General features: G+C 44.5%; 1 protein-coding gene across 1 annotated transcript; it reads right to left on the bottom strand.

The window, feature by feature from the left end:
* Window positions 1–1,069: 1,069 nt before the first annotated feature.
* Window positions 1,070–30,191, bottom strand: Mmd (monocyte to macrophage differentiation associated). The gene is made up of 7 exons (XM_021212046.2): window positions 29,903–30,191; window positions 21,989–22,070; window positions 19,788–19,948; window positions 15,310–15,384; window positions 13,752–13,853; window positions 12,220–12,289; window positions 1,070–2,973 (listed from the first exon to the last, which is right to left on the bottom strand). Exons 1-7 carry the CDS (start codon window positions 29,926–29,928, stop codon window positions 2,773–2,775), a joined length of 717 nt encoding a protein of 238 aa, XP_021067705.1. The 5' UTR covers window positions 29,929–30,191; the 3' UTR covers window positions 1,070–2,772.
* Window positions 30,192–60,277: the final 30,086 nt, after the last annotated feature.

Here is a 60,277-nt window from a genome sequence, read left to right as displayed (position 1 = left end):
GCGCACACACACACACACACCCTGAAGAGCGAACAGTGATAGGGGGTCTTAAAGGAAAGGCGCAGCTTCCTTCTAAACCTGGAGAAGAGCTTCATTTATGACTGAAAATGAGGACTGAGAGACAGAGCACTCGGGAGTGTACTGCCATGGGGAGGGGGGGAGGCCAGAAAAGCCTCTTCAGAGAGCAATCTTCAGAGCTTAAATAAATCCTCAGTGAAGTCCCTAGACCAATCTCCGAGCAAAGGAAAACTGGACTTTTTATAACCTTTAAGGGGAAGTTTCACATCAAGTGATTTAGTTCAATAGTATACGTGGCCAAGAGTGTGGAGGAGCCAGGTGCTGGCTGGGACCATAAACCGGGGGCTACACTTAGACCTCGGCACAGTTTCTTCTTTATCTGAGAGCTGCAGGGAGGCATGGAGTGATCTCTTCAAATTGTGGGGCTTGGCCTTTTAAAAGTGACTACTGTTGTTTGGTTACACACACACACACACACACACACACACACACACACACACACACACAATCAGATTCATCTCTCTACCTATCTATCTCCCTATCTATCTATCTATCTATCTATCTATCTATCTATCTATCTATCTATCTATCTATCTATCTATCTTTCTATCTATCTATCTGATAGAATCTCTCTCTAGTTAGCTGGGACTGACTTCAAACTTATTGTGTAGACCATGCTAGTTTCAAACTCACTGAAACCATCCTGACCCACTTTCCTAACTGAGCTGAGATTACATGTCACATCAATACTCCCTGCAACCAGAATGAAGCTTGAGTTAGCTCAAGTCAGTATAAAAAGAAAGAAAGAAAGAAAGAAAGAAAGAAAGAAAGAAAGAAAGAAAGAAAGAGGAGAGAGAGAGAGAGAGAGAGAGAGAGAGAGAGAGAGAGAGAGAGAGAGAAGGAAGGAAGGAAGTTAAAAATGAAAGGGCTAGTTTGTTTCGCTCTGCATTCTGGGTTTTTGGAAGACTATTACACAAATTACAAATGTGTGATTCGCTCAAGCTCTCAAACACCCAGCATTACTTCCAGCCATACGCTCCTGACAATGGAGTCAACCCAAGTAACAACTTTATTCTAACCTACAGCACAGGTTCTTAAATACAGTTTAGTGGTTTTGACAGTGTTGCATATGAGCAGACTTTAAATGAATCCACAAAAAGTTAATATATTTAAAGTCAAATATACAGAGTAAAATAACAGGCAGCTAACTGTTCGGAATCATGCATAAACAGCGGTGTGGCTGGTGTTATCCTTGGGTACCCCTGACTACTGAAGACATTCCCAGCAATCAGTTCTTCAGTTGTTCCTTTACAATTTACCAAAATCAGAGCCTAGACATACATACAAAATACACTTTCTTTTAAACTTACAGCTGTACAGAATTTCAATTAATAAACCATATCTTCAGTCTGACAGCTTATTCCTAGACAGACAGGTTATATTAGCATCTGATCTAAAGGCAAAGTGACTTCATTTCTCTTAAACACCAAGAAAGATTAACCAAAAAAGCAACTAATACATCAATCTTAATATAAGACATTGAGAGGAAACTAAAAATAATATACAAATATCACTCCACAGAGTCAGCATAAAACCCAGCAACAATGGACACGAGCTCCAACCTGTCAATCAATGTTTTATTTATGGTGTGAGCAAAGAATAGTATTTTGAGAAATGCAGAGGAAAAGGCAGAAATGTGAGTATATGTGTCTAGCCCCACAATTAAAATGAATATCAAACTGATACAATAAAGTTAAGTGGCTTAACCACAATGACTTGAACCATTGGGCACCAAAGTGGCAAATACAATTCGCCATAATCCAGAAAGCTCATGGCAGATGGGCAACCCAATAATACTATCATAATCCGGACAGGATCCTCCCCAACTGTGGAAAGAGACCCTGGAGAAAACTGGGGCAAAGGCATGCAGGGAAGTTATGTCTTCTGAAAAAGTGGATGGTATCAAAACACTGTCTTACCCCTGGTGGCCCACACCAGTCATGGATGTCAGCCCAAAGCAGCACTGAGTTCAGGGTCAGAGATTGGCAGAAAAGGTTGGAAAAGACTGCAGTGTTTCTAAAAAATTGGCAAGTTCTCCACACTTAATAAAACTGTCAGAAGAGGTATAATGTTTGTTTGTGGAATGTTGACCGCTTGCTGCAAAACCTCGAATGAATGAGGAGCGGGGGGTGGGGTGGGAGTGCGTCAATGGAATCATTTCTTTAAAAATTTACAAAAGAACTAAAGCCTCCTTTTTAAAAAAATAACCATGTTATGTCAAGATGAAACATGGTAAAAACAGTGTTCAGTTTCCATGATTCTTTTACACAGTGAACGGGAAACGTGATAGAAACAACTTTGGGTTTTCTTAAAAAGGAAGTTGTATTATTGCACTGACTTTGACAACCTGGCCTACTAATTTAGAAAAAATCATCGTAGTTAAAATCTGTAAAAGAAAAATACAAAATTTCTGGTTTGTAAACATCAGTTGGCCATGTCTCTCTCGAGTCCTTCATGATAGTGGAATGGAATGAAGAGTTGATTCACTACCTCGTCTGTTGCCTGTGAAGAGGAAAACTTCAAGGCACAGCTTGTATACTTTCACAGTAATTATATTAAAAAAAATTAAAACGAAGTCAGTGCAAGTTGCTCATTCTTCTTCTGTGTGCAACATTCAGTTCTCACCCTCCCCCCTGCCCCCGACTCAAGTGCCTCGATCGTGATAATACTGACTGAAAACCTAGCACAGGCCGGTCATAAATGCCGAATGAAGTCTGTGGGACTTCGGTACAGGTACTTCCAAATGGCATAGTAGTGTACGGCAGCTGCCGTGGCCACAAACAGGTGCCAGATGGCATGGGCGAACGGAATGATGCCATCGCTCTTGAAGAACACAACTCCCAAGCAGTAAATCAATCCCCCACAGGCAAGCTCCTGAAGTCCGTCAGTGTTATTCTGTCAACAGAGGTTGGGGGGGGGGGAGATCTGATGTTACTCTGATGTGACAAAGTAAGTTACTGCCCTTTCCCACCCCCCCACCCCAAAGCTCCTGGTTTTCTGAACAGTTAAACCACAGTGTGAACAACACCCTTATCTGTAAACAGAAAGCAACTGTAAACGCCTCACCGGCTTGACTCTCTCGATTGGCAGGCATGGATCCTACCATTGCACACATTATAGGCTCCACAAGACAAAGTGCTAATTCTGTTCATTTACCTGTGCCTAAGCAGATTGTAATCACGGTCAGCCGTGACGTGCCTGCCAAGGCTGCATGACCCTAATTTCCCAGGTTACCCTTTGGAAGCCTCCTTCTCCATGTGACAGGCCCAAGAAACTGGTTTATAATTTATATCTTAGCCAGGCTTGCGGCACACCTTTGACCTCCCTTTCACCTCGTATACCGATTGGGTTTTTCTTCCCCTGATCTTTGCAGCATGTATGAATTAAGGGCATCTTTACTGCTGACAAGGGACACATCACACACAGTCTTAGGGATATTCTAATTTGCCCCATGCTTCTGGGTGTTAAAGCTAAGTCCTATATGTTTTAAGTCAAAAGCAAGATTTTTTTTTTTTTTTGAAGGCTGTCTTGAGAGATCCAAAGACCCAGACCCATGTATAAGAGTAAACTTTAAGAGACTTTACGGGAGGTGGTGCTGCAGAGGCAGGGGCAGTGCCTGAGGGAGAAGCAGAGGCCAAGCCAGAGGGTGGCCAGCCCGTAGAAGGGAACAAGAATGCAGACAGCTGGGGTCGAATGCCAGAAGCCTTGGGGCTAGTCCATGTGGCCCGATAGTCCCAGTGGCCAAGTCAGGCAAAAGCAAGAAGTTCCTGCTCAGCCACCTGCTAGGGAGGAGCCACAGGCCTTGCCAGAAGCAGTAAGAAGAGGGTGCTGAAGGCCACTGGGAGGATCCAGGGCCCGGTGTGATGATCAACCCTCTTTCCAACATTCCCATTAACTTCAGGGTTTAGAAAGGAGGCAACTCAAAATGACCCATACCAAATTTTCTTTTCTTGGTAAGAAGAGACATGATCAACTAGACATTGATTAAAATGTTTAAAAAAAAACAAAAAAAACTAAAACCAAAAACTTCAAGCCAATGAGTCATACACTTGTACTGCTGCATACAGGTTATAGGGCTACCAACACCGATCATTCAACATTTCTTGGATGTGCTTTAGGGATGCTTGCCCCCTCCTCACTCTCTTGCTCTCTTCCTTTCTTCCTCTCTTCCCTCTCTGTCCCTTCTCTCCCCATTCCCCTCCCCCCTCTCTTCACATTCTCCCTCCCTCCCTCCCTCCTCCTCCTTCCCCCCTCCTACCCCTCAACTCCCCTCCCCACGCCCTAAATGACCTCTATTCCATACCATATCCCTGTGAGGATGGTACCTCAGGGGGAAGGGATACCTCAGCATGGGCCCGTAGAGGCACCCCGTTCCCCCACACCATACCGAGCTTCTACCAAACATATCCCTGACTTTTCTTTCTTTCTTTCTTTCTTTCTTTCTTTCTTTCTTTCTTTCTTTCTTTCTTTCTTTCTTTCTTTCTTTCTTTCTTTCTTTCTTTCTTNTCTTTCTTTCTTTCTTTCTTTCTTTCTTTCTTTCTTTCTTTCTTTCTTTCTTTCTTTCTTTCTTTCTTTCTTTCTTTCTTTCTTTCTTTCTTATAAAACAGAACAGATGTAATAGGTATAGTCAAGCTCGTTCTGTCCCACCTTTCATTCTCATCTGTATACCTCACAAAATTAATCACACAAACCCCTACTCTAAAAATGTCCATTTCCCCAGTGTCAAGTGAAAGTTCAGACAACAGAACACTTTAGTTCAGGTCCCAATTCTGACACTAGGAAACTCCCTGGCCTTGAGAAAAGTACCTAACCTCTCCGTTTCTCATTAGTCAGTGCTATTGATAATGAATGGTACCCAAGTTAGGGTCCTGAAGATTAACGTACATAAATGCACACAAGTACTTCACAGTGTCTACCAGGTGGTACCAGAAACATCTTGAGTAACAAAGAAAACAGTTGGCTTGCTTTAGAGTTAAGTCTGTCTCTGTCTCTAAAAGTCTGACGTGGAAAAGTGCTGTAAGGAACTGTCTCTTTACAGACTGTGTGTAAAAACTGATTGGTATACTTGTTTGGGTTCCTAGCTTGTTTGGACAAGGAGAATTTGTGTCTATCAAAACCAAGCCAGAAACCAGATAACTCTGAGGACAGACTGAGGCAGTGCCCAACCACATGACTCTGTCCGGCTGCATTTCTTAGCCTCCTGCCCTCCAAATAATAAGGAGCTATTTCCGAGTGACACTTGCACTTGGGGCTCCGGCTCCCCCTAAGAATCCATGGCAACCTTTGCCCTTTGAGTCAGGCATACCTGGCTGTTGCCAGGTAACTGTGGGGTGGAGCCTAGAAGAAATGCTAACAACATCCACCCAAATGTTTCTGTAAGTCCTTGGGCATCTCAGTCCCAATCAACTCTTGACCCTTCCAGCCACCAAGGCAAGCACTGTTCTTAATGCTACCACCACATTCAGCACCACCCACTCTAGAACTTCAGATAAAAGGAGTTATACTGCTTATGTTCTGGGAGTCACATAAATCCAAGTACATTATTTTCAATTTTCTTTACCTTTTGTTTGTTTGCTTGTTTTAGGTTTTGTATTTGTTGTTGTTTTGTTTAATAGTTCCTCCACTTAACATAGTTTATTAATTCTTGCTATTTTGAGAACTGCAATGCATACAACCAATTTTTACTTTATGAGTCTTTTTGCGATATATGTCTCCATTTCTGTTGAAGGAAACCAGCAAGTCCCAGAATAAAAGCACGCTTAACTTTACTAGAAACTAAAAATGTAAAAACTAAACTTTTGGAGGCAGGCCCTATCATTTTATACATTACACGCTGGTGGGACCCACCCTAGTGCAGGGCTCCAATCATAACTACTCTTTCAGGGATGCAGTGGCAGCTCACTGGGGTTTTAATTTCCATTTTCTTGACCACTAATTATATCTGCATGTTTTCAAAGGGATGGGCTTTCTTTTCTTTCTTCTTTTCTTTTCTTTTCTTTTCTTTTCTTTTCTTTTCTTTTCTTTTCTTTTCTTTCTTTCTTTTTTTTTTTTGCAAGTTTTTATCAAAACTTCGTATCCATCTTTACAGGGCTTTCGGGCTGATTTGGAGGGCCACAGACTAAGCATATATTTAACAGGTGGCTCTTTCGGGATGTATGTCCTTTATCACAGACACAGCAAGTATTTCCTGCAGGACTGTGACTGCCAGTCCATTTTCTTCACAGAAGCAAAAGCTTTAACTTTGGAACTTCCCCCAACTTACTTTTTCTTCTCTCACAGTCTTTATTTCTGTGGCTCCTAAACCCTGTCCTTATCTAAAAACTTGTGATGACAAGATGTTCCAGGTTTCCCCATGTTTGTGTTTCCAAGAAATCTTAAGTGTCTTGCTTCATAGCTAAGCCTATACTTCAAATGGAGTTTCTGCATGAAGTGAAATTGATATTCAAATGTTCTAAACCTTTTTCTTTTTTCTTTTATTTTTTTTTCTTTTTTTTCTTTTTTTTCTAAACCTTTTTCTTAAAAAACATTTTTCTTCTTCTATTGAGTTGTGTTTATATATAAATGCCAATGCTTCCTAAATCAACTATTTATTAGCATTACTTATTTATTAACACGAGTAATGTTAATAGTCTATAGACTCATTTCTTCCTGGACATACCCATGGTCCAGGCCCAGCAGACATGGCACAGCCTTCGGTAGGCTCCAATCTTCTTCAGTCATCCTAGATCCTCACAGAAGTAGTGAGAGGGCTGGACCACTGGTCAGAATCTGGCTGTATTCTCCATCCTTCTCCCAGTGGAAGAACCCATCTGGGATGTTATACTGGCCTGGATTCTGCATAACGGTATCATGTGCTCCACCCCACCCTCCCTAGTTCTCCAGTCCTCTTCGTGTCTGCTTTCTTCATCTCCACACAAACATGTCTTCTCCCCACACCCTTGAGTGCAGTGCTGGCTGTTTTTGGAATTCTACTGCCACTAGCACTGAATACTCACAGGTGCCTTAACTTCTCAGGGATCACCAGAGACAGGTCAGTGGCACACACAGGTGTGAGGTCTCCTGAGGAAAGATGTTGCTACTTCTTTAAACACTGTAGCCAACTGTGCGCTAAACTCATTCTTCTGTACATCCTGGCTTCTATGCTGTGATGAAGGTCCTCTACAGATTAAAAAGTCCGTTCCCTGTTCTTTGCTTCTCTTATCTCTTACTACCCCCCTAGCACATTGGGTACATGTTGACTAGAAGGAGTGAAGAAATACATTCTTGTGTTGTTACCAATCACTGCCTTTCACCAAAAAATACGGTATTTGCTGGTAGTGTTTCCTTAATTGTCTTTTATCAGATCTGTGAAGATTCTAAGTTTGTTCAGACTTTTAAAACGATGGTTGAATACTGGACCTTGTCAAAAGTGTTTCCTTTATCAGTTGAGAAGAACCACTCTTTCTCATTGACTCTCACAACGTGGCAAATTCCAGTGACTGATTTCTAAGCAATGTGCCAATGGCTCCAAGAACTGGCTTCAGGAAAAGCTAACCTGATTATGATTCTTTTGCATCCTCATGAAACTAGATTTGCTGATACTCTGTTGGAGCCTTCTGGAGCCGTTTCTGTTTCACGGGTACTGGTCTGTAGTGATCCTGCAATGTGCATTTGATTCTCAGGGTAATACTGGCTTTAGAAGATGAACCAGAAAGTATTTCTTCCAATCCAGCTGTGTTTGTTTCATTGATTAATTAATTTATTGTTCTTGGGTAACCTTGGCTGGCCTTGAACTCTTGATCTTCCTTCTTCTACCTCCCAGGTACTAGAAATGCAAACATGGCCCACCTTACCAAGCTCTACTCTACTTGTGAAAGTCTGTATATAATTATTATTAGTCTGACCCTGAGTATAAAATTTGCTATAATGTATGACTGGAACCTTTTCAAAGAAATAGTTTTTGGTTTCATGGATTTTTCTCTAGTTGTTGAGTTTCTGTTCTCTCTCTCTCTCTCTCTCTCTCTCTCTCTCTCTCTCTCTCTCTCTCTCTGTGTGTGTGTGTGTGTGTCTGTCTATTTTTTCAATACTAGGGATTGAACCCACCGCCTCCTACATGCCCAGGAAAGTCTACATCACTAAGCCATACCCACAACCCTCTACTTTTTCCATCTGAAGATAGTAGATGTTTACATCACTAATTTTAAAACTTTCTTCTTTTTAATCGTGTTACTCAGAGTTCTTCAAAGAATTAGAAGCATGGGGGCTGAGGAAGCCTAGAGTGAATGTGTATTCCCACAGGCACAGGCATGTAGAGGCCACCAGTGCCTCCAGCACAAAAGATAGCAAAGCATCCTTCTGCTCCAAATACCAGCACCTGACCTACAGGAGTGCGAAGAAAGCATCTTCCTTACTGAGATTGCTCCCCAACGAGACCTCCCAAGGCTAGTTAACACCTACTCATGCTTGTACATGATAAACTCCCTCAGGTTTTAGGTTGCATCATTGGTGTCCCTCTGTCAGAATGAGCACACCTTACCTGGATCCCAGATTTTCTGTCCATGTGTTTGTTCTTTGTTCATTCTCTTATCACCCTAGTCAGGGTTCCAGACTACCATGTGCAAGACTAGGCGCAGAGTCAGTAAGATGGATATGTGTGTCTGCATGCAGAACAGGGTGTGTGTGTGTATATACTAATAGATTTTAAGGCACTGACTTGTGTAATTACAGAACAGCAAGCCTGAATTCTGCAGGGGGCTGGCAGCCAGTGATCCAGGTAACACGGCTACTGTGGCTGACATTCAAAGGTATGGGGAGGATCTTTGCTAGGAAGGCCTCAGTCCTTTTATCTTAAGGCCCTCAGGTGACTGGTTGAGGCCCACACACACTACAGGGAATATACTCACTGTCTACTGAATTGAATATTACCATTACTGAAGAAGCACCTTCACGACAACCAGGCTGTTAATGGGCAAACATCTGGGTGCCTTGGCCTAGTCAGGGTGATTCATCAAAGCAACTTGCACACTCACAGAGTCATCTAAAGTACGGCAACTCTTTCCCAACACGGCTTGGGCTGCAGCCCACAAATTGTCAGGTTGCATATTCATTACTAGTCACTTCAAAGATGCAAGTGTTTATGTAGAAGTATGCCATTGAATCTTTAAACGTTTGGAGCGTCTCTATCATTTTGTGGAACAGTTCTAATTCTTTAGTACCAAAGACTGCTTTATTGTCTAGGTACATTGCCTATTTTCATCAGGAGATTTTGTATACTGACCTATTCGAAGGTGGGGCCTGGTGGGAGGAAGCAGGTTGGTGGGGGCATGCCTCTCAAGGGCTTAGCTTGTCCCTGGCTCCTTCTTAGCTGCCTCTCTGTCTGCTGTGAGGTGCTCCATCCTGTTTCTGCATGAGCTCTCCCCACAGCATGCCTTCCCATGCAAGAGCCCACAACCAAGTCAAGAAACTACAGGCTAAAGCCTCCAATGCTACGAGCCAGAATAAATCCTTCCTCCCGTTCTTTTTGTGTTTTGTTGTTGTTTTCGTTTTGTTTTGTTTGCTTTTTGAACTTTTTTTTGTCACAGTGATAAAAAACAACTACGACACAGGGGCAGAGAAACTGAGCCCCTAAAGTAACCCTGGTCACCGGAAAGCCAGAGATGTTTGATACCCAACGTGGTTTTAAGCACTTGGAATGGTGGGCGCTCCACTGTTCCCTCGAATTCAATGCTTCTGGCATCACTGTTTAGCTCCTCACCGTCAAATGGTTATTCTCAGCGAGGGCTTCCAGAATTCTGCCCTGCACACATCCAGCTTGGTGCCTGGCCGAGCATATTCCTTTGTAGATTCCTGCAGGTCTGCCTCGGCAGCTCTCTCCTCCCTAGGTCCCTGCCTCATCAACTGTCCCACGTCTGATTTCTAGGAAGGCAGCTGTTCTCTGTGCTCTCTTTTAATTGCTATTTGGAAAGTCTACAGGAAAACAATGCGGGGGGGGGGGGGCACGGTAGAACCCAGAGCTCAGCTTTTGGTTTCTCTGCCTTCAAGCATCACTCTCTGTGCCCGTGGCTTTAATTCATTATCGAGCGCTCCAGCTCTTCGTGGCAGAAGGGTGAAGCCTGAGATCCAGGATTCAGCCCCACAGCTCAGCGTGCACTCTTACATAACCCTTTGATCTGGACTCTGTCTAGATCTCCAGATTATTATCAGCTCTCCAAAGGCGGTGGTGCCCTCCCAGGCATGCTGTACCAGGCATGTTGGTAACACCTGCCTCACACTGACTGTTCCTGCTTTCTACTTGTCTTTCTGAATCAGCATACCTATCACTTATCTTAATACTTCAACCTCACGCTCCCATAGCAACCGGAGTTGTTCCTCTCCCATCCCCCATCCCTGCCATCAGGGACATTATAAAACTTTATTACAGTCTCCTATTGAACAGAAACTGTGTCTATCTGTTGGACCTTAAGTTTTGTGACAGCAGTGTGTGAATTACCCTGCTTCATTTTCATAAACATTAGTCACTGGCTATTATAACACCTAGGAAAAGGCCGATTACAGATTCGGGCCAGTAAAAATACTGGATAAACCTGCTTTTATGACAGCCAGAGGGAATTGACTTGAAACTCTGCTCTAATAATTAGTAACCAATCCACATAGACTTTGCTATTATGGCTCTGGCTGTCCTGAACTGCCCTATGGATGCAATAGCCGTGGCCCAGTTTTCTCACTTCAGTCACACGCCTGCTTAATTCTTCTCATCCTTTACTGCTGCCTTTGACCAAGTGAACCATATACATCTATGTATATGCACACACAGACATCAATATATGTATTTATCTGTGTAGTGGTGCTAGGTAAATTATTAAAACCACCATCAAACTCATATCTCAAGGAAATATAATTTTAGACATTTTTACAAGCAATGTTTTCTGAAACCTCAGAACCAGGTTTTAGCTCCAAGGGGAGTGGGAGAGGAGGTGGGCACTGGGGACAGGGAGGTGGGTCCTGGGAGTTGGAGGTGGGCCCTGGGGAGTTGGGCACTGGGAGTGGGAGGCAGACACTGGGGAGTGTTAGGTGGGCCCTGGTGAGAGGAAGGAGGGCCCTGGGGGTGGGATGCAGGCCCTGGGGAGTGGGGTGGGGAGAGGTGAGCACTAGGGGGTGGAATTACATGCTCACATTGTGTGTAGAAACTCAGTAATGAAATCTCAGGATCGATCCTGACTCTGGACAACTGAGAATAAAGAAATGAGTTAAAACTAAATAAGCTGCAGTTCTTTAATTAGTACAGTGGCTATTGGCCAGTGCTGAACACAGGACGTCGGAGAAAGCAAGTCAGTGGCCAGCAGAGCTGGATGAGACTGTAATGTATAGTTGTTGACTCAAAGTGACAGATGTCTACGGTTTTCTCCATGATAATTCCACTGGAAAGAGAGCTGAAGGCACGCCATACACAAGCATTCACTAAAGACAATGCAACACTCTTACACTGAACTTCCCAAGCTATTTTTAAGCCAAGTTAAAAGTAAAATAACAGGTTTTTTTTTAAAAGCCACTTTCCTTTCTTAGAATGAGAGATAATACTACTTCAAAGCAAATTAAAAAAAAATGAAGTAAAAGGAATTGAAAACCGCTGAGCAGGAAGCTGGGGCAAATGCTGGGCTTTTTCCTTCTGACCTCAAAGTTAGAGCTTTCCCTCCTCAGCTGGGTAGGGACCATATGGTGAGCCACCACAACCTTCAAAGATCCGTCAAATTCTTAAGATTTTATGTCAGTAATTCATGCTCTCTTTACCATAACAGATCTCCAAATCACCTCTTCCAGAGAGTCAGGCTTAAAAAGCCCCATTACTTAACCATGATACAGCCACTTCTAATCTTTTAGACAAGTCTCTGAAAGGAGGGTGATGAGATGTTGGGGCTGGGGGAAAGCCATCATCCAAAACAAGGAAGTACAGAACAAACCTGATCTATACACAGCGTTGCCAAGCCTTGGGGGTAGCTAGTGTAACTCTGTGATTGGGCACATTATCTTACGTATGCTTCTCTCTCAAGTCTATAGTTAATGGATAGATCATAGTTCCAAAAGGGAAAACTGCAAATCTCTCATTACATCAGAGTATCAGGGGTTTAGGGAGGAAGGAACCAAAATTCTAAAGCCACATCTCACCATTGATGTCACCACCAAGGCTGGAGAAAATCCCATCGTGAGATAGAAGAAAAGTTCAACCACTTTATACCTGTAGGGACACACAAATGGTTAGACACACTCCCAGGGTCTGCTTAGACCATGCACATGCCAGCTTCCCTGTTCTTTATTTTGAAAGCAAAATATAAGTTTTTAAACTACTCAAAGGGGATGCATTTCCCACGAGGAGACCACCGAGCCTCTCCCTAACACACCAAACTGAGTAACAATGTGGTAAAGTTTCTCTTAGGATGAAAAGGGCAGAAATTGACCCAGGCTGCCCAGAACAGGTTGGCTGTCAAAGCTAGCTGTAGTCTAGCTCAGTACACTATTTTTCCCTTGCCCATCTTCTTGGGGTGGTCCATCATCAATTCCACCCAGAGTTAAAGGGACCTTGAAAGGGTGAGGGGAGGCAGAAACACAGCTTTCTCCAGGGGTGGGCAGCAGCCAGAGCACAGGATGTGTTTTCTGTTTGTTTCTTCATTTTCCATGCATATTTCCTGTCCCAGGCCACTAGGCTGCAGGCTATTTGAGAACTTTAGCCCTAGTGGAGGGAGAATGGTCTGCAGACCTTGGGATACCAGAAAGGCCTGTCTTTACTTGCTGCGCTGTCTGGAGGCTATAATCCAGAAGCTTGCACCCAAGGACCACGGTGCCTTTAGATTGATTTGCTTGATATTACATAATATACTTAGCATTTGTTACTTTCAAGGGGTAACTGGAGTCAGGTGTCTAGGATCAGCTTCAGGATCAATATGACTATTGGTGTTCTCTTTGTTCAGCTCCGTTTGGGCAGTTTTGTTGGTGAATTTTCATGGGGGCAGCTTCTAACTTTCTCGGAAGACAATCTCATAGCAAAGTTCATTTTCTTCCGACTCTCATGTTGGTAATTTTCACGCCTACAGCTGACGATGATATAACCCTGAAGGTCCTCCTTTGGATCCAGATGGTACACTTCAATATGCCTTTGTTTATATGAACACTTTGAGTAAGGGGGGAAGCTGTGTCCAACACTAGCTTCTTTCCTCAAACTCTCCAGATTTCTATCTAGGTGAGTACTGTGCTGTGACACTTATCATTGGTTACCTGCCGTCTCCATGGAAACTGGAAGAGGGCTAGTCTCCACTTAAGATATCTGTGAAACAGGAACTAGCTTGCCTCTGGATGATAATAATAATAATAATAATCCCTATGGCTCTAAAATGTCCTTCAACCTCATCGCAACACATTTATGCCTTCCCACCCCAGCCTGTGCAGCAATAGCGAATTCCAAATGGCATTAAAAATTTACTAAAAAGCAAAACATTTTCTTTTTATGTATTTCTACTATTGTGAAACACCAGCACAAAGGAGACTGCACTGTACCACAGGGATAATTTAGGCAGTTAATTGTTTTTTAAAAAATTATTTTATTATTTTCTTCATTTACATTTCAAATGCTATCCCGAATGTCCCCTATACCCTCCCCCCAAGTTAATTGTTAAATTATCGAACGGAAGTGATCTTTCTCTTACTTTTCATGGTAGAGAAATACATAAATGGTTCCTCCAGCTGCCATGAGCCAGATAAACCAACGCATATGAGATGCCAGGGGTCCAAGTTCACGGAGATTTAACCTATAAATGCAAATGATAAAGGCGTAAATGACGGGAATCGGGAGTCCATGTTCTCCTAGCGACAACAAACAGCAAACAACAGGGTGACAGAAAGATATGGCCTTCAACATAGCAAAGAGGCGTTTGGCAAGTTTGGGTGAAACTAATCATTCAAGGTAAAAACTGCTGGCCGAATTTTAGTATTCAGAGTTACACACTGTTTAAAAATAGTACCAGCTAAAACCAGACATGTCAGCACGCTGTCAGCCCTGACTGTCCCTAGCAGGGACCCACTGAAGCAAAGGCTACAGGCGGTTTTATTTCTGACTACATATTTGAGATGCTGACAAAGCTTATTGAGAACCCAGAATAAAATCCTGAACCCGGATCACATACCCACAGCAGACACCTAATATACACGTCTCCTTTAGCAACCTCTCTGCCAAGGCAGAACATGAGAACTCCTTCAGCATGTGCTATGGGACCTGTTCTGTCACAGTTCAACATACCACAGCGTCCTGTGCCCTGGCATATTAAAAACAAATCCGACAAAGAAATGTTCAGTTTGGCTAGAACCATAAAACTAATACTCTCCCAAAGGAAAATTAACTATGGGCATATCTAAAACGATCTGGGAACAGACTGCCTACTCTACGTGGGATTCTTGAGTTCATAGTTAATTGTTTTTTTTCCGTATTTACCCACTTTAAATTGCTTCACAAAAGCTTTTAAGCATGCTTGCTTGTATATGAATCAGACCTATAATTTCGTGAGAGGTACTGGAGAGGCCTTGGACATTTTTTACTCAAACAGATAATTACATTTCTCTTGAGTGGCTGAGCCGGCATGAGGCAGATTCTGGAGGCCCACTGTTTCTATTGACGACAGCGGTAGATGGGTCAATGGGAAGTCCTGAGGTTTGAAAACTGGGCCAGGTCTAGGGGAGGAACTATCGTTTCTTTAACTTTGGCTTTGAAAGCAACGAGAGGCTGCGTGTTATCTATGTCAGAAGGGCAGTAAGATCAAGGAAACTGCACAGGAGACTAGATCTAGTTAACTAGTTTGGCTAGTTAGCAGAAATGAGAAATGTGTGGACAGACAGTGGCTACTGGGCTACTGAGTGGGCAGAAACAAACGGTATACATTTCTAAAGGACTCATGTCTTTCCTCATATGCATTTACAGCATCTCCATTCATCAAATTCAATCGTCACATATTCTGAAAAGCAGCGGGGGGGGGGGAGGGGAGCCTGCTAGCTACGCCCAAGTTCACAGCACCTCCTCTAAAATAATCTCAAGCAGACAGATCTTCCAAATCATGAGTAATGTATCCAAGTAAACCAAAGTGGGGGTAGGGGTGCAAGTGTGCCGTGGGAGGGGCAGAGCGCACGCGGGACGACTTCGAAGGTGGGGGGGGGAGGAAAGGAGTGAGGGTCTCTATCGTAAAGATGCTTTTCCAGGGTACAGGATGCTCTTACCATGGGGCGTAGGAAGCAGCAATGAAGAAGTAGATGACCATCCGATCGCACATGTGGAAACAATGCTCCACTGTTCTGTTGGGGGAAGTGAAGAGGGCAAGGGAACTGGTCAAAACCTTCAGACAGGAAGTATGGGTACCACCCTCCAAGGCTACAATCACTATGCCAGCTTCACTTCCCTGGGGCATCCACAGCTTGCCCTTCAAAGCCACAGCTCTTCTTTTTAATGACAGGAAGCCACAGGAGAAGCTTTACATTTTTAGGTCATACACGTAACCGGACGTGAGATGGGGAGACCCACAGCAGTCAGGTGATAAGAGTCTTTGATGTTTCCCTTTTCTTTTGGAAGATGACTTTTGGAAGATGAAATTCTGTGAGGGGAGATGGCTGCTCGGTTCCTATCACAGTACATGGCTCAGTCCTCATGCCCAGCTACCATGCCCTGAAAAATCCTTTCTTTGCTTTAAACTCATTTTTTTGACCATTTCATACACATACATAACATATTCTGTCATAGTCACCCCTCCGCAATCTCTTACCAGCTCCTGCTTGCCCCCCACCCCCATCCTTGTACCACAGTGGTACTCAACCTTCCTAATGCTAAGACCCTTTAATACAGTTCTTTGTGTTGTGGTGACCCCCAACCATAAAATTATTTTCATTGCTACTTCTGCTACATACAGTTATGAATCATAATGTAAATATCTGATATGCAACCCATGGTAAAGGGTTGTGCAACCCCTAAGGGGTTGAGACCCAGAGGCTGAGAGCCATAGTTCTAACAGGTCTCCATCCCATTTTGATGACTTCTGTTTGCTGAGCTCACATTTGTGGTTTGTTATTTATTTATTTACTTACTTACTTATTTCACATATCTTTAAGCAAGCTTTTGCTTTAAACATGCTAGGCTGGACAGTAAGTGGTAAAAAGAGGAAATAGGTAGTTTAGGGCCAGCAACAGCATACATAAATATGGCGTCTTTGCTCTGAAAGGGTGAGAATGCATTTTGAAACTGGTCCAAAAATCAAAGTTGGACTCACAAAATGCATGCTAAGGAGTGTGTGCTTTACTGAGGTCATTTATGAATGCAGGCAGATGGAGAGACGGCTCGGCATTTAAACAGTGCTTAGTGCTCTTCCAAAGGATCTGCATTCTGTTCGCAGCGCCCTTGTCAGGAAGCTTACACCCATCTGTAACACCAGCTTCAGAGAATCTGATGCCCTCTTCCGGCCTACACACACACACACACACACACACACACACACACACACACACACGGCATCCCTTCCCACAGATGCACACACACACATGAATAATAGTTAAAAACACGAATGAATAAATAAAGGTGTAAATACAGAGGTCTGTCAGCCACGTAGCTGAGGTTAGGCTTGAACTCCTGATCCTCTTGCCGCCATGTCTCACGGTGTTGGGATTGCAGGCAGGTGCCGCCCACCCAGCTCCATACTGTTGTTCTCAATCTAGTTTTGGTTTCCAGGGAATGAATGCAACCATTGTGTGGTGCTTGGGCCCTTGACATTGTCTCACTATACACAAATGCTGTTGGCCAAGCGGACTGACAGGGTCATGAGAACAAATAAGTAAAAATCAGGCCGGGCGTGGTGGCGCACGCCTTTAATCCCAGCACTCGGGAGGCGGAGGCAGGCGGATTTCTGAGTTCGAGGCCAGCCTGGTCTACAAAGTGAGTTCCAGGACAGCCAGAGCTATACAGAGAAACTCTGTCTTGAAAAACCAAAAAAAAAAAAAAATCAGATCTGTGCAGAAGAATGGGACGGAAGCTACGGTTTAGTCCATGATCACTTAGTAACAGGTCTAAACAAGCAAATATCCGCTCAAACCACCATGTGTAAAAATCACCCAGGAATGTAGGTAGCCATAGACTCATGGGTGCAAGACTCTACTTTCCAGGAGCTAGGGAGTCAGGACGGAGAAAGCAAAGGATTTAATTTCTTGTTTTGAACCCCTGAGATAATTTTGATTCCCAGCAAGGCTTGAGGGCTTTCTAACTCTGCTTTCTAGACATTGTTAGGGCAGAGAGTCAAACCTAGAGTCTTGCTGGTGACCTGCCACCAGCTTGCCCTTGTGGCACAGGCCTATGGTCCCAGCTCCTAAAGCTGAGATGATATTAATTACCTGGGAGACACAATGGGTCTATCCTAAGCCATACTTGTTCTCAAAATAAAAAGAAGGAGGAGGTCTGGGGATGCAGCCCAGTGGCAGGACACCTGCCTGGCACACATGACACCCTAGAGGCAATTCCCAATACCACTTTCTCAAAAGATGAAAACACTCCACAAGCCTCTCCGGTCATACTGTCTCATACAAGAGGGACCAACCTGAACACAAAGAACAATAAATGTGGTGATGTCCGTTATGTTCTCAAGACACTTACCCAGTGCATAGTCAGAAATTGGGACTTCCCTTCTCTCTCCTAATTCTGGCTTGGTTAGGCATTTAAAAAAAAAAATGGTGTGATTCAGGCTGGACCTAGGCCTCCCCCACATATATGTAGCAGATGTGCAGCTTGGTCTTCATGTGGGTTCTGAACAACTGGAATGGGGACTGTCCCAGAGGCTGTTGCCTATAGGTGGGATATGTTCTTCTAGCTGGGCTGCCTCGTCTGTCCTCAATGGGAGAGGAAGTGTCTAGCCTCCAAGAGACTTAAAGTGCAAGAGTGGGATGGGGGGGATACCTGGAACGGAGGCCTGTCCACTCAGAGGAGAAGGGGAGGGGGGATGGGGGAGATTGTGCAAAGGGGTGGCCAGAAGTGGGATGTAAAGTGAATAAGTAAAACAGATTAAATTGAACTTAAAAGAAAAATGGCTTGATTGAAGGTTGAGCAAGATAAAACAAAACAAAACAAAACAAAACAAAAAAATCAAAACTACTCATGACTTGTGATTCTAGCAATACTCTTTCATGGTTCAAGAGAATCTTGTTTCTATTATACCTTCATCTCCAGCCTCTTCCAGGGAGGCCCTGAATACTGAAGTAGGCATCTACAACTCTTTATTGATTCAGAAATCTAGACATCAGAGCCAAGTATGCTAAGACAACCACAACTGTCAGGCCATGCCAAGAAGATAATGAAGTGGCCTCCTCCCAGACGAGCCTCTGGGTCCTATGACCGAGTGTCCTGGGAAGCCAGCACAGGGGCTCTGGTGAATCTCCTGTGAGGGTGTCTCTGACCACCCTGGTGGCTCAGTGCTGTGGTTTTATTTTAATCCTAGGGACCTGTCACCTTCTCGGAAAGGGTGGCAGAATGTAAGCTTCAGGCAGTACTGTAAAGGATACAGTGAAAAATGGGGACAAGAAGAGCCCTTCCCCAAAGCCTGCCTCCCTGCTAGTAACAGTTTTTCTGGCTTCTTGGTTTTGTTGAGATAGTCCCACTCCGCAGTTCACTGGAACTCACTATGTAATCTAAGGTGGCCTCAAACACATGGCAATCCTCATGTCTCAGGCTCCCAAGTACTGAGACTCTAAGTCTGAGTGCCATCACACTTAGGGCTTTGGTTTTGACAATTTATGAAACCAAAAGTTCTTTTCTTACGTCTCTGATTAGAAGTACAGTCTCGTTCACTGAGCTGAAGCCAGCCCCACACTTCTTATCCTCCCTCTTCTCTTTCCTCCACGCTACGACTTCAGGTATATGCCACCAGGCCCAGCTCAAAGTTCATGCCCCTCTACATCAGTGGTCCCCTGCTCCGAGACTACCAGGGTCTTGTGAGAACTGTTTTCTTCTCTGGGGTTTAATCTGTTTAATTATTTAAGGTTTTATTTGGTAAAGCACCCATTTCCACATAAATGATGCTCCGTCTCCCAGCCTAATTCTGACAAACATAAACACTTTTACACCCTTATTACCAGGCCAAGGACCTTGATAGCGTTTGGAAAGTACCTCACAGTTAATCTTCACTGGGATGGATGCCACGGTAACCTTGTCCTACATTTTATACTGTTCAGATTATTTTCATATTTATCATCTTATTCGTCATATTGCATCACAATAACCTCATGAGGCAGCATAATAATCCTTTCATAATGAAGAAAGTGGGGCTCTTTGTATGGGGTGGAATTGCTCAACGTTAAACACAGGAGCGCTAGGCTGCAAAGTTCAATGTCCTTCCTTGCTAGGTCACAGCTATGGCTCTCTTTCTTGTCGCACCCCTGGTGTACCAAAGAGAACTGGAAAGCTCTCAGGAGTTTAGCTGTAAGACCCAAAAGCCAGGTTAGGTTACTGCATTCTTAGACGCACACAAGGCAGTTGGGTCTTCAAAACTCTATCCAACCCAAAGAGCATGTCTTCAATATAAAGGTGTAGCTCAAAGCCTATGGGGCAGGAAAAAGGTCCTATTCCTCATGCCAGGGAAACCTCGACAGCCTATGACCTGAAGACTAGTTTAGTCAAGGGAGATGATCTGCAGGGGGAGCTCCCCGCCCACCGGCCCCGCCCACTATACCTCAAGTGGCTCTTCTTCCATGATACTATGTGAAACACCGTGGAGACGATGAAGAGGGCGCAAAGGCCCATCCCGTAGATCCATGCTGTTATCTTCTCCCAGCAGTCATCAGACAGCCGATGGAGGAGAGCACTGCCCACAATGGCTGGGACAATGAGGAACTGGGGTGAAGAGGCAAAGAGAAATGAGCAACTACCCCGGTGTCTGCAGGATCGAGACTTTTGCTAACACACACACACACACACACACACACACACACACACACACACACAGAGAAACACAAAACAAAACAAAACAAAACAAAACAGGTTTGCCAATTGTGTAAAAAGCACGTTTTAAGCAAACATTTGTCTTCCTTGGATCATCAAAATGAGAGGCGGAAGAAATTAGCTGCTGCCTGGAAGCAGGTGTTCCTTGTTGGGGGAACTGGGCCAGCCAATGGCTGCACAAACAAACAGAGACAACATTGCCCAACTATTGCAAAATGGTTGTTCTTTATCCTAATTTCATTAAACAAGAGTGTATTCCAGTCTCCTCTGTAATCTGATATAGAGGAGGTATTTAAACTATTCAAGCATCAAGCTTTTGCCAGCATTCCCAGAGAGGTCCTCATTTCCAAGCACTCCATACTATTCTGCAATCTACTACATAAGTGAAGGACACATGAGCGAATACGTTCATATTGTATTATCTGAAAAACCACACACACACACACCCAAATCAACTGTAGAATTAGTTTGTTCTGGGTTTCACTTTGAACTTATTCGATTTACCTATTTGGGAGAGCCTGCAGAACCAAGGGGTTTGGGGATTTCATCATTTTAAATAGTGCATGTTGAATAATCCATGTCTGAAGCCCAAAGTTTGAGAAAACTAGAATATTAGAATTCTGATGGCAGCTCCCTCCCTCCCTCCCTCCCAATTCTTTCCTTTCCAACCACTAAGCAGGTAAGGATCCTGAGCTCTGAACCCTCCTCTCTACCTCCTAACTGACGGGATTATAGCACCATGCCCCCATGGTTGGCTTCTGTGATGTACTTTATACCACAGACCCAGATTTCAACATCAGCTGTCAGTTTCCAGTGGCCTAGAACAAGACAAAGCAGTAACTGTAATAACTTTACTTTTTTCCATAAAGAAAAACTTTCTTGTCTGAGAAAAAAAAAAAATCTCCCTAGAGATTCCATCCTTTCCCTCCTGTCGTGGGAGAGCGTCCGCTCTGTTTATCTTGTTTGTGGTTGTGTTGTGTGTTGAGACAGGCTGCCACAATCCTCACTAGCCCTCAGATTAAGGGCGTGCACCACTACACCTGATAATACTTTCTCTTTAAAGACTTGGTGGTGGGAGATATACTTTCTGCCTTTAGAAATCTCATGGGTCTATACTACTCCCAAATATGCATTTATTTAATAAGTTCACACAACACCCTCTACTCTAAAACATCGCCATAGAGATATGCATTGGTTTTCACTTCATTTCAGTTTAAGCACTGTGCTGTAACTTGTGACATGCTGACAGGAGTTAAGGAGTGCTCAAGTGCATCCTACACACATGCTATCTCTGAAGGCAGGCTGTGCATCTGCAGAGGGAACCCATCAAGCCTGCCCAGCTTCATCTATACCTTAAGCCTCGCCTGATCCTCATCTCTACAGGGGCAAACTCCTCATCTCCCCTACTGGCTTCCAGAAGACCTCAGTCACGGTTTCTCTCCAGATGTCTCACAAAATGAAACTCTCAAGGAGGATAAAAAGCAAACAAAGCCAAACACAACAAAGGAAATGTATAGCAACATAAGAAAATGCAAGGTCTACTGGGTGGATGAGAAGATTTAGTCTCCCTGTCTCAGAGAATCATTTGGTAAAACCAAACCAAACCAAACCAAACCACCATCACCACCACCGCCACCGCCAGGCCCTCCTTTCCAACATACCATGACTTGCCCTAGTCAAATAAGCCCAATAGCTGTCTTGAAAAAGCAGTACCCTCATTCAAGGTCCTGCAGCATCCATAAGCAAGCATCTTTGTTGCCCCCTCACTAGGGCACTTACCTTCTACTATTCTGAAACCCAGCACTGACCTTCGGGTACTTAAAGGTCACCAGGCTGAGTAGTTCCAACAACTTGTGCTGACGTTACTAGAGAAGCCATTCACCAAAGCCCCTGGGAAAGACAGAAGGACGGCAACGGAAAAGTTGTACTCACTGCGTGTGTGTAGCAATTGGCAGCATGTTCGTAGCACGTTGGTTTGTAGCGGCCATTGGCTGGGGCCCGATGGTTCATGAAACTGTGGAAACAGAAAAGCCACCATGTGAGCCACACTCTTACCTTCGTGGGTGTGTGTGTGTGTCACTCAGCTCTTCTAAAAGAAAAAAGCTGCTGTTATCAGCAAGAAAACTGAAGCCATTTAAAGAGGTGTCAACTTGACCAGCAGCACTGAATCTAAAGCAAACGCGTCGTTTATTTGATGAAACAGCCTTTGAGTTTGCTCAACAGATAAACTTCTGCCAAGTAAGAGCAAACAGAAACCACATCAAATTCAGCAGCACCCCTCAGATTAAAGGGGTGCTACACAACCAAGTTGTAAAGCTTAGAGGGGAGGATTTCTGCTTCTCCCACCCGAATGTTGTTGCTGTCATAAAACAAGAAGGTACACACCGTATTTGCAAGGTTGCTGCTTCCTCACTCAAAACACGTAAAGCTTTATGTATGTAGAGCATACAGCCTGCATCCCACAGTAGAGGGCCTGTCGGACTAGTTTTCTAGTATTGTATTACCTGTTCTGGCACTAGGCGGCATATTCGATACCTGGCTACCTCCAGGCCACCTAAACAAGGAGGCAAGTTTTCACCTCTGCTCTTCCCAAGTGAAAAAGAGTTTGCTTCAGACACCACACCCAGGATGCTGTGGCTCTAAAATACCCACATCCACACACCGCATCCACACACCGGCATTGGATGCTCCTGGACCAGGCTTCCCTTCCAGCTAACCTTCCCAGAGTCAGCAGGATGAAAACTGGGGAGCACCAGGCTACGTACGGTTCCATTCAAGCAAGAGGATGAGAATAGCCCTGTCTAAACCTGAACTATGCTCACGTGGGGGTCATTCTGATGTGTTGGTTCACACACAGACACACACACACACATACACACACACACACACACACACACACACACACACACACGCAGGGTGGGTGTGGGGGGGAGCGTGCTGAGGTAAAAAGCAAAGCAGCAAGCAGAGAGGAACAACTGAGGAAAAAGCCTTGACAGCTTTAAGATCCCAGAGCTCCACCTGTCAACATGCTCAGTACCAACCAACCAACCAACCAACCAACAAAATCAAAAATCAAAACAAACCAAACCACCATCACCCCTTTTTAAATTCTAGATCGTCCGAAGGTAGTTTGTGTTTGGTTGCCGGTATCCGATCTGACCAATCACGTTCTCCATCCCCATGATGGGAAACAGTACCAGACTGACCCAAAGGCCGAGTCAAATCGCCAAAATCATCAACAACAAAATGGGTAAAGTATATAACCAAGCCATTTTAAACACCTTTAAAAAAATATACAAAAGACTAATATTTTCCCCCACTTGGGAAGAACCTGGTCACCTCAGATCAAACAATTCAAGACACAACAGATAATTCCTGACAAGTCCAGACCAGACACAGTGCAGGTTGGACATTGGACTGTGAAGACATGTCACCTGGCCAAGATGTTCAGTCAGCTTGGAGGACAAGTAACCCACCCTGTAGCTTTGACATGTAGCCAGCTATCCTCACATACATTTCCTCACATACAGCTATGCAAGTCCAAACGTCATCTCTTCCCCCTGGAGATCCCCTAAATCATATCACTCATTTCCTAAGGGAGGAGAGTGCTGCTGTACAGCTCTTATTAGTAAAGAGAAAAATAATTACACCCTGGGGAGGTGTGCTTTCCCTCGGGCTGCAAGGAGCTGAGGATCCAGCACATCCTCACCCTGACAGGGAGGCCACAACCGAGCTCCGTGTGTGCGTGGCTCATACCCTACTAGGAATTTCAAAGGGCGGGGAATGGAGCTTCCAAAATGGCTGAGGTGGGAATGAAACGGCAAACACTCCATATAGGGTGAAGTGGGAGCTGTCTACCCACCACCAGGCTGCAGACTAAAATAGCAACTTCTAACCCAAGCAGCCCAGTCTAAAAATAGCCAGACCATTACACAGCCCGGGGGTGGGGGTGGGGGTGGGGGCGCAGATAGACTTTCACATTTTCTTCTGCAAGTGCAGAAGCTGAGTGGCCATGCCGGCTAGTCTCTGCCCTGCAGAAATAATTCAGCTTAGAAAAAAAAACGGAAAGGAAGGAAGATGGCTTAGTGAGTAAAGTGCTTCCTATGAAAGCCCAAGGACAAGTTCACACCCCAGTATGCACGCTTCAAAAGAAGAAGAAGGGGAGGGGGGAGGAGGAGGAGGAAGAGGAAGAAGAGAAGAAGAGGAAGAGGAAGGAAGAGGAAGAGGAGAAGGAGGAGGAGGAAGAGGAAGAAGAGGAAATTCTACTTATAATTCCAGTGCTATAGCGATGCACACAGGTAAATCCCCGTTACTGATCACTGAACTTACATTACTCGGTAAATTTCCAAGTTCAGTGAGATGCTCATTCTAAAAAAGTATGGGGGTGATTGTAAAAGACACCTGTTACTAGCCTCTATGGGCATGCATATAACACACACATGCCCATGAACACACATGCACATATCTGTGCATACAGTTGGGGAGGAGAGGAGAAGCTATAGAAAGACTCCTCTCTTGCGACCTACGTACCCTGTACTGATGGATGGGTAAGCTGGATGCTATAAACACAGGTAAAAGCAACTACCCTGGGAGCATCCTACTGTCTGGGGGTCAGGGACAAAGACAGCACAGTTGTCCTGCTGGGAAAGAAGAACACTTCTCATTTTCCCTCAGTCTGTCAGGCTGCAATCATGCCTCCTCCTCCTCTAGTTTCTGTAGAAATCATTCCTGAGACCTAAATGGAAAAGCAGAGGCAAAATGCAAATGAACTCCCACACTCTGAGCCTAGGCTCTCCTACCCACCACCCAAAAGAATGAGAAAAGCTTATGTACGCATGAGAGGAAAAAAGGTCCCCATTGACGGAAATCCTCTCTACCGAACAAGAAGCAACCTCATGGTCACCCAGTGCCCTGGGCAGAGTGGCTAGCGTGCATGGGTCTCCAACCTTTTGACACTGGGACATGATACTGTCATCTACAAATATTTTAGGTCTCACGCACAGCTACCCTGAAACATATGTGGGCCATGGATTCGAGGGACACACCTACAGGGGCTCTGATCTAGGTCTGAGGGTGGCAATCACATTTAGCAGACAGTGAGGCAGGGCCTATTCACTTTCTTTCTCTTGCAATACTCTCTTTTGCCTCTGGCTTTTGGGTTACTCTTATGCATTCTTTGACCCCATCCCAGAAAAACTACGGAGGGAAAGGACAGTTAGGCACTGACCTTTATACCTTAGTACACTAAATCCAGATCAAAGGGTTGGGCTCTCAGAGAGCACCTAGGCTGCAGCTCTTCCAGCAGAATTCATAGGCAGAAGACCAACTCACACAGGTTTAAGTCTCCTGGGTCCCCAACTCCCCAAGTCCAAGTATTGACAACATTACTTTCGACGTATATTCCAAATCAACTCATTACTACACTCCTTGGCACCCAACTGAAATCAAGACCAGCAGGCCACATCTCCAACCTGTGAAGCTGGAGCCTCGTAACTGGCCTTGCTACCTGTCCCCACAAAGACTCTTCTTCATACGGTAGCCATAACTGTCTCTTACAAACAGATCACATCACTTAACTGTGATAAGTACCCCTACCTAAACGATTTCTTAGCTTCCCCAAATGCTTAAGGTAACACTCTGATTCATCCCTGACCCACAAGCCTTCAGCCACTCCCCAAGGTGCCACTTTCCTGCCCATCTGTGCTCCCCAACCTCCTCCTCACAGTTCCTTTGACCCAGGAACTTGGGTGGGTCTTACCCACCCGAGGGCACAGGCTCTTTATTTCTCCCTAGACCGTTCAACTTGCTTCTCTTTTCGCAAGCTAATGCATCATCTACTAAGAGATCTTCCAGACATCACAGATTAAAGTACCTCTTTGTCCTTCCTACCCAAGTAGAGTCCTTACCATAACTAGTAAGAATTTGGTTCCTAAACTTAAAAAAAAAAGAAAGAGAAAAAAAATCCATCTTTCCATGTTGTACAAATCACAAGGGAACCTGTACCCCTGCATGTAAGACGCTGGGGGTCCCTGCCCCTAGTTGGCTTTGATAAAGTTTTTTAAATAAAGTTGCCAGTGGCCCATGGGCCAATGGCTGAGCATGGAGACAGAGGCTTTTAGGTTCCTGGGCAAGGAACACAGGGGAGAGGTAACACTGCCTTGCCAGGGAAGCAGAAGGATCAGGCCTGAGTGCTGCTGAAGAGAGAACGAGAGAGAGACACGAGAGAGAGAGAGAGAGAGAGAGAGAGAGAGAGAGAGAGAGAGAGAGAGAGAGAGAGAGAGCAAATGAGAGCGCGTACAGGCATGTGAGAGCCAGGGAAGAGTGGTCCCAAGCCCTCTTGCCAGGATGGAATATAGATTTTTAGTAAGTAATAATTCAGGAGTATCAGAGGGGAGGTGTTAACCATGTGGAAGTGTGGGAGAAGCCCAGCAATTGAGCTGATTAAGGCATATTAAATATAAGGCTGTGTGTGTGTGTGTGTGTGTGTGTGTCTTTCATTCGAGAATTCACAACATGGGGCAGTAGCAGGGGAACTCACCCTGCTGTTGCCAAGGAGATTAGAGTGGATTAACTAACTACCCTGACCTTTCCACCCTGTAATATGAGTCTAAGAAGGTGGTCTTTACTATTTTATTTCCAGTGTTAAGCATGGTGCTCATCTTTTGCTGGTTTAATTAATAATTATTAAATGAGCAGATGAAAATCTCTCTTTAGCCTCCCGTGTACAGAGATTCATGACTTCCTGCAACACCAGCTCCCAGGATCCGGTTATCTTTACTGTAGATTACATGCAGAAGAGCAACAGGCAACCTTGGAGCCCATAGAGCCCTAGATTTTAGTAACAGAAAACTCAAGAGGCCAAGACAATGGTTATCCCCAGGGCGGCTTCAACATTACTGAGTGCCGTAGCTTCAGCGGTTCCTTCTGCCCAGCATCCTGCAACCAGGCCAGCTCCCTCTGAGGACTGAGCATGGCATTTGTTCAGACGGTCAGTCAAGGATGTCAGACACTCTTGGCTTTTACTGAAAGGAGAAGGAAGGGAGAAGACCACCTCCTTCTATGGCTCAACACTCCAAGAACCGGTCCAAAGAGACAGCAGACAGCATCCCTCCCACCCCCCAAAACTTTCTAAATGCTTCAGATTTTGAAAAAGATGCTTTTCTGTGCACTCGATTTAAAATCTAATCAGTAGGATAGTCCCAGCTTGGGCTGAGGAAGGAAACTCCTTTCCAGCTAAGAGACAGAAAGGGTTAACAGCTCAGCCAGCAGCTGCAGAGATATGAAACTGAACTCCAGGGTCTGCCCCTTCCTACCTGTAGCTCTCTGGGCAAGGACTTTGTTACTTTCTAAAGTTATCTGCTCTTCAGTGACTTGTAAGTTGAAAAATATACAAGTACCCAGCCAGTAGCTGGTACAAACAGGCAGTAACTGAATGGTAACAGTTATTATCACCCCTCAAAGAGGTTAGAAAAAGGAAAGGGTCTCTCTCTCTCTCTCTCTCTCTCTCTCTCTCTCTCTCTCTCTCTCTCTCTCTCTCTCTCTGTGTGTGTGTGTAGGCAAGTGCATAGTGTCTTCAGACTGAGAGAGATAAAGCAAGGTGGAACACATGGTGCAGCCCAGAGGAATATTTTTCATATCCTAAGGTCTTTTTGGGTTTTTTTTGTTGTTGTTTGTTTGTTTTTGTGGCTTTAACTGTTCCCTTACAGTCTTCTGCATATAAATGGCAGAAGTCTGGAAGATGATCCAAAGACACAGTAACCACCCAGGTTCCACCTTGAGTGGATCTGTAAGGTGTTCTTTTATTTAGGCAGAGCTATAGACCATTGTCTCATGAACTGTTCCTCAACTGAGTACCAGTATATATATATATATATATATATATATATATATATATATATATATATATAATGTTTCATGAACACAAAAAGGTGTGGAAGACAATTTTCAACATTTTACTGTGTGAATCATAAAACTCAGGACTTTTCTGATATTACTTTGTATTTGCAGGCTGATTTTCAAGTTCAAATTGATGCTTATAGTCTTCCAAACTAGGCTACAATAGAGAGAGAGGTAGTAAAGGGATGACGTCAATCAGAATCAAAGGAGACCCAGGGATCACCAAGAAAGACACAACTAACATTGGCAGAGCACAATAAGAATATACACCTACTCAAAAAACGATGTTCTATGATACCCTGAAAGGTAACCCCTGTGTATTCTACTGTTTGAATGGGTAAGACTCCAAAATAGGATGAAAGTGAGTTCTGTCCATCAAAAAAGACGGCTCAATCAGCTGAGGTGGTTTTTTATTTCTCCATTTTAGAGCTCTCTGAATGTTGGTACCACAAACAAAAACAGACATTGTCCTTCTTTTTATAGAATTCAAAAGGATAGAGTAGAAACCCAAACTCTTCGTCAAATAGGGAAGAGGTAATTTTGCAGACTATAGCTACCGTTCTCTGAAAGCAGGAAGCTCACAGACATGCAAAGGAAAAAAAAAATCAAACAAACAACCCCCCCCCCCACACACACACAGGACATGAGGTTCACCCACGTTACAGTCTCTCTTAAATCCACTGTGGTTCTAAACGAGAAAGACCAAGGTTCCTCTCTGCCTTTGACATAGTTAAGTAGTTCTCCTCCAACGAGAACTGGAAGTCTGGCCACCAAGTAATAAGTAAGATTCAGAAAGCAATCCAAGTCTTCAAGCCGATCTCCCCCAATACCGAGAGCAAAGACCACCCACATCCTGCGCATGTTGTGTTGGCTCTTTTACCCTTTGAGACTGGAAGAAATGAGATAAGCATTAATGAGTGAACGAGGGGAAAGAAGGGAAAGGGAAACTAAATGGCGTGCTTACATTTTAAAAGAAAAAGAAAGACCACTCCAAACTCAAGAGCCTGCTCGGAAGATGTCAGGCATTTCTGCTTTTGAATTCTCTAGTACATCACACTAGGCTAGTCTGTTGGTGGTGAAGGGCTGGGAATGGGTATGGCTGCCAGGCTCAGACAAAGGGATGGAGAGTTACCAGAAACCCCATGGGTGAACTTTCACCCACTTAGAAACATTAAAGCCCAGAGCTTTCTTTGGGAACAATAGGTAGGCAGCCTTCATCATTCCTTCCACGCAGGTAATCCACCCGGAGAGAAAGGCCACACCATGTCCCCCAAGTCGGGCGGCCCCACCACCTCTTCTGTGTAGAGCAGACAACCCTCCTTCTGGTGGCGCCTCCTCAGTTCTTTCTCCCCATTTCCTAAAACCAGGTTTCTCAAAGGCAAGTCTCTCCACCTGAATGCTAACTTGCCCCTGCCAAAACAAAAAACAAAAAACAAACAAACAAAAAAACCCCAAAATAGCACACCATTAGGTTCTTAGCCCGAGAACCCCCAGCCCTGGGCACCATCAGGCAAAGCCGGACCCAGAGAAGCGTGCCTCAGTTTCCCTGTCTCTAGGGCCAAGCACCGACAAAACACCCAAAAAGACTCAGGCCAGACCCCCTACCCCGCTGTAAGACAAACATCGCCACAGGGTGCTACAGCAGCCTCAAGAGACCTAACGTTGGGGTTTGTATAAGGGTGGAGGCCCTGAGTGGAGTCGTGGGGAGGGGGCTCTGAGGCTGGGGTAGTCTGCTAGGAGGCAGCAGCAGCGGTGTCTGGATGGAGATCGTAAGGGCCAAGCTGGGTTTGCAAGCGGATGGAGGAGGCAAAGCAGATGCGGGGTCCCGGGGCACAGGTCCTAAGCTGCCCGGAGGAAGGGGATCCCAGGACTGGGAGTCTTCCCAGGAGCCGGTCCTTGTCAGGGCTCGGGATCCCCCGGGACGGAGCACGCGCCTCGCAGAGCTCTCACCGCTGGAATCGATTCCTGAACCGCATTGATCCACCGCTCCACCGCGGGGGCCGGGAGCTCCTTCTCTTCTGCACCGGCGGCAGGGCGCGCCGGCCTCATGGGCTTGAGCTGCTCCCGAGGCCGCCGGCGTGCCAGGCGGGAGCCACGCAACTGGCAGGGCCGGAGTGGGCCACGCCGGGGGTCGGTCAGCACAGGGCCCGGGCCAGAGCAGGCGCCTGGGGGCGGGAGGGAGGCCGCTTAAACGGCCCCGGCGCCTCCCGCCTCCCGCCTCCCGGGCTCCTCCGCCCCCGGGTGCCTGCGCCCCGCCCCGGAGCCCGCCTCCGCCCCTGCCCGCTGCTCTCCCTGCGTGCGCCCGCAGCCACCTGCGCGTCACCGCGCCCAGTGGCCAATCAGTGTCCGGAGCGGCGCACCGCTCCGCTGCCATTCATTTCCCTTGAAGCTCGGTAGGTGGGGCGGAACCTCAGAGCCGAGGGGTGTGGTTAGCCGAAAGGGGAGGGGCGTTGGGAGGGCGGTGCTCTGCATTAAAGCTTTGAGCGTGTGAGCTGCACCGGAGAGGAAGAAACAACGGTGTGTAGGAAGATGGCCCACGATCTTAGAAGCAGCTGTGCCGGAAGTGGCAGCGAGCAAGACTCTATCTCTGCCTTCTAATCTTGGTCCCATGTCGTTTATCCAGCCTTCATTCATTTCTGCGTCATTCCTTTCATTTATTTCTTCACCATTTCCGCCGTGTAAAGACAGATTAGTAACACGGCGGTCCTATAAAGAAGAGATTGGAGTTTCTCCAGGGGGATTCTTCTGGAGAGATCTTTTTACGTCCTCCATTTTAATTTTCTATTTTTCAACCCAAGAAATTTCCAAGAAAAGAGTAGACTTGAATCAGCCCCTTTTGCTAAACCTTTGTGAAGCTAAAAGGACTTGCCAGGAGAGCAGTCAGGACCACTCCTGAAATCTAGGTGTGTCCCCTCCAGGAAGCCTGCCCACACCCGTCCTCCACTCCTCAAACTTCACCTTCTTGAGAGACTTAGGGCCAGCTTCGAAGGAGTATTTCCTCTACTTGAAAGGAATGAAAGTGGGGGGGGGGGGGAAGCTGGGGAATGGCTTCACCCACCATTCTAGGGTCCTTCTCTTCAAGTTCCCTGGGGTGTTTTCCACAACAATTGCTTTGATCTTGGCAGGAATCCTTAGGATCGAAATCACAGTTACTCATTTCACAGGTATGGAGGCCAAGGCTTTGACAAGTGACACTATTTACAATAGCCAAGTTATTGTATTAGCCTAGGTGCCTACCAAAGGATGTAGAAAGAAATGTGGTGTGCATAGAAAATTAGTCAGCCATGAGGAAAAAAAATGAAGACACGGGGGTGATCTTTCCATCCCAAAGCTGCACACTTGGTTTAAAAGGTCAATCATCTCAAATAGAGGAGGACCAGATCGTTCTTCAGTCGGGGGGTACTCGAAACTGACTACATTTCTGGGGAAGAACTTCTGAACAGGCTCCCAGGAGGAATGATATCTTGTCCTCAGCAGGGAAATGGATGGAACTAGATATCATCATATGAAGTGAAACAAATAAACCAGGCTCAGAAATACAAATATTAAATGTTTTCTCTCATATGTTAAATGTAGAGAAGGGGGGGAGTCATCAATGTAAAAGGGGATCAGGGGATTTAAAAAGGGAACGAATCTGTTCAAAGTACACAATAGGCATGCAGTCTATCTTCATGTCTGTTGCTGTGCTAAAATATCCTTACAAAAAGCAGCTATGAGAGGAGAAAGGAGTTTATTTGGCTAACAGTTCCAAGTTATTGGCGGCAGTATATTGGGGGGAGGGAGTGCAGACAAGAATTTCAAATAGCTGGTCACATCACATCCACAGTCAAGGAGAGGGCAAAACATGAATGCATGCATGTTTGCTTGCTTATTTGCTTTTGCTGTGCTCAGGTTCTCTTCTCATACAGTTCAGGGCACCCTGCCTAGGGAATGGTGCTGCCCAGAGTGGGCTGGGTCTTCCCATGTCAATTAACTTCATTAAGGCAACCCTCCACCAGCCAACCCAAGGTAATCAATTTCTTATTGGGGGTCTCTTCCCAGATGACTGAAAAGGCTAGCCATCACAGTATGTGTCAAAGTGTCCCAGTGAAACCTATTGTTGTGTACAATGAGCATGTGCTGAGTGAACAAGAAACTTGCCCGATGCAAATCAGATTCCCATGTAGCTCCCCTCTAACACAAAGCCTCCGGATACTGTCAGTAGGCCAACGGCCTCTCCCTAAGTTTTAAAAATGACTCCTTTTGCACTCACAGTAAAGCCTGACAATTAGCTTGAAAATCTACCAGTTGACTATCTGGCACTCCCCTTATAAACCATCAGTGGGTTCAAGGGGCAGTCACAAAGGTACTAACTAAAAGATAATTGAAATTTAGCCACGGGCAATGATAACCTAAGGGATAGGAACAAGGAACTGTGGGGGACACAGGGGAGGCTATTGTGTGAGAGGGTCTGAGAAGTCTCTGCATTTTCCTTCTGATCTTGCTCTGAACCTCAAGCTGTTAAGACGATTTGCTTTTTCTCTTTAAGAGAAAGAAATGAAATGCCGATGCATTCTTCGACATGAACAGACTTTGAGGACCGTGTGTGAAACAAAAGAAACCAATTACATTCGGGTCACATACTATATAGCTGTAGAGCCAGCCAGCCTAAGTTTAGTGAGAGACCCTAAAAGGTAAGGTGGCAAAGGAGACACCTGGCATTCACCTCTGGCCTTCATACAGATGTGTGCACATGAACACATGCACCTACCTACTTGTACACATACCTACGGAATCATGTACATGCAAAGTATATATGGAAAATAAGATGCCCCTTTGCATCCATTTATGAGGATAAATCCCAAGTGTATTTGCAGAAAGGAAGTCCTGGCTTCAGTTTAGGACCCAGGATTGCAATGGCAGGAACAGACGAGAATGGGAAGGTTTCGTTTTGCGTTTGTTTATTTCGGTTATTGGTTGTGTGTTTTCTTTTGTTTGTTCTGCATTAACAGAACAGAACGTTTTTCTTAGGCTTGGGGATATAGATCTTGCTATAAAACTGCAGATACATTTGCAAAAAAAAAAAACCCAACCTGTTCCTTATAGGAAGGGATTTGTCATTGATTGCGTAGACACCAGATGCTGAAGCAGCTTTTGGGAGAACATCTGCTCTGCTGACTGAGGTACACAGGCTCCCCAGACAGGATGCTGATGAGACTAGAGCACACCTGGGCCCTGGTTCCCTGACAGTGATGGACCAGTCAAAACGGAACAGAGTCACTCCAACTTTGACTTGAGATGCCCTGGGAGGATTAAATGAACTTTTCGCTCAGATCTGTTACTGGGTTTTGCTGTATCTCTACAAATAGAACTTCTGGGAAGCTTTAACAAAGAAAGACCCTCCCCGAATGTGCCTGGAACCATCCTGTGTGCCAAGATCCCAGGTTGAATAAGAAGTGGGGCATGAGAAACCAAACTGAGCGCCAACGCTCATTTCTCTGCTTAGCACCGTCGACAGTGTGGCAGCCACCTCTCAGCCCTGCTGTCGTTCACTCCTCTTCATGATGGGCTGTATCCTTCAACCCATGAGCTAAGGTAAACCTTCCTCCCATAGATTTTTAGTTGTAAGGGTGAGTAAGAGAAGAAGTAAAACACTGGTAATCCAGAGGATGCTGCTTAAGGTATTTTAGGATTTAGGGAGGGATTCAACAGGTACAAGGGTTTGTAGACACGTAGGAAGAGGGAAGACAGACTAGAGTAGAAAAAAAAGATTGTGAGAAGCTTTTCTAAGAGTATTTCCCAACAAGTAAAATTTAGAGGCCTATTTAAAAATTACCATCATTGTCTGTTTGTTAGTATTGGTTTTTGAAAATGTTCCTCTTAGAGACCAGGTCACATGGAACAATTTGGTAAAGTGGTTACCCAGATTGACAACTACGTTTGCATGCTTTCTTTCTTTTCTTTCTTTCTTTCTTTTTCCCTTACAACCATCCTGCCAAAGCCAGGCAAAGGGTCAGGAGCCCGTGTGCCTGTGCTATCAGTTACTCAGAGGCTGAAGCAGGAAGATCAGTGTGGTTAAGCCAAGAAGTTGGGCATCAGTCCAGGCAGCCTAAGAAGACCTCATCCTCACAAAGCAGTCATGGCCCCGCAAGAGTGTTTTGTGTCTGTTTTATAAATGAAGAAGTGAAAGTATCAGGGGACTTTGTGAGTTGGTTAGATGTGCAAATATGAGTGAAAGGTTAAGAGTATAGGCCTTCGGGTCCCAAGCCCCTTGTTCCTTCCTCTAAACGTCATCACGGTGTTTGTGCTATGCTTCCCAGCGTGAAACAGCGTTCCACTCTCAACCGAAAGTGACAGCTTACAACATGGCACTACTGGCTGTAGTGTTTGTCTTCCCCCACTCAACGGCACCCGATCCACGCAGGCTACCCCCACAGACTCATGATGTTCTTGCTGATTATAGAAGCCTTGGGATAGCTGAGGCTCCCCTCTTAGAGGAAGGCATGATACGGGGCAGATTTTGGTAAGCAAAGGAATGCTGTTTAAACAAAGCGGAAGTTAATGTCAGTGTCTGTCACCATGTAGTTCTGAAGCCACAAGAGCATACCAAGGCTTTCACACTGCTTTGTATAAAACCATTGCCTGTGCTTTTTTTTTTTTTTTTTCTAGCTGGAAGAACAAAAAAAAAAAATTCTGAATAAAAATGAAGGTTTTAAAAATCTGGATGTCCCTGGATTTGGATGATATAGCCATTTAAACTCAATATAGCTTCTTACAGGGCCAAAGTCAACCACGAAGAAATGGGCTTGAGAGAAACTTCACAGCTTTGTGTGTCTTGGGTAGTCTTGCTGCTGCTGGAAGAGACAAAACATAACTTCTCTCGAAGAGAGAAAAGTCCAGCTCGTTGGTGGAATTGCCCGAGAGTATTTCTCCATGCTCACACATCCCAGGAGCTGCTGCTCTGAAATCCCATCCTCCTGAGAGGATTTGGACACTGCTCACATCACCCTTTGTACTTCCCGTTCAGCCGGACCTCCTTGGACAGCCCACAGAAGCTTCCCGACACACTTCTAGGCAGCTGATGCTCTCTGTCCATTGGCTGAGTATCTCTAGGTGCAACCAACTGTAGAATGGAAAGACTTAGAGAGTAAAACCTTGAATTTATTATGCAGCAAGTACTGCACTGAATCCTCGTAGGTGAAGTGGTGTGGCCTTCAGGCATTGCATTGGGATTTAGACGTAAGTTAGAGATAGCAAAGTGTACAAAAGGATGTGCCCAATTATGTGCAAACTGCATGTAAGTAAGCATGTGTGTATGTATATATGTATGCATGTACGTATATACATACATATGTATGTATGTACCTATCATATACAACAACATTGGAGGAAGAGGCTGTTGCTAACCCCTTCCTCATGGTTAGGACTTATTCCTAAGAGCTAGAAATGCCATTCTCCTTGTGAACCCACCAAAGAATTCTGTTGCATAAATAATAAACATTACTGGTTCCCATTCAGTTTCATTTAGCATGCTTCCCATGCACACGCCAAGACTTGAATGGCTATCCCAAGACTGCTCTTAGCTAATTAAAATTAGTCTCCTACGTATGTATGTACGTACGTATGTATGTATGTACGTACATATGTACGTATGTATAGATATCCTGGTATTTTGGTATCCTTGTAGGTCCTGGGACCAAATCCCATGAATACCTAGGAACAAACACTAACCTAAATGGTACTTTAAAATCATAGCTAAGTGGTACTAGTTGTTACTAGTATTTTATGAATATGAAAAGAGAAACGTCTCTCTTGACGCACATATTCTCCATGAGCACTTTCTGCACACAGTCTAATAAGTACACTGGTGCTAGGTAGAAAGTTTGGTACGATAATTCACGGAGGAGATAGACATCTGACATTAAATAACAGCTCAGTGTGTGATGCTCTAGTGGAACATTGCTTGGGATGTTCTAAAAGCAGTAGGACAGGGTAGAAACACTTTAAACAGCAGGTGACAAGGAGATTTAGCAAATTAGTCAAGAGAGGAAGGAGATCAAGTTAAACCACAAGGGAAGAACAAGGAATGCACAAGGGTCGGATGTGTTTGAAACAATTCCGCATGATGCAAGCTAGAAACCTTTGTAGAGAAGGATCCCAGATGGTAGAGATGTTGGGCATATAGATGCCATAGTAAAGAAAGGATGGATATGTTAAAATAATGTTTGGGGTTCATATAGAAAAACTTGTAACACCCAGGTGACGTGATCATATAGAAAGATGGGGGGGGGGAGAAACATCTGGGAGGGGCACTGTCTTGGTGATTGATAGTAACTCTAGCCAGTGGAGTGTCACATGAGGATTGGAATGGTCTAAATCTATGCTGTCACCCTTGGCTATTGAGTACCTTAGAGGTACTCTGAGGAATGTGATGTTTGCTGCTACTGAATTTTAATACGCTTAAATAGTTATACGTGGCTTCCACAGTGCACCATGAACAACAGGTCTATATCCTTATCCTTGCATGAATAGAAACTCCAGTTTCTGACTGAACACATGACTGCCCGGAATAAAGATTGCATTTTTTTTTTCAGCTTATCTGGCAGCAAATGTGGTCATATGGCTGAGTTCTAGACAGTTCTATGGGAGTTACAGCATAATTTCTGGGTCATGCCTTTAAAAGTCAGGGCCTGTGCTTGCTTATCCTCCATAGGTTGGGATGTGGACACGGTAGATGAACAGGGTGGCCCTGGAGTGACAGAACAGCAAGATCGATGAGCCTAAGTTTGATTGCATGAGCAGAGCTGCTGTATGAGTTCATAGCGTTAATGAAATTTCCATCTCGCTCATGGTGCTTTTATTTGGAGTTTCTCTTACATTTCCCCTATCCTGGCAAATGCTGCTTAAGAAATTGACAAACTGATTACAATAGTCCATCCAAGGTGGAATAGAGCTGAGAACTAGAACAATGTTCTGGGAGTGGAATAAAGGTGAATAATCACAGTAAGACATAAGAGTTTGTGTGTGTGTGTATGTGTGTGTGTGTGTGTGTGTGTGTGTGTGTATGTACATGTGTGTACGTGTGCATATGTATGTATGTGTGTGTCAATGTATGTGTGTATAAAAGTATGTGTGTGTGTTGGCGTGTGTATGCATGTAAGTTTGTGTGTGTATGTGTGTTGGTGTGCAAGTATGTAAGGTTAGAGAGCCATTCCTCAGGGTACCTCTACCTCATATTTGAAGATAGGATCGCAGTCTTTTCCAGGGACTCCACGGTTGGGTGAGGCTGACTGGCTAGCGAATTCCTCAGTACCTCTGTCCCCACCTCCCCAGGGCTGAGAACAAGTGCATACCACCGCACTCAGTTTTTCTTGTGGGGATTAAACTCGGGTCAGAGCTGCACATAAGAGCTGCTGTCTAGAGCTAGGTATATTGGCACATGCCTGTGATGTCAGAATTTTGGAAGTAGAAACAAGAGGATCGAGAATTTAAGGCAATCTTGGCTGCATGAGGACTTTAAGGTCCACTGGGAGAGATAAGACTTTCTCTCAAAACCACAACAAAAGCCGAACAGTAAACAAACCAACTCATGCCATAGTGGCACTACCGTCGGGAGTAACTGGCCCATTTCTACTCAGATTTGAAGCCCAATCCACGGAATCCATGCCTGATACTATAAATTTGGTCAAAAAGCCATGATGGAGTAGGTCATGGGCTCTAGCAGGGCGCTGAATAATCAGGGTTAGCTAAGCTGGCATAATAGCAAAGGAGCTTCTAAATATATGTGACTGCATTCACAGACAACGCTACAACAACCTTTATCAGAGAAACCTCTCTCCCCAGCTAACAACAGTAAATAGGGTCATGGTTGTGCAAGGTGTTCAGAATGAATGACGCATGAGTGCTCAGGCCTCAGCTATGCATTTATACTATGTTCTCCAGTGGAAAAGGCAGAAAGTAGGAAGGATGGCTACAAAATGCCATCTTCTGGGTAGACCCAACATTGTGATCACAAACTCACGGCAACTGTAGATACCAACACTGAGTCTACGAAAGAATAGGCTCATTAGTAGTCAGGAATGGATGGAGAAAGAACTGGAAGGACTACACACACACACACACACACACACACACACACACACACACACAATCATCACCCATCTGTTTGCGACTGATAGATTCTCACTGCTGACCCCACCAGATTCCAGTGGCTAATCTCAATCTGATAGCCCTGGTTAATCCGAATGGATCACAGATACAACCAAAGCTATGAAGCATAGGTTGAGGGAAGAGTAATCGACACATTATATACATTATGAAGTGGTCAACAAACAAAATTTAACTTTAAAAGAAATAAATTTTTAGACAAGTTTTGTCTAAACCTAAAGCTTGCACTAAGATTTGACCAAACCTAACATGAATTCCAGCAGCCAAGTGTGGAATCAATCGCTCGATCAATTCAGACCCCTTTTGAGTTGAAAAGCTGTCAGAAAAGTTGACTGCTATTGTCAAGAGCTGACCATGTAAGCCTCTGACTTCCTTGCTTGGAGCAGTATAAAAGGGGGCTCAAGGGGGGGGGAGTCCTTTCCCAGGTCCTTTGAGGATTATATGACCTCCTGTAACTCAGGGACATCTTTTTTAAGTGTCTGAAAAACATTTCTTTGGCAAAGGAATCACTAGGAAGGATGTGGCCAGGGACTCAGTAGCATAGTGACTTCCCAAACCGCCAGTTTGCAGAGTGAGCACATTTGCATGGGTCAGCCCTCTGTGACTTTTCACTTCCATGGCTCTGCAGGAACTCAGTGTGTTCCTATGGCCTATTCCCTCTTTTTAAAACAGCAGTCACTGAACTCAGGCCTTTCCCTTCTCCGAAGCAGCTATCAGCGAGGATATCTTCTCCTATATAAGTAGCACCCAGCTTTCGTTATCTGCGGTGAAGGAGGCATGAGGCTTGGGCCGGGTCATCCACTGGCTGCATAAGTCTTACTTTGAAGATGAAGAAATTGATCCAGCAAGAGATTAAATACCTTACCTAACAGCGCTCTCTCAGTTCATTAGCATCTGAGTCACAGAGTTGCAAAATTGCTGAGTTGCAAAACACCCTTAGGTTTGTTCAGCCTTGAGGAGTCTGAGGGCTGGGGAATTTAAATACTGTCTCCTAGAAGAATGAAATCTCGACCCCTTGGTAAAGTTGCCACATTCAAGTAAAGATAAAGGATACCCCAGGAAATTCGAATTTCAGTTAACGGCGGGTTTTTGTTTAGTATAAAAAGTCTGCCCCCCCACCCCCTCGTGCAATGTTACTTGCTAATTAATTAGTTCTCTAAAATGGAATTTTAACTCAGCATCCTGTACCTGATATTTCAATCCTACCACAGGGCAATCCTTCCCCAGGCTGCTTTGCACTCCATAACTTAATGTGGGGTGCTTTAGTTATCTCACAACTTGTTTGTATGCGGTTCTGGTCATGTGCTTGTGAGAGAAAGATTGAGATCAGTGTGTTTTGCAATTTCGTCACGGTCTGAAACCATTTCAAAGTCAGAAACAACCTCTGGTAATATTTATAAGACAGGCATGGTTCATTTACAAATAAATCCACTACAAAACTCAATTAAATGTGACCCCCTTTTGTCTGTATACTTAACTGTATTAGGGAATTATAAAGTTGGCTCAACCCTCACACTGATGGCTATTGCCCTGTAGTCAATTCATTTTCTCTTCCAACCATCTGTTAAATGTTGAGAGTGTTGGGTGGGATACAGAAAGGAGGGGGGCCAAGTAGGTCTAAATGGGCAGGAACGTTAGGTTTGTCTAAACAAAAACCCAGCAAGAATAAGGACCAGTACAATAAACAACCAACCTGGGAAGAATGCTGTAGATAGGCAGTAAACAGAGCTGTGGAAGAATAGACCAGTCTCACTGATAAAGAGCTGGGTGTCCACAGAGCTGACAGTGAGAACAAAACGATGCAGGTATTTTCTGGCAATACTGGTGACTTTGGAAAAAGAGCCACAAGAGTGAAATGGAACCCAGATAGATAAAATTACCTTCTTTTCTACCCAGCTGGTAACACAGGCTCTACCACATCAGCCCTAAGTAATGTTATACCAAAAACCCCAAAACAGAACAAGAACACAACAACAAGAAAGAACCCCAAAACAAAAAACAAAAACAGAACAGAAAGAGAGGAAGAAAGAAAGAGAGAAAGAGAGGTGGGGGGAAGAAGGTGGGAAGTCCACATTTGGCATCTTAGCTGAGCCACAGACGCAACTCTTTGCTGTAGGCCATTCCCTCCCTGCCTAGGTCATTTTTTAAGTGAACCCGTGGAAGGTTCCAGCACATTAAGGAACAGACATCCCTGTGAATAGGGTAGAAAGTCAATAAAGGCGAATCTGAATAAGGGATCTTTCCCGTGTGTGTGTGTGTGTGTGTGTGTGTGTGTGTGTGTGTGTGTGTGTGTGTGTGTGTATGTGACAGTCTGCAGAGTCTGGCCTGAGAAGCAGACTGCGTGGTGCGCTTTTTGTGGCCGTGATAAAGCACTGACCGAAGCTCTTGCGAAGGAAAAGGTTCTTTGGCTTACTCATTTAGGTCACAGCCTATGATGAAGGAATGCTAAGGCAGGGACTGAAGCAGGCAGGCAGGAACTTGTGGGTGGGAACTGAACCCGAGTCCGCAGAGGAATCCTTGTTGCTTACTGGCTAGATCAACTAGCTTAAAAAACAAAAACAAAAACAAAAACAAAAAACAAGCCCAGGACCACCATCTGCTCAGGGTGGCATCCCTCTCGCACCTCCCTCCCCCACCCCAGTGATCTGGGCCACTCCAGCATCAACCATTCATCAGGAGAACAGCCCCTAGCCACTTGCCTAGAGGCAGTTTGATGAAGGCTTTTTTTCCCACTGATGTTTTCTTTTCTTGTAGGACCCTGACTTGTGTCAAGTTGGCAAGGGACAAAAGAGCTCATGGAGCGTGTGATGTGGGTGATTTTCCAGTCCACACAGGCTTTCACTAAGAATTCATGTGGTTCTTCTCCTTGCAAAGAAGCCCCACCATGTATATGAGGCAAAGGTCAACCAGGGTTCACAAATTCTAAGGCAGGAAACAGGATTGCCAAACCCCAGGGGGTTCCCCAGCTGATGAGACTTGAACTCTTCGTTGTCGTTGTCGTTGTTGTTGTTGTTGTTTTTCTGCTACTTGCTATTTCGTGTTTCCTTCTCCCTTGTACTTCTCACGTTTTCTCACCAGGCTGACTTGATTGTAACCCTTAAGATTGTAACCCTGATAGAAGCAGCTGCAGGACATTTTCCCCTTCCCTGTCCTTCCAAGAGATTCACATTCCTTAGCAGAGATACTATCGGATTCAGGGTAGAGATGGTGTGGATAGAGGGGCCGAGTGTGACGCCTGACTGAGCAATGTCTCTATGTTCCGGGTTCGTCATCTGTGAAATGGGCTCAACTGTAGCTTCGCAGGACCCACAAGATCTTTCCCTCACGCTACCGTGGGTTTGATAGTTGAGTTAGTTAGACTGAACTAGCAGTAGGTAGATTAGCATCAGAAAATGTGTGCAAATTATATGTACAATGACACCCCTGGAAGGCGAAGAGAATCTTAGAAGCATATACACTCACATCAGGGAATACAGGGAATGGGAGAAGTGTGAGGGGGGGATCTAGGCAATTCAGAGGGGCAAATCAGTCATTTTTAGGGAGATCAATGGTTTCAAGAGTAGAAAATAGCCTGAGATCCAGGTTATCTGAGCTCTGAAATGATGTCAATAAATCTTGAAATTTATTAAATTACTCAACGTGCTGATGTTGTTTTCTTATATTTTGTGTTCTTGCTCCCTGGCCTTCTAGTGACTTCAACTTCGCAGGAAACTGTGAGAGGTGAAGACAATACCTTGGAATGTTCAGTGGCTGGTGCACAGTGCCTGCTCAATGGAGTTGAGTTGCCTTTGTTGTCATAGCAACTCTGGGGTTTGTGGCTCCTGGCTGAGAATTCCCAGGTCTCTGTTGGAAATTTGCTGTGGGAGGGTACTGTTGGCAGAGCTCATCTTGTCTTGCTAGGCCAGGAGTAACTGGCTTCTTGGAAATGGGCTGTCCTGATCCCACTTAGGATAAACTGCAGACGTGGTGGAGCTCACAAGAGTCGTCCACCATCTTTATCATTGGAGGCTGAGAGGGGACGTTGTGATAGCAGGGAGCAATGAGTGGCTAGCACTGAACATTGATAGATACTAAGTGTGTATTAGCATGTATTCTCATGTTAAACATCTCATTTTGACAAGTACACACAGTATCCAGCAGACAGCCATTTGCTTTATCTTGCCACATTCAGGCTTGATAAGGAACTTCCAAATCTCTATTCCAGTGATGTGTTTCCCTGTACCCACAAGATTCCCAAGCCAATCCAGGTGTATCAACTTTGCCCAGTGTGTGAAGGACTGTCACATAACTGTGTATTGGGAAGGTGGGATGAAGGGATCCAGTCAGAAGAGAAGAGATAAAGATAAATAAGGAACAAATCCTATCTTCCAAGACACTTCAGATCCAGGGGCAGAGGTCACAGGACAACTCTAAACAAGAGGGGTGTGTGAAAAGGGCAGTAATGTAGGATAAAGCCGAAAGGGGTCAGAAACATGGGGAGGCAGCTTCTGTCGAGTGTTGTTGGAAGAAAGTCTTCGTGATAAAGTTTGGGTGTCGAAGGTTTGGAAAGACATTGACCATCAAAGATGAGTAAAAATGTTTTACATATACATTGAGTAAATACCATAAAGTGTTCAGAGTTTTGAAAGAATGGTGTCTAATAGGACTATGGCAGGTAGCCTTCTTTGGTGCAAGTACATGCTGTTTACTTAATAAAGAAGAGCATATGTATATATAATATATTGTATATAATATATACATGCATAATAGAGAACACATGTGTGTATAAACACATATTGACATATTATATATATAAAATATATACAAGTACATATATAGTACATATATTTTTTTTTCTCCTAGCAATTCAAACTTAGGGCCTTGTATATGCTAGGTGAGTGCTATCACAATGAGCTACATCTCTAGCCACTCATGTAGGACTTTGCTAGCAAAGTAATAAGTTAGTGGCTAATTTCATAAAGGTGATCTATGTTTAAGAAGCAGTAGAATGTGTTACTATGGTTGTCACCTTATGTCCCTGTTGTGTTGACCACTGTGTTGTAAGAGTGTGCCCATGCAAGTACAACTTTCTCCTAGCTACTGGACGCTAGGAAGTCTGCAGCAAGCATAGCTAAAACAACTTTTTTGTACTGCCCACTACTATTCTAAATTCCTTGTATGTATTATGGTCTCTTAGTAACCCCTGGGGGCATGATTGTTCTTACTTTCCCAAGGCTGGAACTTTGCTTAAGTTACCTATCTAAGGTCACTACTTGCAATGCAGTAAAACTAATAATGTCTAAACCCAACGCTGCATCGTCATGCTGCAGTAAGATGCATTGGCAACACCACTTCCCAACAATTCACCTCATAGTAATTCTGGCCCTCAGGAACATGGTTTATTTTAAATTTTGCAGGAGGTGGGGTTTTTTGACCATCACTAATGACATGGGCTGAGGGGACACCTAGTTCTTATACCCTACTGACCCATGGTCTATCTCTGGATGTGAGAGATGAAAAAGAAATCAGCCCTGATCTAGAGAGATGGGAGATATTCACCTCCATCAAATTTCAGGGAGCAATCCCCTGAAGGACTTGAAGCCCTGAATAATTTATACAGTGATCCATTCCCTTCTTGTAAGAGGCCTTTTACTCTCCAACAGAAGCTCAGATGTTTCCTAGAATCCCAGCATCTTAGGATTGGAAAACCTTAGACTGTTGTCCAATACAACATATTCTACCGTGCCACATTGGCTCCATTTGTGTTGTTGTGGCCACAATGCCTGCCAGAAACAACACAGAGGAGGAAAGATTCTTGCATAAAAGACTCATGGTTTTAAAGATTCTCCTTTGTGGCAGGGAAACCAAGGCAGGGCAGAGCTCAGATGATGGTACCTTGTGACAAGCACAGGTTTCTTCAGATCATGATGGACCATGACTATGGGACAAACAGGAAGTAGACGAGGATAACCTATTCCCAAAGGTTCCCCCAGGGACCTGCTTCTTCCAGTGAGGCTCCATCTTCTAATAGGCCCATGCTCCCCATCCCCAGTATGGTGCCACCATTTGAGAAACAAGAGTTCAACACATGAACCTATGAGGGGTATTTCAGACTCAAAATCACAGCACAATACTGTGTGTTTCTCCAATCATTAGTCTGTTTGTTTCACTTCCGCTGTCTCTGTGGTAGCATTCTTGTGAGGGATATAATAGTTCTGCATCTGAGACGAGAGTTTGCTGGTTGCATGCAGTTCGTGGAGTGTTTATCACTCTTCCTTTTCCTTCCACTCAGTGTGAATTCATATTGAAAGTAATTAAGAGTGACAGCTGAACACATGCGACTTTCACAAGTTCAAACAGGAGGAAAATGCCAGCTCTGAGAAGGGTAAGGGGAGATGTAGGCCCACCCCTAACCAAGAAGCTATTTGTAATCGATACCCACTGGTAAAGGGAAAATCAGCTTTCTACATCGGAATGTCACTGGGTGCATTGACCACACTCCAAGGCAAGCCCCACCAGTGTCCAGGATCAATACAAAAATGCACTCCGTATTTGTTTGTTGTTTGTGTGTATACATGAAGTTTGTCTCCTTTGGGTATTTTTTATTTGTTTGTTTTGATTTTTTTCTTTTTGTTATTTTTGGTTTGTTTCAGCGGGGAAAGAGGGGAGGGGAGAGTGGAGGACATGGAGTTTGGAGGGGAGAATATAAGAGGAGTTGGGGGAATGCAAAGAACATGATTAAAACATATGAAAATATTTTAAATAAAATTTTTTTAAAGGGACCATAATAAAGATTAAAGTAGTAGGGAAATAGGGACAGCTGTTATGTAAACAACCTTGATTGTATGTTAAGCATATTTTTGCAACCATGTAGTTGCAAAGGTTGGCCCTTTAATTATTATTACCCCAAATCACTAATCATACTCTTCAGCTGTTCTTGATGCATGTGGGATTTTTTTTTTTTTAATGCAAAGTGCTGATTTCACCCGTGATAGAGATTCCCCACACTGGTAATTCCCTATATCTGATGTCAGCCCAGGACAGTGCCCAGTTCTCGCTGTCAGCAAATTCCTCTTTTTATTCAGTTCAAAATGTTTCTAACTGCGGCTGGCCCTCCGCAGCCCTGGGAAGCCCGCTTGTGCTCCACTCTGTGTCTTCCCCTAGTATTCATAGAACTGCTTTTAAACGTCACAGCTCTCTTGAAGTCTTTCATTTTACTTTTGTGACCCACGTTCAGCAACCGATGAACCCTTCCTCGATGAGAAAGTTCCCTGGCTGGCAACCTTTCTACATAAAAGAGTTGGCATGCATACCCCTAATTCTAGACTGTACCTACAACAGCTAATCTTTATTGTCAACTTGACAAGATTTGAAATAATCTCTGGGGTATATCTCTGGTCATGCCTGTGAGGTGTTTTTCCCAGAGGTGTTTAACTGGAGAAGGAAGACACACCTTGAATGTGGAGCAATAATGCCGACGGATATTCTCAAGTGTCTGTAAAGGAGAAAGATGAAACCCATCTGCATGTTCATCTCTCTCTGCTTTGTCTCTGGATGCAATGTGCTCAGCCACCTGTCACTCCTGCTACCGTGCCTTCTCCAGTATAGTGGACCTTCAAACATATACAGTTCAAAACTTTAGAACTCTTAAGTTGCTTTGTGTTGGGTGAATAGTCATAGAAAGGTAAAAAGGAACTCAGAGAGAAAATTAGTGCCAGAGATGAGGTAATTTCTGGATTCGATGGCTTGCAAGTCTTTGGAGCTGGTTTATAGGAGGAATGTGGAGGAATTTGGATTTGTGGGCTAGATAAACATTAGAGTGCAATAAACATAGATCAATGGATCATTATGGGGGAAGTTTGCTAAGTCAGGGTGGGACAATAGGAAAAGCGCCTTGAAGGCAAGACCATACCCTTCATGGACCCCTGAATATGCTATAGCTGTATGATAGGGGTGACTCTAGTATAGAGATAGTAACAAAATTGGTAACATCGTCCATGTATTACTTTTGTGCATGAATGATAAAGTGAAGGCGGTCACAGAGGCTTGCAGCAATATTTCAGTAAGTCACCAAAGCAAGGTGGTATGGCTCAGGGCTGAATTTCCCACAAGGAAGTCCTAAGAACCATTGCATGAAGCTGTATAGGTGAAACCAAAGTGGCAATGGGAACCCCAGGAGCTGGAGATGCCAAGACTGTGAGATGTTCACGCAAGAAAGCCATAGTTGAGTTAGCCCAAGAGAAAAGTTATGTGCAGTGCAGGCAATTTGGCTGACTTTGGAATCACCTGGAAGCCATACCCTTTGGCATACATGTGAGGATGTTTCCAGAGAGGACCGACTAAAGATGAAACAGCTCAATGTGAATGTAGATGGCAAATCCTATAGACTAGCATGTCAGACTGAACAAAAGGTCTTTAGTGGGAGTCTTGCCCAGAGAATTTTGTGTGAAGAGACCTTGCAAAACACATCTTGTCTTATACTTTAGCTACCCACATAGCTTAGTTAAGTTTATAGATTTGGTCGTTTTTCTTTTGAGTAGTGACACTCGGCCAAGAAAGCATCTGTGGACTTTCTTTAGGGCACAGCAAAAGGAGGGGACAGCAACTGTGTCTTTTGCCACACATGGTCTTTTTCTACCCACCCACCAGGGTCATCTGTCAGAGCGAGCCTGTTGTTTTTAAGTTTCTAATATCATTAATTCTGGGTATATTCTCAGAGGAACAGATGGGTTGGCACAAGTCTGCCCTTTGAGTCATGTTCAGACACAAGCAGATGCCTTATGTTGTTCAAATGATGTTGCAGAATTCTTTGACTAATGCAATATTGCGGAGTCTTTACTGGAAAAACAGGATGACATAAATCAGGAAGACAAGCTCCAGTGCCTAGCAACCAAGACTTTCTCTGGTTATTCCCTTCCAAGATAAGAAAGTCGTCTTTCTTCTACCCTCTCTATACCCTCTAAGTCAGCACGACTGCATCCTTATTTTAATGAACCACTGGCCTCCTGTCAGCTTGCCCTGACTGAGAAGGAGGGAATGGAGCTGGTTGCCCTATGCAGCACACCTTTGCCAGACAGCTGGCAGAGCCTTCTGAGCTCTGAGCTTTCCTCTGTAGTCACAGAACAAAATGCCCACTAGCTCTTGCTGATCTTGATCTGTGACCTTGTCTCAAAGGATGCTATACAGCATTGCTCCTCAAACTCAAAGGCACTAGAAATGACTTGAGAATGTTGCTAAGTTGTAAAATCTGGTTGTGTGCTTTGAGCATGGGGGTGCTCTAAAGCTAAAGGAGCTCAGAAGCTAAAGCATCCTTTGTGACTTCTGCAGACAGGGTGAAGGAGCCAGATTGTAACAATTCTTGCTCCCTCTAACCCCCTGCAACTGCTCTGAGAGGGCTTGGGGGGCATAGGGAGAAGGGGAGAATATAGGGGATTTTGGGAAGGGAAACTAGGAAAGGGGATAACATTTGAAATGTAAATAAAGAAAATATCTAACTAAAAAAAAATACTGCAAGCTCAAAAGAAAAAAAAAAAAAAAAAGGAGAGGGCTTCCCCTCACGAGGGGTGGACCAACTAGAACTATTTCTTCTCGCATCATTCCCAGCAGCCAAGGAGCCAAATCTCCTTCACCCCTGAAGTGGGATCTAGAAACACCTTACAGATGCCGCTCCATAAGATGGCATTTTCATTCACAACCATTTCCCCTTCCTGGACTCTCTGTCTGGTACCAAGCAATATGTTGGGTTTTTTTTTTTAAAATTTTACCTTTGCAGTAGTCTCATAAAGTCATAATTATGAGCTCAGCCTTTGAAGATGGCGAGGCAGAGTGGAAGGTTCAGTAAGCCAGTGCTCAGGTGGAGAGTTCAGTGTAGGTTTGCTGACTCCAAAGGTCACCGTTTTCCATTGCACCAGAATTTTCCCAATGTACATTCCTCAGAACAGATGTTGATTGTGTTACGTAAGTGAAGGGAAAAAAAAATCGTGTGTAGTCTGGTAAGTTTTCAGAAATCTTGCTGTAAACATAAACAGGATTCGTTTGGCCAACTTCCTCTGTGCCTTTAGCACGCTAAGCCGCAGTGAGACTTTGCAAGAGAGGAGAGAGTATATGGCCCCAATCTCATTTCAAAGTGGAATTGTTGGGACTGGAAATTTCTCAGTGCTTAGAGCACTGACTGCTCTTCCAGAAGACCTGAGCTCAGTTCCCAGCATCCGCGTGGTGCCTCATAATCATCTGTAACTCCAGTTCCAGGGGATCTCATGCCCTCCTCTGGTCTCCATAGGTATTCATATACATAAATTAATAAAAATGAATAGTTTTGAAGTAGAACATTTAAGACATGATATAAAACTCTACCCTGGTATATGTGTGTGTGTGTCCGTGTGTCCATGTGTGTGGTGTGTGTGTGTGTGTGTGTGTGTGTGTGTGTGTGTGTGCAAGTAAAAGCTTAGGCTGGTCTTCATGGACTTGCTTCCACATGGTGGCTCAAAGCCATCTGTAACTTCAGTGTCAGGACACCCAATGCTTTTTTTCAGGTCTCCACAGTCAGTGTGTGTGTACATGGTGCATAGACAAATATGCAGACAAAAAACTAGTATACACAAAAATAAACAAACAAGTAAACTTTAAAAAAAAGATCCCCAGCTCTTAACCTGTCCCCCTTGGGAAATCTTTCCAGTGGAAGATATGGGAATTTTCTCTGGAATTTTAGGGGACACTAGCAGTCTTCAAGAGGTCCTCTGCCATTTCTTTGCCAAGGGGGGAATTTTCACAGGGCTTTCTTACACAAGGAATGGAATGTAGAGTTTACACTCTGCTGCCTTTGGTCCTGTTTTAGAAATCCTGGGGCAGGATGTCCTGAAGGGAGATGGGGGTGTGGTCTGCCTCAGAGCGAAGCTGATATTGTTCAGCAAGACCAAGAACAGTCTTCTACATCTCCATTCAAGCTGGCAGGGGGGTGGGTCCCAATGTCCCAGAGCTGCTGCTCTGATGGCAAGGACCAAGCACCCCCTCCCATCCACACCCCCACCGGGACCAACACACACAACCCTGGAGGGCGTGGGTATAGAACTATGTATTGAAATTTACATATGTCCTATATCCTCAAAAGTAACAGCAATACTATGTCAGTTAAAAAAATAAATGAATGAATAAATAAATAAAAAGAGGCTAGTGTTGAAAAGAATGTTCCAGTTAAAATGGCAAAGTCTGGGACGAATAGGAAGAGTGCTAAGGGTGCCTGTAGCTGGGGAGGAGACAGCTAACTCACCTGATGAGAGGAAGAGAAAGAATGGGGCTCTGGGAAAAAGCCAGTGTCAATAGGTGTTGGCTGGCTGCCATGAAATGCGCTCTACCCCTAGGAACATAGGCAAGATTGTTGTCCTTCTGCATATTCTCACTTCCAAAGCAGCTAATCATAGCAGGCTGAATTGTGAGTCTCTACAATGCCTCCTCTTGTCCAGTCTGCCCCAGAGATAAGGAGGTAAAACATGAGGTTGCTGAGGAAAACCACAGCTATAACCAGATAGCTGCAGCGAGAATGAACTCATCCTTAAACAGTAAGGGGAAAAGGACCATGGTCAAAACTTCAAGCTGGTCACATAGAAGAGACCACTAAAGTCTAGTAAGACCCCACCAAGGTCAGGGACCAGCAACCTTCACAAGGTCAGCAAAGAACAGGGCCAGTCAGAGCTAAGGTTGAGCACAGCAGATGAGCCAAGGTCAAATGGAGGAGGGGAGAGGGAAACTTCAAGGCAGAAGAGCCACTCCCCTAATTGGGTGAGTAACACCTGAACTACAGGTGATTATCTCCCTGGTTGGTATTGGTCCTGAAGAACACGCAAAGAGCACTCCCCACTACCACCAATTGTCTTGGCCTGACAATTGATTGTGCTGAATTAACACGTCTCACTAGATATTACCTCAGTCTTTGTCCAGTTTCTGCCTTAAGTCTTAGAAAAAGCCATGACGATACAGTTCTGTGGGTTCTTTCCTCTCTTGGCTTCCTTCTACATGGGAGTGACTCCATCCTTCCTGGGATGCTCTTATCACTCCTCTCCGGAGTCGAGATTGCTTTCTGGAGCTCCGCCTTGTGTAAGAGAGCTTCAAATATTTCTCCATCAATTCTTCTCTTTAACAAAACTCCTTCTTCAACTTGCCCTTCATCATTGGTGAAATTCACTCATTCTTGAGTACATGAGACAAAGACTCAGAGATGCCAGGATCCTGGTTCCTGAGTTCAACCTACCAGAGACTGAGAAATCCTGTTTACACTTAAGGGTCCCTTTTTTTCCTGTTCTATTATTTTAATATTAGCTATCTTGTGTGTGTGTGTGTGTGTGTGTGTGTGTGTGTATACGCGCGCGTGTGCATGCATGTGTGTGTGTATGTATGTGTATGCGCGTGCATGTATGTGTGTGTATGTAACAAGGCTTTGCTTGTATGTACACACACATGTACATGTATGTGTTTGTGTGTATGGGTGCCAGCATGGAATTCTCAGCTGTTGGTCTTCTCCTTATCCCTTATTTGAGCCAGGGTCTCCTGTTTGCCGCTACACACAGCAGGCTATTGTTTGGGAAACCTCGTGTTTCTTCTATCCCTTATCTTGCCATAGAAGTGCTGAGGTTGCAGGTGCCTAGTAGTGTATCCAGCTGAAGGTGGATCCTGGGGGGTCTGAGCTCAGGTCCTTATGCTCTTTACACACTGAGCCATCTCCCCAGCCCAAGAAAGTATATTTGGTGATTTAGATTGCTCTATAAAATAAATGTGAACCCCAACAACAGCACAAAGATGCAACGTTGTTCAACCAAGCCAGCAAGCAGATGTGTTTCCTTTGTGAGAACATGCCAAGGAGCTATTGCCAAAACCCAGGGAATGGTAGCCACCGGATGAGCGTTCGGTCACTGGTTTGCAGCTCTCATTCCTCAGCTCAGGGAGGTCTTACGCAGAGCGGTCGGTCTTAGGGCAAACCTCCACCTGAAATACAACATAATCCTAAACCCACAAGGGATTTCAGGGGCTCAACCCAGTGGTTTGCCTTCCACGATTTAGTCGGAGAATTAGAATCTGTGATAATTCTCAACCCTGGAGTCCTTGGCCTTGATGACTAATGTTGACTTCAAGGGAGACAAACTCGATTTTTTGCTAGATTCTTGTGGCACACGTACCAACCTTGCTTGCCTGTGGGGACTTTAAGGTGCTGTGGTGGATTTCATAAGCCTAGGGGAATAGGACACTCAGGATGTAAAGAAAGAGAGTTCAGCATGCTTGTTAGCCATTTCTAGCTCAAGGAACGGACTAGCTTTTGACGCCCCCCCCCCCCAGTTGTCATTTGCCTTACATATGTGAGAATCCACACATATTGTTTGAATCTTGAATCTCCTGCTTGGGGTCATAAGAGAATCTTAGCATCTGGGCACTTGGATCTTAGATAAACAGAGTCCCAAGCTAAAAGCAGACCGGGGAACAATACAAGCCTTAACACTGGGGTGGATTGTTAAGCTATTGTTAAGAGACTTGCCTTAAAATTTTCATAATTGAACAAAGTTAGTCCTGAAACTGATGTGCCGGTTACAGTGAGTCTAAGTTAGAAAGACCCTTTTCATTTGCATGGTCCACATTGCTTCTTCATTTCACAGAGAAGGGCCAAAGTTCTAGCATCACTGGTCCACCAGATTCGCCTGAGAGATTCAGTTTCCAATTAAAAAAAAAAAATGTGTGGATGAAGCCTTAGAGTCAACACCTGAAGTTATATCATCTGCATCACACATGTGAGAATTCAAACACAAGAACCTACACAGATACACACACACACACACACACACACAGAGAGACACACACACAGAGAGACATGGTGGGGAGAAATAGGGAGAGAGAGAGAGAGAGAGAGAGAGAGAGAGAGAGAGAGAGAGAGAGAGAGAGGAAGAAGAAGAAGAAGGAGGAGGAGGAGGAGGAGGAGGAGGGAGGAGGGAGAAAGGCAGAGGGAGAGGACGAGAGAGACTCAGAAGTAAACACATTCGTCTTTGTCTTAGCAACAGTTGTTGTTCACAACAACAGCGGAATAAACGTCACGCTAAAGTTGCATGATAGTTTTCTCTTCCTGGTGTCAAGACAGAGTGACTACTGCCCTAAATTAGAACTTAACAATATGCTGGCAGGATTGAGGTCATTTTGTGACAAGACTTTCTCTGACGTGGAGTGTTAGCAACTGCAGTAGCCATGACTGTGAATGTTTAAGAGCTAAAACAGAGAATGCTCCAGTTCTGTAGGCTAGGAACCCACTGCACTCACAAATCAAGAATCCAGGCGGGATTCCTCATTTGATCTATGCACTGCATGTCCGAGTTTTAATATTCCCTGTAAGTGAAGTTTTCTATCCCAGGCCTGACAAAAGCTAGCTTGGAAATTACCCCCCACTGTCTCACTGGAAAATGTGGATGGCTGATTGACTATTTTGAATGACAATACAAAATGGCCAGGAAGAAGGCTTTAACAACTGTGTGACCAAGAGCAAGGTTTACAGCTTCCTCATCAGGAAAGTGTGATGAATATTAATGTTCATCTCAGAGTTCTTGTAGAGATCAGATGAACTGCTAATACAGTTAGAACACTGCCTAGGATATACCATGGCTTCCTTATGCATTACCATCATTAGTACCAGAGAAAGACCCAGTGTTTATTTTTCCTTAAGTATAAACAAACAAACAAACTGGTACCAATATCTTTGTACATGATGGTGGTGGCTGTTGAGGAGAGACCCCAAGTGAAATTTTAGATCATTGATTGCCACTAGAGATTTCAAGTTATTCAGTATCTAACCTAGCAGAGCCTAAACTTGTTCGGTTTGGAATTCAAACTTTAAACTGTAATTCGGTTCCAAACCGCTCAGATAGTGATATTGGCCAAGAACTGTCTTAAAGACCTAGGATTAAGAGACCATGACAATGACCCTGGAGTTATAGGTTAGTGATGAGGATGGGGGGGGGGAACCAAGAGAAGGGAGAGAGTGTAATAGGGGGGGGTGAATGTGATCAGGACATACACTATGCACACTTATAAACACATAAATACAATGTGTGTATATATGTAAATGGAAACCATTATTATGTATACTTAATATATGCTAATACAAACTTCTATAATTTTTTTCTTTTGATTCTTTGTGAATTTCACATCAGACATCCCAATCCCATTCATCTCCCTGTCCCTTCATATCTGTCCTCCACCCTTGCAAACTCCCCTCTAAGGAAAGCAAAACAAATTTTGCCATGGAAACTTTTGTGTGTCCCATGGTATAACCCTTGGTCCCAACAGCTTTACTTGTTAACATTCATTGGAATGGGTCATTGGTCTGTGTTTCGAGGCCTCTGGCTTCTGCTACACCATCAATACTGGATCCTCGATGGGAACTCCTCTCAGGTATCTTCTTGTTGCCCAGAGTCATGGGCCCTTTACGTGTTCTGGCAGTTCATAGTCGGTGTAGATGTTAGGGTGGGCCAACTCAAAGCTCTGGAACTGGGCCTGGGTGGTAGCTGAACTGGTCAGCCTGCCAGCTCTCCTACATCCACGTCATCAGGGCCAGCTCTCCCACTCTAATACCCTCAGGGAGGGCTCACCTAAACCCCTTCACCAGGATCAGTTCCATTGTGCTGTCCAGATGAGGTATGGGCCTGCTCTTCCAGAGTTCTGCAGCCAGTGAAGGGTGGGGACAGGTCCCAGGTGACTCCCACACCCTCTGGCCAGTTTTCCCACTCTGCCCAGGAAGGGGTGGAGCCAGCTCGCCAAAGCTCACACCTTCTGTGCCAGCTCACCCAAACCCATGCCGTTATAGAGGGACAGCTCTATAATGTTGCCAGGCAGGGGGTGCGGACCACTCTCCTGAGTGCTGCAGACAGCAAGGGTGGGGCCATCTCTGTTTAGCCCTGCAATGATTTTAGGTGGCATCCCAGGGCAGGGCCATCTGCATGGCTTTTGGCGCTAACGTGACCCACCCCACAGGCATCGACACAGACCCCTGCCGCTGTAGGGTCACGTTCCCAGACATGGCCCTCGGCCTTTCCGGAGCAGTATGGGACTAGACTTCCCTTTGGCCTCAGGTGGCAGCACAGGCTTCTCCTATCCGGCTGCTCCTCACTACCAATCCTGCCTCTCTTCACAGTGCACAAACCTTTCTGCTTCTCTTTCTCTCCCACCTCTCCGCGGACTTGCTCATCAGAGTGGGGCCCATATGGGCGTCCACAATGACATCTCCTTTTGAAAGGTAGGATGGTTAAATGTTTGTGCAATTCAAAGATTCCAAGGGAAGTACATCCCTGGCCACAGTTAAAGACAGCTTCCTCTTCCACCTCTCCAGCATCTACTCGCTTGCTTGCTTCCAGCCACGCCCAGCCCAGCCAGGGAAAGGGGAAGCCAGAGGTATTATCTTGGCACTTCCAGCTGACTAACACAAACTTTTTTTTTTTTTTTTTTTAAAGCTCACGTGAAGACAGAACGATACTGCTTACTGACATGGAAAGTTCCATGGTCTTGGCTAAAAAGAGCCACTGCCCTTAGCATCCGCTAAACCTGCCTTTGTAGGCGTTAGGAGCCGTATTCATTTTTTTTTTTTTTCATTTTGCTCTTAATGATTTCTAAAGGTCAGAGGTGAGGCCAAGGGGACAAAGTAGCAGACGAGGAGGCCACCACCAGAAGAGAGTCCTGAGTATGTGGTCAGATAACGCTCGGTGAGTCATGGGTTAGCTTTCCTCCCAGCCATGAAGTCCGATTCTGAAACACAACCCCGGGTCAGGAAATTGTCTGGGGGCAGACACAGAGCTACCTTTGACTCACTGTAGTTTCTGCCTGGTGCACAGGATGTTATTAACGATGAGTCGCCCTAATATTATCAACTATTCATTTAATTAATTGACTGATGTATGTTCGTGTGAGTATAGGCACGTGAGTATTATCTGTCTGCCTCAAATGCTCTCCTCTCTTGAGGCTCAGCCTCAGTGAACCTGGAACCTGCCCCCCCCCCAGTTGCTCTAAGTTAGGTGCCCAGTTGAACCCAGGGCCTTTTCCCTCTGCCTTCCCAGTGATAGGATTCCAGGTGTATGCATCTGTGCCAGGCTTTTTATTTTATTTTATTTTATTTTATTTTATTTTAAACACGGGTGCTGCGGACGGAACCCATGGTTTTGCAGCAAATGTTTTACAGCCAATGTAAAACTGGATTCAAACTGAGGCTCCTTCTTCTAATGGTTACATGCTTCTTGAAGTAAATATCCCAGTTCCCATATCCTTTCATTTGATTGTAGTAAAACATATGTAACAGCAAGCCCACGCACGTGTTTAGCCATTTTCAAATGTACTGTTGTGACGTCATATAACCATGACCACTGTCGATTTTCAGGGCTTGTTCAGAATCCTGAGGGATACTCTACCCAGGAGGTGAGTCCTCCCATTTCCCTGTCCCTCAGCTATAGCTGCTTCCTGTCTGTGTAGGTTTCTCTCCTGGAGCAGTCATATAAACCTGGCTGTCCACTATCGGTGCATGGTGTCTGGTTTACTTCACTGACTCTAATGTCAGCAGAGTCATCAGTATTGTGGCATGTGACATGATTTTATTAGTTTTTTTCCTGTTAAGTATTATCTGTGCATGTACACATCACATCTTGTCTATGAATTCATCCGACAATGGATATCCGGGTTGTCTTTACCTCTTAGCTGTACAGGAGTTAAGAGTGAGAGGATCTTTGTCTAGCCCAAGGATCTAAGATGCCAGTCATTTGTGGTCATCCAAGATTGACCTGGGACAATTGTTCTAAGTTTGTTGTCTTGCCATAAAATATTAAAGATGTGACTTCTTGTTGGAATAAGCAAAATTGAAGCATATTTTGTTAAAAAAAATTATTACAGCCAATCGGTCCAGGGAGATGTTTCAGCAGCTAAGAGCTGAGAAGCTAAGAGCTAAGAGCTACAAGGATGTTGTCTGAGTTTGCCTTCCCTGACCTACATGGTAGAAGGGTAAGAATCAACTCCAACAAACGGTCCTCTGACCTCTTTGCGTGTATAAACATGCATGCACGCACACACGCCCACACATCCACACACCACATACTCGTGATGAAAGATTTGAAAAAGGATTATTACTGAAAAGAGGGAAGTTGAGGAAACGTGAGAAATGAAGTAAAATTGAGACTCTTGAGAGTTGGGAGTGATTTCAAAGAGGGAAAAGCCATTGTATTTCCTTAGTCTGAAGGTGTTATAGAGCAATGGAAGAAACTAGTTAAAGTCTGAGGTAATCCGTATTGTGATTGGCCAGTTCCCATGGGTTGAACCACGGGAAGCCCCACATAGTCTATGTGTGTGTGTGTGTGTGTGTGTGTCCCTCTAGCCCAACACAGATCCAATTACAAGCTGCCCCTTCAGCTAGGAAGATGAAGCCTCATTTTGGTCACCTCTGATCCCAGTTTTGACCTTGACTGTATGCTGACTCTGAGTCCTTTAGCCAGAATCACTACCCTCTGACCCTGCAGGGGTCTCAAGTGCTGTTAATTATCCTACACTCTCTTCATTGTCACATTTACATGAACAGCTTTATACTTTACCACGGCATGAAGTTAACTGTCTCTGATGCCAAGATCTTTCTTGGTTATCTCGGGCTTAGCTTTGTCATAGGTAATAGATAGATGACAGACAGACAGACAGACAGATAGATAGATAGAATGATGCCTTTTGTATACATGTTCATCCAGTGCATTAGGATACCAGCAAACCTGTCATTACTGGCCCAAAGCTCTGTAATGAAGTGGAAACTTAAGGGTCAGTTGTGTTAGATGGTGTGTTACTGGAATAGACACACGAAGGAGCATTTCACTGAAGCAGACACAGGTGAAAGGCTAAGACAGTCTCATGAAAAAGTTTCACAGAAACAAGCACAGGTGAAATGATGCTAAAGCAAGCAAGTAAAAGGACATGCGGTGAAAGATTCACTAACAGCATGCATGTATTCGTTTGCCTTACATTGCATGGTTTAGCTCCATTTGTTGGGACTTTACAGGGAAAAAAATGCACCAAAAATGTATCTGGTGATAATCTCTAGTTTCTGGCAGCTTCCTCAGACTTGGGCTGGTTGACAGAGTGATGTCAGCTGAGACAAGACATGCTGAGACAAGACTGGTGGAGGTCATGAGATGATCGGAGGAGACATAAATAGGACTCAACTAAAAGTGAAGAAGGCAGAGCTTGGCTTGCTGGTAGAGCTAGCTATACAACGCTCGTTGGTCTCACGTCATCGCCGATCTGTGTTTTGCTGAAAGAGGTGCAGTGTAGAACGGCTCCTGGAGTCCCTTCTGGTCCCTCCTGCTGACTTGTGCCAAGACTGAGTCCTGGCTGTCTCTACTAGGTAGTGCCACTGCTGCTGATTCATGTTTGCTACCCAGACTCTACTGAACTGGACTGCTGGTGTATCCATAAAGTGTTTGCGAGTGGATCCAGCTGCCACTACTGACCTGTAAACTGAACTGCCGATTTCCAGTCAACACAGATGGGAGTTGCTCCAAAGAACCTTTCTAAACAGGTCCACTGCTCCCGTACCCTTTCTTTCCTACTACTTCTGGTGGGTGATGGGTTAGAAGGGAGGTTAAAATGTTCAAGAACCATCACAAAAAAAATAGGATTTTGGGCAGGGGGAGGGTATAAGGGACTTTCGGAATAGCATTTGAAATGAAAATGAAGAAAATATCTAATAAAAAAAATAGGATTTTAAAAAATTAGTTACACTGTGCCTCTTTTCTTGGTTATCTCCTATACAGTTTTGCTTGGTTAACCCATATACAGCTACAAGCCCTCTTACTCATCTTTAGTGTCTCAGCAAGATTTGAACTTTTAGAGTTCAGCACCTGGCATACATTCAGTCTTTCTGTAATTGCTGATCCTCATGAGTCTGTAAAACAGGTATTATAACCCCCCTTAAAGGTATGGAGGTGAGAGATAGCCCTCTGGATATCTGCTGAGACACTGGGACTTTTAATCTTCCTTTCAACTTCAGCCTCTTCTTTCACTGGAATGTGTATGAACACCTTGTAGTTTTCATGATGGGTCCAATCAGAGAGCTATCTTTTGCCTCCATACCTTTAAAGGGGGATTATAATGTTTATTTCACAGAGTTATAAGGACACAGTAATTACAGAAAGGCTGAATATGTGCAAAATGCTCAACTATAAAAGTTCAAATATTGCTTTGAAGGCTTAAAGAAGGGAATGTGATTTTGGAGGCAAGAAAATTCTTTTCCTCTTCCCTGTTTTTTTTCTGATTTCTTTGTTATGATCTCTACAATGCATACCCTTACCCTGACAATGATGAATGGAAGGAAATTTTTCTGTAGATCAGTAGGAGAGTTTGGGAATCTGGGTAGAAGAGAGAAATAGATATCCAGTTTCCATATGTTCCTGGGTCAAAGAATCTTTGTTAGCCAAAAGATCTACTTTTTCCAAAACAGCAATAGAGCTTAGAGCAAAGATAGAGATCTTTGAAACTTGATTCTCCTGGTTGCAAAAGCCTCAAGTGTTCAGATCTGGGCCACTAGGACTGGAAAATGAAGATTCTTATCTCCTTTCAATCCCTTTCTTCTTTCCAGAGCAGATGTTTCCTTCTAAATTCAGTAGGGCAGAGCAAAAAGCTGTATTTTTCCCCCCATAACTTAGAAGAAGTATCTCAAAGGCTCTTGAGGACAAAGAATCTATTTAATCTTTAACTCTTCCTGCAGAAGCTAAGTAGAACAGGGTATCTAGAAACATCTTCTGAGCCCTTCTCTTTGGAAAGAGAATGCAGACTCATCTGGAGGAAACTGCCTAGCCAGGGTTGTCAAAAAAAAAAAAAAAAAAAAAAAAAGGTTAGTGAAGAGTAGGCAGAGGGAGACGAGCCTCTAGCTGGGAGCCTCTTTTAAAGCCAGCTGATGTCCAGCTGACTTTCCAAACTGAATTGTAAGGAAAACAACTGGAATATCCTTATCAAAAGGATTTCCAGAAGTTTCCATTGGGAGCCCCACTCATTCCGAAGTTCTAAACTGGGTACAACCAAGAAAAGGGGAAGAGAACTAAAATCAGACTAACTGGGGACCTTGGAGAGAAGAAGAAAGAAAATTGAAAATAGTCTGAGGGGTTACTTGGGGTAAAGCTTTAATTGGTACATGCAGCCTCTGTCACCTAAAAGGTACATCTGCATCCGAGTGCCCAGAAAATGTCAGTGTTACTCTGTATAGAGGCAGATTGAGGGACATGATGCTTCCAATAGCAAATGATGTGATTCATCGGAGCATTGATGACGGGAGCTGATTGTGGGTAATCCAGATGGACTCTGATGCAATCCCAAGGATTATAGCAGAGAGGTAGGGGAGGCTTAGGAGAGAACAGGATGGGGGGTGGGGGAGGGGGCAGCAAGCTCATAGAGGCTACAAGTGAATTGAGGTGGCCCCCAAATGAGAAACTCCTAAAGCTATCAAAACTCAGAAGAAACTAGAGCCTTTGGAGAGAACGTGACTTTATCAGCACCGTCTGCATGGATGTCAGGATTGACAGCTAGGTAAAATTAGAGCCTCGACTCCTTCCTCTTTTCCCTTGCAGAAAGGACCCTAGAAACTAATGTCATCCACGCAACTGTTGCCAGATGCAGAAGTTGCTTTCTAAGGAATCTGGCATTGAGTATTTAGTGAGAATCTTTGTAACAGTCCTATTCAATAAGATGGTTTTGCAGAGGTTCTCAATCTGTGGTTGAGACTCCTTTGGGGATTGGATGACCCTTGCACAGGAGTTGTCTAAGACCATCAGGAAAATAAAGATATTTACATTTTGATTCATTACAGTAGCAAAATTACAGTTATGAAGTAGCAATGAAAATAATTTTGTGGTTGGAGTGGCACCCCCCAACATGAGGGACTGTATTAAAGGACTGTACCATTCAGAAAGTTGGAAGCCACTAGTTTAGGGGGTAGGGAGGTAGCTCAGGCGTTAAGAGCTTGTATCGCTCTTTCAGGGGACCTGGCTTTGGTACTTAGCACTCATGCTACATGGCTAAGAAAAACCTGTAACTGCAGCTCCAGGAAATCTGATGCCTTCTGAATTCCTTCAATCTTGCACACATGTGTGTGAATGGACCCCCCACATAGAAACTTCACACACACACACACACGTACACACACACACATGTACACACACACACACG

This window comes from Mus pahari, chromosome 14, assembly GCF_900095145.1.
Source record: "Mus pahari chromosome 14, PAHARI_EIJ_v1.1, whole genome shotgun sequence".
NCBI classification, from domain to species: domain Eukaryota; kingdom Metazoa; phylum Chordata; class Mammalia; order Rodentia; family Muridae; genus Mus; species Mus pahari.
The sequence above is the reverse complement of the archived record's forward strand: the minus strand, read 5'-3'. Positions and strand labels throughout refer to the sequence as shown.

Bases quoted from the DNA above. Each gene is read 5' to 3' on its own strand.
- Mmd (XM_021212046.2), bottom strand. From the start codon at position 29,928: ATGCGGTTCAGGAATCGATTCCAGCG. The intron at 15,385-19,787 runs GTATAGTGGGCG...TTCCCCCAACAG, and splicing joins TGGAAGAAGAGCCACTTGAG to AACAGTGGAGCATTGTTTCC. The intron at 2,974-12,219 runs GTGAGATGTGGC...CTCTGTTGACAG, and splicing joins CCTTGGTGGTGACATCAATG to AATAACACTGACGGACTTCA.